At 38.9% G+C, this 70869-nt stretch overlaps 6 protein-coding genes across 7 annotated transcripts; 5 read left to right on the top strand and 1 right to left on the bottom strand.

Annotated features, from left to right (window-relative positions):
• Positions 1–522: 522 nt before the first annotated feature.
• LOC306840390 (alpha-1,6-mannosyl-glycoprotein 2-beta-N-acetylglucosaminyltransferase) lies at positions 523–3627 on the top strand. Its single transcript, XM_079369635.1, has 2 exons — positions 523–699; positions 821–3627. The coding sequence occupies exon 2, from the start codon at positions 1050–1052 to the stop codon at positions 2307–2309; it is 1260 nt and encodes a 419-aa protein (XP_079225761.1). The 5' UTR covers positions 523–699; positions 821–1049; the 3' UTR covers positions 2310–3627.
• An 837-nt stretch (positions 3628–4464) lies between these two features.
• brox (BRO1 domain and CAAX motif containing) lies at positions 4465–14444 on the top strand. Its single transcript, XM_079340072.1, has 13 exons — positions 4465–4572; positions 5683–5784; positions 5982–6088; positions 6616–6712; positions 7216–7311; positions 7426–7498; positions 8083–8188; positions 8651–8740; positions 8984–9069; positions 9178–9259; positions 10184–10334; positions 12030–12189; positions 12276–14444. Exons 2-13 carry the CDS (start codon positions 5684–5686, stop codon positions 12357–12359), a joined length of 1233 nt encoding a protein of 410 aa, XP_079196198.1. The 5' UTR covers positions 4465–4572; position 5683; the 3' UTR covers positions 12360–14444.
• A 1396-nt stretch (positions 14445–15840) lies between these two features.
• LOC306833724 (protein FAM177A1) lies at positions 15841–17749 on the top strand. The gene is made up of 5 exons (XM_079359209.1): positions 15841–16015; positions 16220–16324; positions 17083–17137; positions 17237–17331; positions 17478–17749. Exons 1-5 carry the CDS (start codon positions 15995–15997, stop codon positions 17658–17660), a joined length of 459 nt encoding a protein of 152 aa, XP_079215335.1. The 5' UTR covers positions 15841–15994; the 3' UTR covers positions 17661–17749.
• A 1939-nt stretch (positions 17750–19688) lies between these two features.
• Positions 19689–25510, top strand: LOC306821537 (meprin A subunit alpha-like). The gene is made up of 13 exons (XM_079340042.1): positions 19689–19779; positions 19870–19894; positions 19982–20026; positions 20162–20202; positions 20435–20510; positions 20672–20789; positions 21682–21857; positions 22042–22263; positions 22430–22576; positions 22677–22892; positions 23596–24060; positions 24853–25026; positions 25138–25510. The coding sequence occupies exons 1-13, from the start codon at positions 19723–19725 to the stop codon at positions 25185–25187; spliced, it is 1812 nt and encodes a 603-aa protein (XP_079196168.1). The 5' UTR covers positions 19689–19722; the 3' UTR covers positions 25188–25510.
• Positions 25511–27032: 1522 nt separating this feature from the next.
• Positions 27033–33904, top strand: mep1a.2 (meprin A, alpha (PABA peptide hydrolase), tandem duplicate 2). 2 transcript variants are annotated; one of them, XM_079339964.1, is made up of 14 exons: positions 27033–27114; positions 27204–27228; positions 27308–27361; positions 27452–27489; positions 27586–27661; positions 27741–27858; positions 28054–28229; positions 28996–29217; positions 29726–29872; positions 30678–30893; positions 31135–31581; positions 33257–33430; positions 33515–33615; positions 33768–33904. In XM_079339964.1, the coding sequence occupies exons 1-13, from the start codon at positions 27052–27054 to the stop codon at positions 33610–33612; spliced, it is 1854 nt and encodes a 617-aa protein (XP_079196090.1). In that variant the 5' UTR covers positions 27033–27051; the 3' UTR covers positions 33613–33615; positions 33768–33904. The 2 variants fall into 2 exon arrangements, with proteins under 2 accessions (XP_079196090.1, XP_079196091.1); XM_079339965.1 differs by having other exon boundaries at positions 33515–33619; positions 33768–33897.
• Positions 33905–33917: 13 nt separating this feature from the next.
• Positions 33918–55413, bottom strand: adgrf3b (adhesion G protein-coupled receptor F3b). The gene is made up of 19 exons (XM_079358769.1): positions 55293–55413; positions 55076–55143; positions 52787–52847; positions 52523–52535; positions 51518–51670; positions 48624–48776; positions 48474–48535; positions 48190–48248; positions 47044–47168; positions 46157–46384; positions 44376–44612; positions 43631–43771; positions 42723–42922; positions 42003–42191; positions 38865–40172; positions 37958–37999; positions 37078–37107; positions 36915–36993; positions 33918–35290 (listed from the first exon to the last, which is right to left on the bottom strand). Exons 3-18 carry the CDS (start codon positions 52838–52840, stop codon positions 36925–36927), a joined length of 3063 nt encoding a protein of 1020 aa, XP_079214895.1. The 5' UTR covers positions 52841–52847; positions 55076–55143; positions 55293–55413; the 3' UTR covers positions 33918–35290; positions 36915–36924.
• Between the last annotated feature and the right edge of the window lie 15456 nt (positions 55414–70869).

The following is a 70869-nucleotide window of genomic DNA, read 5'->3' on the forward strand; positions in this document are numbered from 1 at the left end:
TAAGCAGCCTCTGCAGTAAGCCTACTTAATAAGGTCCAGTATATTTACCTTTAATCAATTTTTATTTGTATAGCGCCGATTCACAACAACTGTAATCTCAAGACACTTTACAAAAAGCAAGAAAAATACCTTACCCATTGTTATGTAGGAAGACCCAAACTATAACTCTGAAGCTTCAGAAACAGTGTCACTGTAGACCTACAGCTACACATAAAACATAAAACCCTTACTTTACATCATGACACATAAACATAGCTATGTATTTATGATATTAGGATTCTTATGAGGATTTTATAGACTTGAATGATAAGCTGCCATTAATAGGCCTAATAATCAACGTTTGTTCCATTGTATAGCAGCAACGTTGGTTAAAAACACGCGCGCGCACACACGCACGCACGCACGCACGCACGCACACACACACACACACACACACACACACACACACACACACACACACACACACACACACACACACACACACATCCTCCTACAGTTCATAGTTCAATGGTGTCTACGTTGTCCCTCTCATATTACACAACTCTTTGTAAGACAATGATTCGTTGAGCAGCAGCTCGGTCTCTCCCCCGTTGGCTGGATTGTACACGTCAGCAGTCATTAAGTTGTACCCAAGATATATGATAGTCCAATCATCCTCTTCCTGGTATGAGCGTGGAGAGACATTAAACCAAGATTGAGGTAAGCCAAATGAAGCGAAACCCAGTTTATGCACTTCATAATTTCACAGCGATCAAACGCATAACTTGTCTCCAAGGCGTATGTAAATGTGACTTTACTTTAGTCTGCTTTTTTTCTACAGGTGGCGAAAACAGGCGGTGGCGGAAGCGACAGTTTGGCGAATGGCAAGTGGAAAGACAGTCAGGCGACGGCAAAAGTGTCTGTCACGTTTACTTTTTTGACATTTTCAAGTCCAACACAACAGCGGGAATTTCACCTCACGAGGATACTTGGATGAGAAGTTTACAATGAAGACGCGCGCGAGGTGAATGAAGTTGTTGTGTCCCTAAGTCTGCACCCACTGTTAGAAAATGAGGTTTCGGCTGCTCAAAAAGAATCTGCTCGTGCTGTTGGCTGTTTTCTCCATCGGTTTGCTCATCCTCTTTTCAACACGTGTATTTTTTTATTCCGCTAAGGATAATATTGGATCAGATCATGTCGTCCAGACAAATCCAGGGATGCAAACAAGTGATAAGGTACATTTTAACTTTGAGTCGCTGACAGGGTTGACTCAGTCTGTTTACAATGCAAATTACAAGCAAAGTGTTTACAATGCAGACAAGTTTCCAGGAGAGCCTGAACTGGTGCTGGTTGTGCAGGTCCACAACAGGCCTGAATACCTCAGCTTGCTTATCAAGTCACTGGAGAAAGCTGCTGAGGTCCACAACTTCCTTGTCATCTTCAGCCATGATTATTTTTCGGAGCAAATAAACGCCATTGTGCAAGGGATTACTTTTTGCAAAGTGTTGCAAATATATTTCCCTTTCAGCACTCAGCTGTATCCCAGTGATTTTCCTGGGCAGAATCCACGAGACTGCCCCCGAGACGTATCCAAGGAAAAAGCGCTCAAAATAGGGTGTCTCAATGCTGAACACCCTGATTCCTATGGACACTACAGGGAGGCCTTCATCACTCAAACCAAACACCACTGGTGGTGGAAACTGCACTTTGTGTGGGAGCGAGTGCAGGCGATGCAGGGATACAATGGCTTTGTGATTTTCTTAGAGGAGGACAACTACCTCTTACCTGACTTTTTCCATTTCTACAAGGCAATGGTAGAGTTCAGGAAGAACAGCTGCCCAGACTGTGACATGTTAGCATTGGGTAATCACAATAGCCTCACTGATTTTGCCAAACTGTCTAATAAGCTTTTAACATCTGGGTGGATGTCCACTAAGCATAACATAGGCATGGCCATATCCAAGGAGGTTTACTACAAACTAATGGGCTGTAACAATGAATTCTGCACTTATGATGACTATAACTGGGATTGGACTTTACAGCACCTTTCTGGAACCTGCATCCCAAAGCCCCTCAAAGTGCTTGCGGCACAGGGTTCGAGGGTCCTTCACACTGGGGACTGTGGTCTTCACCAGAAGGAAAACTGCAGGCCAGAGTGGGCCTCTCAGAGGGTTGAGGAGAATCTTCAAATGGCCAAGCATGGCCTTTCTCCTCGATCTCTTGTTCTAGATGGTGCAGATGCAGTGGAGCACAAGGCACATATGAAGAACGGAGGATGGGGAGACGTACGGGACCATAGTCTATGTAGTAATTACGCCAACCGCCTTTAATCTAAAACTTTTCTTTGAAAAATATGGGTAAAATGGGTGATCTGCTTTTGTGCCATATATTTCTCTGCTTTTCAGGGTTTCAGACGCTGCAGTCACTATGACTGTTGATGTTCTCTTTCAGTGAGTTCAAGAAACAAATCAAATGCAAACGTGTTGAAGAAACACTTCAACATGTTTTTAATCACCAAAGCTGCAGAGATGCCAAAGATGTTGATCTGTGTTACTGTGTGTAATGCATGAAAGTTTAGCCATGCTGTTCAATACAAGTCAACATTTGTAGTGTCTTTCAGGCCAAACTGTAGATTACATCGAGTACATAGTGAAGGGAAATTAGAGTAGGGGTCATCGGAGTGGGCATGTCAGAAAATAGTATGCTAATTTATGTGCTAAAAGGTTTTCATGACTGAAAATGTCTGACAAGATGTTTTATTATTGATATTGATTTCAACATGTTTTATTTTGAAATAATGGGTTTAAGTTCCTGTATAAAGCCTTAAGCTACAATATGTGGATTTTGCTTTGTGCTAAATTGAAAAGTGCTGAAACAGATTTAAAATTACCTGTAATCTTTAATGTCCAGATAATGTAACTGAATATTGAATGTAACTTTTGTTTCTGTCTGTAATAACCAATGATCTTTTGAGATGTAATCGACAGACATAGGTTGTTAAAATACTGTTTAGATCCCAGTTTGCAAACAACTGAGAAGATTGTATGGATTTTGTTTTACTTTGGGTTGTTAGCGTATTTGTCTTCTGATAAAGAAAGTGACCCTTTGGAATTTAGTTCTGCAAAGAGCAGGGTCAGATGTGTTCCTGCAATTCTCTGTTGCGACCAATTAAGAACTGACCAAATAGCTTTGGACTTGAAAAATAGGGAAATATGATTTGGTCTTATTAATTAAATCATTTTTGATGCCACTGTTGCCTTAAAGTTGACCAAAAGTGCCTTTGTGTTTAAAATATATATTTTAAAGGTGCACTATCAGTGTTGTTGACAAAGTACGTCTTTGCATGTATAGGGACTCAGAGTTATGATATATTTTGGTGTCCATGTCCATGAATTTTTAAGGGAACGTGGAATCTGAACGTTTTTGTTTTTTGTTTCATCATTGTCCAATCAGGTCAAATGTTTGTACCACTTTGGCTTCATGCCTCTGGCTTGTGAGGGGCACTGTAGTGAGCCTTGAACAGATTCCTGTTAAGAGAAATACAACGTGAATGTGAAAATGAACTCAGTAATTTTTTATTTTATGTGAGAAAGCACAAGGCAACCTTAGAAAGCATGGTAATAAAGACCAGATTCATGCCTGTTGAAATGACTGTCTGATGTTTGTGTGTTTTTGTTTGAGGATTCTTCGAGCTGACCAGTTGATGAGAGTGAAGTATTTTTTTCTGTTATTGTTTTGTTCTTATAAGAACTTAAAATAGCTGTTTATTATTCACGTAGTGTTTTCCTAATTGGGAAAAATAAAATGAAAGTTTTTTGTGTGTCCTCTGGGGTAATAAATAATAGTAACTGTATTATCAGGTTAGTTCATACTTGTATCATGTATGCTATATCACTGTGATTCACATGCACAATGATAACACGTGGATATTCTTTACTGAAAACAATAGTTTCAAATCTCACTAAAGCCAAGCAGAATTGAATCATCCTTTCATTGTTTCCATGGTAATCCATTTTTTAAACTTATGCTAAGTTTCCTTTTTAAAAGCTACATGAAAGTCTGGAGTGACACAATGGAGCTTTGGTAATTATCTAACATAACCACCAAATTAAATATAGGCCTATGTTTAATTATGTCAGTTTGTAAGCAGTTCATTTTTCCAACAAGGAGTGAATGTTACAATACAACGAGCTACATATTTCCAACTGTGTCAGTGTAGTAGAGACAGTGTCAGAAAGGGTGCAGCAGTTCACACATGAAGAAACTTTTTAAGTAAGTAAAATTCCGGATATTCACTCATTCAAGTTTTAATCGACTTTAGACCATCAATGCCTCGACTGAGAGCTATTTAATGCATCCAATAACATACACTGGCATGAAGAGGCCTTTTTTTTATTTTACAAACTAAACTATGGACACAAGCGTAGCTGAACCGAGTTATCCGAGATGATTTCCGGACATTAGTCATGTGACTGATCCATGAGCTTTCATTGGTCACTCACTACTCCCTTGTTTATTTCCGGAAGTAAGTCGTCTTCGGTGTCAGACTTTCCATACGGACTATCAGTCGCATCTACAGCTTCGAGACGACAGGTAAACACCTATACGTGTAATAATCTACGTACAAAGTATGTTATTAGAAATATCTACGGGTATCCTGGCTTTGTTTTTACACGTTATTCTCGTATTTACGTTTTTAGCTTTAGCCAACGGTAGCCGTTTGCTAGTTAGCTTACGTAATTGATCTTTGGTCAACAACAAATGTAAAAAAAATAATGATCACATTGAATATCAAAGATAGACCAAAGTTAGGCCGATAAATTATTGACTTCTCAGCGTGAAAATGTAACAATGAGGACGAGCTAACGAGTGAAACTCACATGTGTCGATAACGTTAGCAGATCATCGATATATTCAACATTACATAGTAAATTATTAATCATTATTAATTTATTATTTACTCTAGTTTCCCTTTCCAATTAGTCTGTTTTTGTTATTAATAATGGAGTTGAACTTTTCATATTTAACATCTTCCCAACTTACTGTCAGTAAGGACAAACTCTTCAACAATGACATGTCTTTAAGGATACTGTGGACTGCTGTATTCATGTAGAATAAGGTTAATAATACTGACTTAATAATGAGCAGTATGTTGCTTATTATCTTTGATGGTCCCTGGATCCCTGTTTGAAGATAAGTGAAAACTTGAAACAGAGTTCATATCAGGGACCTTTTTTATTCTTTGAGTAAAGTTTGAGTATTTAGTTAAGACAATATGACTTGTTGGAGTTTGGACATAGCTGCAAATATAAATATAGTCCTTGGTAACTGTAGACTTGTTTGTTAAATACATTGTTTACTCACAGATGATCAGAACCTGTTTTGGCAGCATGTCTTTTATTTGACTGTGTCAAAGGCTTGTGCATGTACTTATTCTCTACATGGCATGCCTGCTTTCCTTCAATGACATTTGATTGTTTTAATCTTTTATCGATTGTTTCACTTCTCCAACTTTTCAAATTTAACAACCCAGACTCCAAAGTGCACCTTTACAGAGTTACAAAGATCTCCTTAAGCCGTACCACCTTTGCGTCTTCTGCTCTCAGGGTGTGTTATTGAAAGGAAAGTAGGAATCCATGATGTTCATTTGTGTTCATTATTTTTTTTTTTTTTTAACTTCAGCTGGTGTGTCTTTGTCCACAGGATGGCACATTGGTTTCACAGAAACCCGCTGAAGGCCACAGCGCCTGTGTCCTTCAACTTTTATGGAGTGGCAGGAAGTCCCGCTGCAAATAAGATATGCAAGTATGTCCCAGCTCCAGTGAATACACTGACAACATAATGCACCATGGCTTTGATGTAATATAGTCATGTTCTGTCTTTGTTTCTTAACTACGTCATGTGTTTGATCACAGTCATCTCTTTCCTATTGAGATGTCATTGCTGTATTGGACAAAAGTAGTCCCGACTCTGCAACATATTTTCTTGTATGACACATTCAGTGACCTAAGGACAACTAGGGCGAGGCTGCTGGAGATGTTTACTGATGTCACTTGTAACCATGAGATGATGAAAAATGCCACGGATGCATATTTCTCCCTCCTTCAAGGTATTGTTTACAGTTCAACATTTTTCTAACCTAAACAACCTGAACATCAAAACATGCTCTGTCTTGTATGGGTTGCAAAACTCCTTTAAATGAAGTAACTGACCCGTAGAAGAGCAACACAACATTTCCTTCAGCCAATCATTAAAACTATCAGAATTTATGTGAATATCCTTGTGTTGTCCTTCAATGCATTTTACAGCACAAAGACAGGAAATTGCCTGTGTTTGAGTTTTCCACTCCAAAGTTTCTCAGTGAGTAAGAGGTGTGACTGATCTTCATCAGGACACAATGCTCGTGAATGTACAGGAATTGATCAGCATAGAGATGAGGATTGTCTCTTCTTTTGAATTTAGTCTCCAAAAATTCTACAAAGAAGTTTTTTTTTTTTTGTGAGCCTTAAAAATCAAGTGGAAGCATTCATTTCATATTTTGGATTTTAGGTTGTGAAAATGTTTTTTTTTCTTTTTCTTTTTTCTGCCTAACCAGCTGCTACTCTTGTTTTAAATATTGGTTTTATGCTACGATAGGCTTTCTCTTACCCTTGGATGGAACTACACAGGAGAACAAGATGAGATTCATCCAGAACTTCAAGTGGACCGACACCTTACAAGGAAACACACCAAGGTAAAAACAAGCACACGCATTTTTCTTTTCAAATACTGCACTGCTGCATGGCAAATGATTGAGTTACAGTAATGAAGCAAAGGGGGGGCCGATATAAACTGTGATTTCCAGAAGGTCATTAACCAACTCTAAAAAATATGTGTCATTCCTTATCGTTGTTCTGTAAATATTTATGAATACAGAACGATTATTGAAGAGTAGAAGTGAACACTATAGTCTTTAAAAACCTTTTAAAAAAAGTCAGCCATTTTTATTCTTACTCATGACGAGCGTGAAAATCTAAACATTTAACATCGGTGCTGTCCTTTGACATACTGTCCAAAACTGCGGCTTCTTCTGTGGTGTATTACTGTGTATGAATGGTATTAATTAATACTGATGGCCACATCTACCATCAGTGTGTGACTGTGTTGGTGTGGCCTGCAGTGTAAAAGTGCGTTGAATAGTCCGAAGATGAGAAAATAAGTTTATGCCAGTAAATACAACTTAGTGCACCTTCACAGTGCGCAGCAGGACGTCGTCTTTGAACTGGTGTCCATGGCCTTCAATGTAGCCGTGTGGTACACAAAGTTTGCCTCCAGACTCGCAGGAAAGGAAAAGTAAGTGTTTTTTGTTTTGTTCTATTTTATTTGTGTGAAAAGAGTCATTTAAATCCTAATGCTTTGTTACTTCAGATCAAATGTTTGACCTTGTCATGTTTTCCTGTTAAATAGTGTTTCCGAAGCTGAAGCAAAAGATGTTCACCGGAGCCTTAAAGCTGCTGCGGGCATATTTAAAAACCTCAAGGTGAGCAGCACACACGCAGGCTTTCCTAAAGTTAGTGTGGAGGTGTTAATGTTGATGCAATTAAGGCTCGAAGGAGTGCGTTCATATTTTAAATGGCGTGTTGTGTGTCCTGGGGGGAAAGGGTTCAAGTTCAGGTTTCTTTATTTTTACACGTAGCTACATTTGGTTTCAGGGAGAGTCACTTAATAAAACACAGACAATACGTCAAACCAACAAAGTGCGAATGCACGGTACATGGTTCAAAGTGCTGAGGTGCATAAAGTGTGCAGCTTCCAACTGACAAGTCTGATCTGTAAAAGTGAGAACACCCAAATAAATGAATAAAGAACCAGTAAGAAGCAGGACCAACAGCTTCCCAGTCTGCTTTCTCTGTCCCCCTTTGCAAGACCTTCAGGAAAGTACAACACCAAGCAGCAAAGAGAAAAAAAACAGATGACTTGTTCGGCTGTATAATAGCTGCTGGGACAAAACTGGTCCGATAGCTCTTTAGAATTAAAAGTCTTTGTCCTGAAACTCACATTACAGAGGTGTTACAGAGTGTTATTTAAATAATAATCCTGACAGAATGATCATTTCGACCACAGGAGGTCCACATCCCTCGTCTTATCACCCCGGCTGAAAAGGGTCGGGACCTGGAAACCAGAGTGATTGATGCATATATCATCCAATGCCAAGCAGAGGCGCAAGAAGGTAAAGTAGCCTCAGGCCTGGACAATGCACTTGCCAATATAATGTGTCCTCATTGAACCTTAATGAAAAGCTGTTGGTATTCAAGTCCTCTGAAATACTTCAGTGATGTTCATATAGACAGACATGAAGGTTAAACGCCTCCTTAAGGTGTCATAAGGTTATCCTCTTTGTTATCACCTGAAGTAATATTTATAGTTAATTTGTAGTATGGATTAATAGAATAAAAGCTGCTTAAATTGAATTGTTATTTTTAATGTTTAATATATTCAAATCTGACAACACCCAGCATAACTGAAGAGGACCTGTACCTTTAAAAATGTCAAACCATGTCTTTGCTGAGCGAGAGATGCAGTCTCAGCAGATGCTGACTTTTGACATCCTTTAATATTTACGCAACCAAATGTAATTTATTTGCATCCATATTGAAGTTCTTCCGCTTCTCTCTCTTTTTTTTTCTTCCAGTGACCATTGCCAGAGCTATCGAACTGAAGCACAACGCCACCCTCATCGCAGCGCTGTCCTTTGAGACTGCAAACTTTTATCAAAAAGCTGGTCAGTATTTTAGCACAACTTGTATGGGAAAATATCTGAAGAACCGTAGCGTTCATTACATTTAAGAAGTCGTTTTCTTTCGTAACATAAAGGTAGTGTTGTATCAAATATCGTGTTTTACTTTAAGCAGGCCAGGAGCGATGATTATACCACAAAGGTTTTAGGATCTGTAGCAGATTGAAGCAGACCAGAACAGACCTGAACAGCAGGGCGTGCACTTTAGTAAAGTATGTCTGTCTGCAGATCACACACTGAACACCTTGGAGCCGGAGTGCAGCAGCAAGTGGAGGAAGTATCTTCAGCTGAAGCAGCACTTTTACATGGCTTATGTAAGTCTATGCATATCGTTTACATGTACACAAAGGACACAAAGATGGAGGAATAAGGACTAATTAAGCTCCTCATTTTACTCACTCATTTTGTAATTCTACTTCTAGGCCTACTGCTACCATGGACAGACACTGCTGGCGAGTGACAAGTGTGGAGAAGCGATACGATCTCTCCAGGAGGCAGAAAAATGTATGTTTTTTCCTCTTCATCTTAGGTTTAAACACATTTTATTCTTTTCATATTTTATTGCACCAGAAATGTTTTTCAATCAAAAACCTGATTGGTGTATTTGTTTGTGTTTTAAATTAGTCTCATATAGTAGACCTAATGCGTTGACGCAATGCACACAATAACTGTTTTATTTCAAGATGGACATTATCTTTCTCTCCACTGTAATCCAAGACTGGGACACTGTGATTTATAGTGAAATATCTTTCTCAACATCAATGGGTGAAGAAGAAAGAATGTCACTCACCATCATTCAGTGCATACAAAACCCTGTAAAGGGCCAATATGTAACTCTGACACCTAGTGTTTAAAATGAGTACAGCATTTCTAATTCAAAACATTGGAGAGAGCTGCGTCCCCCTGCCCCGTCCTCTCTTTCGAGTTGTGTGCAGGTTGCTGTGTCGCGGACATTGAAGCTTCAGTGTTTAGCCAGCTCTGCATCGGTCTGCATTCTAACCTCTCTTCATTTTTCAAAAGCATCTCCAATATTTATCTTATGTTCATCACGTTTCTGCTCGTGGAGCTTATTAGCAACACGCATAGGCTTTTTAGTTCGGGTAAAACATGGGAAACATCACTGCAACACCTGTTAGTGTGTTATCTTTTCTGGTCCAAACAAAAACAAACCACTCAGGACCTGAATCGAAACTCAAAGGAGGACATACAGGCTGCTGCGTTGTTCTCAGAGAGGCCAGCACTTCAACATAACGTGTTTCCTTAATGTCTGACGATCTAGACTGTCTGAAGAATTTTAGAATTTATTTATTTATTTAGAATTATTTTATTACATATTGGTCCGTCATTATCTCATTGTAATAAATGTTGCTTGCTTTGCCTTACATACTGGATTTATTTTCATTCTAACGTGAAAACTTCTGTGTTTAGGTTACTCCCGCGCTGAGGCTCTTTGCAAAGAGTATCGTCAGACCAAAGGCCCCGGCACCACTGCTAAACCATCGGAGCAGCTGTTCTTTCTCAAACTAGGCGGCCTCATTAGAAACACTCTGGAGAAATGCCAGAGAGAAAATGGCTTTATGTGAGTCAGTTTGGGACCGACACATACAGACACGACAGGAACACATTGGCACTCAGATTCTGTGCAGACACTGATGTTCTGGACTTGAAACGTGTATTTAAGACACTCATATTTAAGTGGACGGTGTTCAAAATTCCACACGTCATTAATTCAGTTGTGTTTACCAATTAAAGTTAGTCAATAGCTTTCTCCTACAAAATAAAATATAGACTTATATATGTGTGTAGATGTCAGTAGAGATCGTGTCATCCTACTGGATTTTGATGTTTAATGTGTCTTGGTTGACTCTGACATTTCTGGGTGGGAGTGGACGTGTTTCCGTCAGCTTATAACAACGGGCAGGAGAATTTTGGGGAGCGAATATTGTGGGTGCAGATGTTGCTGCAAAGACAGCCATTTGTGAGATGAAACACTCCTTTGGCTTCCTGCAGTGGATGTGGAGTTGCCCTGCATTCTGTTGGACAGACTGGTGCCGAGTATCGGCTGTGGGATTGTGCGGGCTTATTAAATGAAAAATTGTGCAAGGTCGCTCGCAGTGTAGGTACAAGCAGTAAACGTACACAAACGTCCTGCAGTGGGTGTGTGCTTATCATCACCAGGAGTCCCTGATTTTAATGTCGCGTTTACAAGCTGCAACGAACATTTCTACTTCCTCTACTTTTAAACACTTAGTGATAAACGTGGTGATCATGTTTGGATCATTTTCAACTCAGATTTCATCCTCAGTCTGTTTCTGCTGTCAGTACCTGCTAATGGGTATTTACATGAAAAGTTGAATCGTGTAGTGGGAAAACGCAAAGTAAGAAGTTATGCAACTGAAAAGTTTGCATGTATTATGAAATGATAGGAGCTTTGTGTGCCCCCTGATCCTTGGCTCATCGCCATCAGAAGCCCACACTCACTGCAGGACTGTCAACATTCACTGCTGATACCGACACTGCGAGCTACCGCACGCTAGCAGAAGCTAACAACCGGTGTTTGACTAACCGAGAGAAGACCAACTCTGCAGCCACAGGTAAAAGCCAACAAGGTTACCCTTGTTGGGATGAGCTTCATCCGCTTGGCGTTTCACCTCACTGGGATTGTATTTTATGTAATATTTGCCTGTTTGAACCGTGTCTAATCACTAACTTGTATCTACTCCTAAACTTACTTGCATGCTGTCATTGGCTGGGGAAAACACATCCGCTCTCCACACAGAAATGTCAACCAAAACAAACCAGAAGATCACAATCCAGTCAAAGGACAGGATATCTGCAGAAACAGTAACCGCCACATATGTATGGCGACTGACAAGTCATGACTGAGCAGCTTTACTTTTGAGTAATTCTGTATTTTATGACTATTGTTAAACAAAAGTAATTGTTGTGGGGCGCCGGTGGCGCAGCGGCAGCGCGCGCGTCCCATATAGCAAGGCTTTGCTCCTCGCGTGGGCGGCCCGGGTTCGCGTCCGACCTGTGGCCCATTTCCCGCATGTCTCTCCCTGCTCTCTCCCTGTTTCCGACTCTATCCACTTTCCTCCCACTATCAATAAAGGCCAAAAATAAATCTTTAAAAAAAAAAAAAATAATAATAATTGTTGTATTTATTATCTTTTTTTATAACATATTTGTCTGAGACAAAGATTGAGATGATAACATAACATCAGTTATATTGCTAAAACTTAAACACCTACTTTTTGACATTTATCTTCAGATACTTTCACAAGGTTCCAGCGGAAGCCCCCCAGCTGGAGCTGAAGGCGAGTTATGGCCTGGCTGAGCCAATCCTGTTTGAGCTCCCGCCCCTCAGTGAGCAGTGCACTCCGGAGGTCTATGCCACCTTTGACCTGACTAAAGGAGCCAAAAATGACAAGGTACTGAAGTTTATTTCTCAATCGGTCTAAATGACTGATAAACAATGACCTAATGGACACTTGTGTTATTGTTTATCTGACTCAAGGCCAAACCAAAGGAGGAGGAGGTGAAACCAGTGAAGGAGCCGGATTTGAAGCCTCAGAAGGACACAGGCTGTGTGGTCTCCTAAACGTTCCACAGCATCCATTCTTAAGCCTCGTGCTTCAGCATCGTCTCTTGTATTGATGACATCCATATTTTATGTTTATGTAAAGCTCCATAAAAAAACAAATCTTTTTGTAATATAAATCCATGCTGTTTTACATTTATGCTGAAATATGTGTATTGTATTTGGGTATTACAATGATAATCCTTGCATCTATGCCAAAACCAGTAAAAGCCTCTAAAGAGCTTTTCATAAAGTAAACTTATAACATTTATAGGATGGAACGTTCTTTAAGGTTATTGTTAGCTTAAGGTAATGACTTCAAACAAGGATGTTTTAAGTAGACATTTTATGCAGAGTAAATCTACTTATGGTACAGTCAGCGTTGTAATCCTGTTCACTGTGGCCCCTTATAGAAGCATCTGTTATTTTTATTAATTTTGCAGTTAAAGGACGAATGAGCAACATTCAGTTATATAGCCTACTATCTAAATAGCTCCCTGAGTCATGACTGTCTACAAGGAGTAAGAAGCTTCAGTCCCGCTGGCGTGTTGTCGTTGAAGCCATGTTTACATGGTCGGCTCCTCCCATTGTGTATACAAGCTGTTTTAGTTAAGGACTAAAGAAACGTAGACCAACATAGCCTTTAATGTCATCTAAGAACAGTCATTCTTTGTAGATTAACAGGCAATCTGCAGCTACGAGATAACCAAAGTGAGGACTTTGGTTAGCTCGCTTGTGCTAGGCTCCTCTGTGCACGCTGAGGTGAGGGGGGCGTGTTGCTTGAGGAGAGGCTTTAGTATGGCGGAGACGTAGTTTGTTTTTGTTTAAAGCTGGTGCTCAAGGGCGACATCCACTGCATCAAAAAGCCACACGTTCTTCCTTTAAAGGGATACTTCACCCATTTACATGAAGCTGTGTATCATTAGAAACATGGTAGTAGTGTTGAATGGTCGTGAATCCAGCCCTCATTTTGCCCTGAGACGAGAAAAATGTGTTTTTCTTTGCTTGAAAGTTTTCTTCATGTGATACAAAAAGCGCCATATTGCATCACGAGAAGAAAACTTCCAGGCAAAGAAAAACATATTTTTCTCGTCTCAGGGCAAAATGAGGGCTGGACTCATGACCATTCAACACTGCTACCATGTTTCTAATGATACACAGCTTCATGCTGGATGAAGTATCCCTTTAAGTGCTGTGAGGCGATTATAAAAGACTTAAACAATGACAATCTGTCCATGAAATATTCATTTAAAAATAACCCTGAAATGTGGAACTTAATAACATTAAATTATAAAGAAGGGTTATTTATGTGGATTTGGTTTTGGTCTCATTGGATACTGCCGCATGAAATCCAGAATGAAAAAGATGTCGGATGTGTTTTTTCACTCAGCCTCGTACTGAAATACTGTAAGATGATAATTTGATGAGAAATACTCACTGAATGCAAGTCTGATTAAGAGTAAGCTAACCATCAGAGTCGTGAACAAATCGACAGTGGACAGACGAAACACGAAAACTGCAGCTTCCATTGCTGGTGCATTTCGTTTATCTACAAGTTTACAATCAGCATTTGATTTAGGAAACATGTTTGAAATGTTTTTCTCTTTGTACATAACATGATGTAGCTATATATTTTTGTTTTCTAATTATACTCTTCATTTAAAAAAAAAACATGTTAATGAGGCTGAATTATTCTTCTGTTTATTTTAGAGATCCTCATATAGATCTGATAGTACTTTTATTTATTTCAATCATTTTTCACATTTGTAGTTGAACACTAAACACAAGACAATAGTGTGCATTCCTGTGTAACTCGAGTCAAGTTCGGTGTTGATTTGATTTGCTGTATCAGTGGATACCTGTATCACCCACTGATACATTGGAGGTTTTGCTGGTACATAATGTATTAACATGAATTGTTATTCCTTTCCTTGATGACAGTTCATAGGGAATGAGCATAATCAAATTCCAGGTATGGAAATATGTGAACAGTGGGGGCTCATATGTAATGTTCTGCTGCTGAAGAGATGCTCCAGCTGCTTCACCGATGTTGCCCATTTTGTATATAGCCGGCCTGCTTAATAAAATAAAGTTGCTGAACACTTACGAGACTATCACATACTTCTGACCTAAACTCATGTACAACACTTGATATGATTTAAATGTAGGATCTCAGTGTGATTTGGTAGGATTACAGAGTTCAAGTTTAATCCTTGTTCATTATGACAGGAAAAGCAAAATGCTGCTCCTTCATCTGTTCCAAGACAACAGTTTATTTAAAAGAGAGTCAGATCAGCAAAGTATACGCTTCTGTTACTCAAGTAATCATGTCTGCTTGGTGGAATGTTTTTCATGCACCATCATGTAATCTATAAAACTCCATTCTTGGGTTACATATTTTGAAGACACAGCTAGTTGGCTGTTTTTCCTTATCGGAGGTTGGACTTTTTTTCAGTTTTTCTATTTTTGGCTGCTGGTGGCTTGTCATCGCATTTCAGTGTAACCCATTTTATTCGGTTAATATTTTAAATTGTGTGTCTTAAATCTGTTTTTAGTGGGTCCCGAATGTGTACCTGGAGAAAAATGTGTGTAAAAAAATTATCTGAAGAGCCTTTTAAACATTTGTTTTGTTCAATTTCTCTGTTCTGTCTCATGATTTTTAATAAAACTGTACAATGAATCATCTGATTGGTTGTAAAAAAAATATGTTCACGAGGTGTTATTAGAGGGTGCTGAAGTTAATCTAACAGGTGAGAATCACTGATGTTAATGTTACTACTTTATTGTGGATATAAAAATGAATATTCACACGTGTTCCTAACATTTCAGTTAGGAACCCCCGTCACAAATAGTCTGGTTATGCCACTGGATAGGTACAGTAAGCAGAAGACCTCAACATGTTATAAATACATGTGAATGATCATAGCTCGAATAGCCTTATTATCCTGTGGAAACAGGTCTAGAGAGGGAGAGAGAGAGAAAAGAGACGCAATGATTGAAAGCCCATCTGACCAATCAGCGGTCAGATGGGCCGGCAGGCAGTTGTTTGCGGGTAGAGAGTAGAGAGAGAGAGAGAGAGAGAGAGAGAGAGAGAGATAGAGAGAGAGAGAGAGTATAAGTCCAAACAAGAAGAGGCTCGTGCTTCACTTGAAGGTGGGTAGCCTATGTTGTTGAAATAAAAAAGAAAAAACTTTGTGGCATATAAACATAAACTGCTGGCATATCTGCTCGTGCTAACCATGAGATGTTGGCTCAGGTTTATAGCCTATCAATCTATGCTTTTATTGTTCCACTTTTGATCTGTAAAGTTATTGTTCCACTGTTGATAGAGGCTGTTCATTTGGTTCGTTAGAAATTGTAATTTTAAAATTATTATTATTATTATTATTGTTGTTGTTATGTTATTGGAAGGGGGGCCCCGAAATAAAATCGTGCTTAGGGCCCCCACTTGGCCAGGGACGGCCCTGTGTGTATGTGTGTATGTGTGTGTGAACTCTTGAAGTCCAGCCCCTTGAGACTCTCCGTGACAGCTATCACTTCTTGCTTTGCACGACTCTTGACCGCTTGAAAACATTGGAGAGCTGTGTGAATGCATGCCTGCAGTAGCCTACAGCTGCGAGTTTTAGTGATTTAAAGAAAGACTTTGAATTTGGAGAATGAACACCAGAAACAAGGAAGTAAGTGTGTTATAATGTTAGACAAACAAAGACGTTAGATTACGTGGAGTTCAGTAATGTTTACTTTAGACAGTTTGTGTTAACTATAGTCAACATAATACTACGTTCCCCTTAACGATATGTGAGGGAGAATACAAACAGAAGTTAATGTAAAAGCCGGTCAGCTGCATGCCTTCAGACATCTCTTCTCTGTCATGTCCTCAGAGGAGGATTATCCACTTCTCCAGCGGTGAAACGATAGAGGAGGAGGAGGAGGATGAAGAGGAGCAAGCACCAGACTCATGTCCGTTTAAAGAACCAGCAGAAAGGGTGGGACACTGTTATAATCAGATATGTCTTTATGGATATTATTATCAGAATCACTTTTAATCAACAAATATGGACACCCGACACATACTGTACCGGGTTGCGACCCTTTTCCGGTTTTACATTACCCCTATGGATAGATTTAGACAAACAAACATTTAAACACTAAAATGATAAGACAAACTTAAAGTCTATGCATAGCTTAACAGGTATACAGATTATTAACAGGCTTTTAGGCTACATAACAATAAGACTTTTAGAAATGAAACCATTTTGGAGAGTGCAAAGGTGCTGAGACATAGGTTGCAGTAATTGATTAGGTTGCTGTATACTAGGAGGTAAATGGTGTAGGATTGACATCATATATTATGATAATCCACATTATTATGTGCTTGGTACAAAGCTGCATCTTATTTTCACTTTTATTCACATTTTGATTTGTTTAACTGTATTTCTCCTGAGATATTGTGTGTAGAGCAACTGCAATGACCACATTTCCCACTGGTGATAAAGTATTTCTGATTCTGACAGAGAGACTGTGGACTGGAGGTAATAAATTAAATAAGAAAAAGAGGGTGAATTTTATATTAATAACAATAAATAAATAGCATGATTTATATGAACAGTATGATTTTTCTGTGGTTATTAAATGTGAACTGTTCCTGGTACTCTTGTTCGTATTTTAGAGTTCATCAGGGCGACAGCTTTCTGATCCTGTGATGAGCTGTGTTCATGTTTATATCAAACTCTTCTTTCACCAGACAAGAGTTTCATTCAAGAACGTGGCCATTCTTGTTGGGAGGATTTCACTAATGAGTACGTTATGAGACAATCAAAGTGTGCAGATAAATTATGCATATCATTTAAGCTATAAAGAGCGTTTCACTGAGTCTTTTTTTTTTTTTCCAAAACTAGCTTGTGATTTCCTCGGAGAAAGGCTCGCCGGAGCCCTTGGACTGAATGCAGCCAAATACCAGTACGCCATAGATCATCATCATCACGACCACAAGGTAATTTAAAAACAAAGAAAACAAGCCTACCGTTCAAAAATATGACTACAGAGAACTCTTGGATGGGCATGACATGGATGTAATTGCCAAATTAAGATCTATGGGTTCTTATTAATTGTTATGAACTCTCTGCATTCCCCTCATAGGCTGCAAAGAGCCAGGCCCCTGACAATCACATGGAAGAACATGCAGAGATCCTCCAAGTCCCTCATGGACGGGATGGGAGTCATTATGGCGCCACAAGAGATTCAGGATGCCATGCTGATTCCCAGAATGAGAAAAAAAAAGAAGGACACAACAACAGAAGCTATCAAGCGGACGAGGAATGAGACTAAGAGAAGGACAGTAAATACAGAAGTTAGTGTATTGTGTATGAATGTGACAGTATGTAGGTGGGTCTGTAGAGTAGTTTATAACTTTCTTAAGGAAAAAAAAAACATCAGTCATTATCAGTTAATGTAAAGCATGGAGTAAGATGGTGATGTTATATTTGAAGTGAAATCTTTTCTCTGCGTCTGATTTTTGTATTTTTATTATAATTAGTATAATTAAATGTGACAAATAAACATGATTGTTAAGACAAAAACACCCTCCTTTATAAATGAATACACTGGAGATAGGAAAGCACTCCTGGAGTCTAATATTAAAGGTAAGTGGTGACAGATTTACAAATAAAAAGTTAATAACCACACCTCCAGCATTATTTGTTGCGTGGTCTTGACCCGCTACGTAAACGATTGAGGTCAACACTTTGGAAGATGATGGGAATCAAAGCAGCACGTAAAGAGTATAATGGATTAGCAGACCATTGCCTTGACAACTTAGTTGTCCATGACCTAAAATACTTATAATTCAAGGTGGGATATTTATGCCCTTCATCCGCAATAATCAAAGCACAGAGGAAGAATGGTGGGAAGAGTCTTTCCACCATGATAAACCAGTTGAGGTAGCAGCCTACCAGTCCAAGTAACTGAGGTGTAATGAGGGGAAGATGGTGGCAGTGTGTATAATATGAGCCGGCAGGGAAAACAGAGCTGTGTGTGTGAACTGTGTGTTTACACACCGTGCTTCTCAGGTTACACAAATGTAAAAAGACAGATTGGGAACGTTATCGCCATTGCAGATGTAATCTTTTAACGACTGTTGTCACTGAAATGATGCAAAAGAGATCACAGGGGGTGAAACAGAGAAAGAGAGGGACGTTTTGTGTGCTTTAATAGCAAAAACAGAGAAATTATTTTCCAGCACAATTTCGCTTCTTTCTCAAGAAAACTTCATAGAATTGACAAGAAAAGTTATTTTCTCACTTCATTTTTTTTATTGTTTCACTCAGAACAGCAGTATTACTTTAAGCGTGTGCTGTTTGCTGTGTGGTGGGCTTGATAAAAACATATTGATACACCTTTTCTGAACCAGGTGAAATGTTTTTTTAAGCTAACAACAAGTCACAATAGCAGTGATGTCCAGAAACAAGCAAGAAAATATGACAGAACAGATGTGATGGGATTTGTCCACACTGAACGGTCATGAAGTTGCTGTCCTCTATTATTGTGCCAAGAAAATGTCTGATTTTTATAACTAGCCATCATGCATGAATCTTTACGCCACATTAAAAATTCTTCACTAACTTTTTAAGTTGAAATCACTAACATCTTGTATCTTAACATTTTTTTCAAACATGTTTACTTCTAAAAAACAACTGAAGCTATACTCTTCAACAAATCCTTTTACTGCTTGTCAAGAGCCCTCTTAGCAGTCTTTGATAGTATGTTCAGATGCTTAACATTACCACTTCCTCATGCTCTGTGTTGTGTTTATAAATACAAAAAGCTAGGCTTGTTATAGTTAGTTGTCCTGCATACTGTGAATGTAATTACATATTCGGTCCACTGGGGGGTGCAGTGAGACTCCATGTGATCCAGTTAATGTAAAAAGGATGTAAGAGTATGTTTTTAGTTTGTTGTTTTTAGTTTGTTGTTTGCGTGTAACTATAGGTTTATCTTCATATATTAAAGGGACAGTTCGTGTACATATATGTACACATGTGTACATACATATATGTACAGACATATATACTTTATGTGTGTGTACACAAACACACACACACACACACGCACACACACACACACACACACACACACACACACACACACACACACACACATATATATATATATATATATATATATATATAGGGGAGCTAAAAGTCTGGTATGCATTCCTCTTTTGCACACGAACATGCAGAAGCAATTCAAAAATCTGCGAACTAATCAGTAACACTGTCAAGGCAAAGTCCTTCATTTATAACCAGCATAAACTTCTTCAGCATAAAGTTCATCTCTGGCCCACATAAACAAAGCAGCAACAGCTGGCGACACTGAGCTCAGCCTGATGATGAAGAGAGTACTCCTCTTGTTTGCACTGGTGGCTCTAAACCCCTCATATGCTGTAAGTACTTAATATTTCATTCCTTAATTATACGCACTGTGTCATATAATCATTACTGCATGGAAACTTACTACTGTTTGTTTCATTCAGATACCTCTTTCCCCCAAGGTACATGGTATGTGGGACTAAATTTATTTACTGAAAAACTAGTATTAATAAGGCTGTAAACAGACTCAAAGATGTTTCTGTATTTGTTTTACAGAGGTGTATGAGAATGGGGAGGATGAGAACCCCATCTTAAACCTGGGTGAGTTGTAACATTTCAATTGGTCTTACCTACTCATAAAAACAGTGAATAACATTTTTTGAAATATAAATGATGTAAACAGTTTGAAAAAAACCTGTATTTGCTTCTGTTTTTTTTCATGGTACCTGGCTGCAGGTTTGGATACTGACTTGTTTGAAGGCGATATTTTAATTCCTGTAAGTGTTTTTCTTTTATCTTTGAGAATGTGTTTATTGCTCAGTCATTGCAGGTTTGAATCTTTTATTACTTCGTTGCTGTGATCTTGAGTGACCGCAGGGGCAGGGCTGTACTTATCTTAGAAAACCAATCAGATAAGATATTTAGTGCATGTTTTTAGCTTGGAGAAGGTTACAGGTCACATTTTAAGGCCCTTAAAATGTTATTTGAACCCCCTCTTTTGTTTTACAGAAAGGAAGGAATGCCCTGGTAGACAAGTCATATAGATGGAAATTTCCAATCCCATACATACTGGGTGATGATCTGGGTAAGTTTGGCCAATATTCAATGCAGAGATAAAACCCTGCTATTTAAAAATCAACTGTGGATCTTTGGGAAAAACTCAGACACGTGTTAAACATCATGTAAGACTAATATCAAATACTTTGTACCTCCTAAATGAAAACAAACGTTTATTTTATTCCTCAGATCTCAATGCCAAGGGATGTGTCCATCAGGCTTTTGAAATGTACCGACTGAAGTCTTGTATAGACTTCAAACCTTATGAGGGAGAGAAGTCATTCATCAAGTTTGAGAAGAGAGGAGGGTATGACTTCAGTTATAACATGAGTTTATAGCAGTTTACAGAGTTACAGTTTTTTGTAAATTAACATTACACTTTGGATATGTGTCTGTTGAAAAGAATAAAACTCAAACTATACAAAATAAAGACAGACAGAGTAATGAACAATTGGACTAGATGGATATAAGTAACTTTGGTATGAATTAACAAACCTTGATTGATTTTATAATTCCTGCGGTTTGCATGTGAGATACTCAACGTATTTGGGTCTACATTTGTGGAAAAGTTGCAAAGCTATAATGGGGTATAAACAGGTATAACAGTTTTTAAAACAGTTTTTTGGATATACTGGAGTAATACAAGTCAGACTTTGACTCAGTATTGCCCCCCACGCAGATTTTTGAGCATTAGCTGAAATGATGCCAAACCATGTCAGAGTGCAGCTGTCAGCAAATTCCCTTTTTTATGGCTTTCCAAATTTTATTTGTAAGAGAAGCAACAATATTTTCTGCTCACAAAAATAACTCAAAAATAAATAAATTAATAAATTATTCACAGTATAACGAGAAGTTATCAATGAACAGTCTGGTTATATTTTGTGATTGATCAGTAATGTTTTTATAGCTATTTTCTGGAATTGACTCTTTTTCTTACTCTTATTTACTAACTGCAAATCTTTTTTCATTTTTACTGGTAGCATTAAAAAACAGTTGGATATTGTCTACTTATAACTTAAGATTTCAGTAGCCTGGTGTATGGGAACATTAAGATATTCCTAGATGGAAGAATTTAATGATAAAATAATTTTGGTAAGATGAGGAATAACCGCTCCTGATCTCTTTTGATTCCAGTCTGAAAAAAAGTGCAACATATCTGGAAAGCTTGACACATTTAATAGACTGTTTTACTCTCATAGGTGTTTCTCCAGCGTCGGTGATCAGCAAAATGGTCAAATTTTGTCCTTGGGGTCAGGTTGTGACCACAAAGCAGTGATCGAACATGAACTCCTCCATGCTCTGGGATTTTACCATGAACAGTCACGTACAGACAGGGATGACTATGTCGACATCTGGCTGGATCAGGTTACACCAGGTATGTGATCAGTCCTTGGTCGATACTTTCTATCTTTAATCATTTTACTTTAATTCCAATATTTGATCATTGAGAGTAATATGATAAAATGTTTATGTTATGTTAAACCTAGAAATAATTCAAGCTATTGTCTCTTTGACTATTTATTGTGGCAGGAAAGATTAAAGATGATATTTCCCCACAGGGTTAGAACACAACTTCAACAAATACAAGGATGACTTCATCACTGATCAAAACACAGCATATGACTACGAGTCCATCATGCATTATAGGCCCTTCTCGTTTAATAAGAACGACTCCATCCCCACAATCACCACAAAAATCCCAGAGTTCTACAACATTATTGGCCAGTACCTCGACTTCAGTCGGATGGACACCCTCAGACTCAACCGGATGTACAACTGTTGTATGTATATGTTGCAGAAGTGATTACCAAAGTTGACATCTTAATCTTATTAACTTATTATGATGAAAGTTAACAATGGGCAAAATATAATTGAGAAATGAAGAGTCCAATGAATTTTGGTAAAAAGTTATGATAACTCTTTGAATCCTCACCCACATCTCTGTAGCTAGTCCTCTCACAATGCTGGACCAGTGTGCTTTTGAGTATGCCAGCATCTGTGGTATGATTCATGCCTCCACTAGTGATGCTAACTGGGTTCGCACCAAGAGCGTTGCAGGGTCAGAGGATCACACACTCCTTGGAAAATGCAGAGGTCTGAGTTGACTGTTTTTTCTAATTAAATTAGGACAAGTCATCATTTTCAGACAAAAACTGTGTGTAGTGACATTGTGTCATATTTTGTCCAAATTTAGACGCTGGGTTCTTCATGCACTTCAACACCATGACTGGAAAGCCTCAGGAGTCCGCTCTGCTGGAATCTCGAACCCTGTACCCCAAAAGAAAGCTTCAATGTTTGCAGTTCTTCTATAAGATGACTGGACACTCAAGTGACAGACTGGTGATTTGGGTCAGAATGGATGATGGCACAGGCACAGTTCGTCGAATGAAGAAAATACACACCTTTAATGGTATTTATGATAAGTGTGCATGTTTATATTGGATCCATACATCAAAGAAACATTTCTTTAGACATCATTAAAAAGATACAAATGAGACCTGTCTACACAGTGAATTACCTTATTCACTCACAGTAGGTGGCAAATGGATTGGAATAGTTACATTTCCCTTGGACTTGGCCAAGCTTCCTATTTCGTCTTGTTTCCAGTATTTGTGCCAAGCTAACCAACATGCCTGTTCACTTGATATTTTTACTTAATAGACAGGTATGAGAGTGGTATGATTCAGATTAAACAATGGACATGAAAGCTAAGGGTTAATGTAAAAGGGTATTTTCCCAAATTTTCAATTCTATCTGTAGATTTTCATGTTAGATTTATCTTCAAGGGGCCATTATCTGGAGTGAGCTGGATTTTCATACTGGCTGCAAAAATGGATGTGGCTTATATGTTCATACTTGGATATTCAGTCTTATGTATTGGAGCCAGGGGATGTGCCAGGGTTATAAAGAAGAGCATGTCGAAGCTGTGGCTAAGTATTGGTATGAACGTTGGAACATAAAGGCAATGCAGGGAGAGTTCCACAAGCAGGATAACTCCACTTTCTCTCTACTGCATATAAACTCAGGGGTCCATTGCTGAAGATTAGGAAATACAATTAACAATGATTGAAAAACACTGAAATTTGCCATCTTGTCCCTATTTTTGTACCCAGCTGATACCGACCACTCATGGAAGATTGGCCATGTCCAAATGGAGGTAGGAGTGAAATTCCGTTATGCTTTCCAAGCTGTGCGTGGTGAACCCTCTGCATCAGCGGGAGGTATCTACATTGATGACATAAGCTTGAGTGAAACACGTTGTCCGAATGCTGTGTGGAGGATCAAGAACTTCTCCAAGATCATGGAAACCGCTGATGTCAACACAGTCATTGACAGCCCTCGTTTCTACAGCCCAGAAGGATATGGTTATGGTGTCCGTGTCATCCCTTTGTCGAATTACAAGGATTACACAGGGAACTATGTTGGGCTTTACTTCCACTTGGCCAGTGGGGAAAACGATGTGGTGATGCAGTGGCCAGTAGTGAACAGGCAGGCGACATTGGTGGTAATGGACCAGAACCCAGATATAACCCTGAGGATGTCTACTGCTCGGAGCCTCACAACTGATATGAGAACGAGTAAGTCCAATAGGCTGTAGGGTGAATATAACACATAAGTTTGATAACATGTTGTTTGTCAAAACTCTTATAAATGGCAAAAATGTTACGCTGGAAGTAGAGGAGACTGGTTGAGCTCAGGAGCTCTCAAGAAAAGGAATAGTTAATAACTGGGATTTAAAAATGGTGACATTCAGTAATATAATAAAATATCATATCAGCAGAGAGAGAGCTCTTTACTTAAAACAACTCTTGAACCTTATCAGAATCTCTTTTTTAAAATGTCTTTCATATCTTTTGAACAGTGAATAATAATAACATTTTTGTTTATGATCGTCAATTGAATCATTCTAAGCCTTTAAGAAGGTTAACCTTTGCATGACACGTTTGTTTTAAATGATCAATTTCTAATGATCGTAAACTTATGGTCATGAGTATTGAAACACATCTATCATTCTAACACAATGATGGTGCAGTACTGTATGAACAATGATCAACACAGTTATTACAAGCTATCCTGAAAAGGTCTAGATGTCTTCATCATTCCCTGCATTTTATCCAAAACCACACATTTTCCCACATCATGGTGCTGCAGGACAAAGTAAGTCATCAGGATTCATCTCCAGTCAGGGATATCTGTAATCAAACTCTCATGAAAATCCATCCAAAAAACATTTTTTGTTTCACTCTAGAAAAATGAGCTTTGCAGCTAAAAGCCATTAATCACCAAAAACACATGTTTTTCAAAGATGACTGTGTCATGGGGAGTGGGATCCCTCCTCACTTAGTTTCTCTGTCTTTCTGTGTCTCCAGCATCAGATGGAAAGTTGATTTGGGACAATCCCTCCAAGGTGGGGACGTATGATGCTTCCTGTAGTTGCTACAGAGGTCTATCATGGGGCTGGAGAAACTTTGTCAAGCACTTTGACCTCAATCGGCGGGATTATCTCAAGAACGACGACCTCATCATCCTCATTGATTTTGATGGTAAGTCAGGGAATTAACCTCTTTTAAAAAGGACCCAATCAATCATCTTTAGTGTGATGTTTTAAAATGTACCAGGATGCAGTTTTAAGAATTTTTTTTTTTCGACCACAGATATATCATCACTAATTAAAACAGAAGTCCCAATTGAACCAAAGGATTAAAGTCAAGCAGGATTTTTTTGTTAGCTGCAGTCATAGGTAAGACATTATACACATTTCTTTTTGGAAACTGAATCTAAGTTGTTGGTGATCAAAGTAAAAAAATGTTCTTTTTTTCTATTAGCAAAATTCAGATCAACCATCATGCACGTTGGATGACAAGAAAGCATGTGATAACGGAGGGAGGATGACATTACACTGTTTCAACTCAGTATCGAACCTCAACACACTCAGATGTTTGTTTGTTATATGACATACATGTAAAAGCACTAAAATAACAATCATTACAGAGTTGTTTCTGTTGTCTTAATAAAAGCTATAAACGTTTCTTTGTTTTTTTTGTGCTTTCAAAAGGTCTGATATGTTAGTTGAATGATGCCACTGATAAAAGAAAATAATCTATAAATGTTAGACACTTGTTTTGAATTTGCTGAAAAAATTGCAATTAATCAATGATACAACATTAATGAATAGAATTTTACACATGGTCCATTTCAGAAAAGAAATAAAGTCTAATTACCACATTTGAACCACATTTGCAAATTCAAGTTAAGTCTGAAGTCTTACAGGATCAATGTGTATTTAAAATCGTTACCACAGTCCAAATTGTCTCACCTCGCCCTCTCTTCCCTAGACCCGATGCTCACACAGGTTGCCATGTTGTGGACACAGAAGCTTCAGTGTTTAGCCTTTCTGCGCTCTGACCTCTCTGTGGGTCTCTTAAAGAGACACTTCACCTGTTGAAACATGAAACTGTATCAATATTGTTTCTACAGCCCAGAAGGATATGGTTATGGTGTCCGTGTCATCCCTTTGTCAAATTACAATGATCACACAGGGAACTATGTTGGGCTTTACTTCCACTTGGCCAGTGGGGAAAATGATGTGGTGATGCAGTGGCCAGCAGTGAACAGGCAGGCGACATTGGTGGTAATGGACCATAATCCAGATATAACCCTGAGGATGTCTACTGCTCGGAGCCTCACAACTGATATCAAAAGGAGTAAGTCCAAAATGTAGTAGGATACTTCACCTGTTGAAACATGAATCTGTATTGACTTTGACTCATATGGATTAGAAATGTGAAATTCTTTTTGGAGTCGATGCCTTTGTGACTGAAAAAAGAAAAGTGTTGCTTTGATTCATGGATCCTAGCGTCAGTGGCTACTCCCACTGACGCTAGGGTGTTTTGTTTACAGTCTATAGGCTATGGCCATTTCCTCAACTGATCACGAAATTTGACTCAAAATGATGATTTTTGCGTCATTTGAAAATACAAAGTTTTTCCATCTCTGGGGAAAATGAGGGCAATATGCACAACCATTCAAAAATACTACCAGGTTTGTAATGATACAAAGCTTAATGTGAGTGGATTAAGTACCTTCTCTGGTCAAGGTAGGTGAGAACCCATTCATGTAAAAGAAGATCATGCAAACTCAACATAGATCCAGAGGCGTGTGTCTGAATGGGAATCATGGGGCTCATGTATAGGAATATAGAGGGTACTGAAGGAAAGCTTTCTGAAGAACCAGCCTACATTACATGATACAGGACAACTATGGCCAGCAACAGAGCCGTGGAAGTCAAACCCATTAACTGCATAATCGTTTGTTTTGTAGACTTAAGGACAGAGCATATTAATCAAGTTGATTGTGTTGCCTCTGTACAGGGTTGACACTTCTCATCAGCACATGTGCCTGCCAACACACCTAACAAGATGTAGCCTAAGCAATAAATGAAGAAGTTATGACACATGTGAGCCTGTTACTCATTAAACTCTACGATCCTGATCAAAGTTCCCCTTCTCCTGTCTTGTTGACATGTTTACTCATGCAGAGGTAAAATACTTTTCTGTCAGGAGGACATCATGAGTTCTAGGGACTGCTGGAGGAAGATTGTTGGATTGATTGGAGTGTTTTTGTTTTTCAAGGTGGGAAACAGTGTGTCTGTTCAATATGTTGCTGTACAAATTTGTCCTTAGAGGACTTTAATGATCAACTTTCTAATCTTGTGTTGTAGGTTGAAGCTTTTCCAACATCAACTGGTTTGTTTCTATTCATTTTATTGACTCAAACAAAACTTGTTTGTTACTTATTGGCTCTGACATTACATTTATTTTTCAGTGTATAATGCAGATGCTGGTGAACTGAGAGATGACATCCTAGAGATCAATAAAGGTGTGTTTTTAAAGCTCTTTTTACAGCTTTGTGATCATGTGTCTTGTTGACTAGAGTTAAATTAATTATACTGTATATGAAAATTTTTAGGTTCAGAGCACTTGTTTGAGGGTGACATTGCTGGTAATGTAAGTATACTGAGAGGCTATGTGTAAAGCCTCAGTTTCAGTTTGTAAAGAACTGAAACTCATATTTCATATTAATGCATTCACTGTGTTTTACAGCCAAGCAGAAATGCAATCCTGGATCAAACAAGAAGATGGACTTTTCCCATTCCTTATATCTTAACTGACTCTTTAGGTACTAGACCAAGTGCAATACATTTCTTACCATTAGCTCAAGCATGTGCTCATTTGGGAATTTTTCGATATTGTTTTAGAACTGAACGCTAAAGGTGTGATCCTCCAGTCTTTTGAGGAATACCGTTTGAGATCCTGTGTGGACTTTAAGCCCTATGAGGGTGAGGACAGTTACATCTCCTTCACCAAGCTGTCTGGGTGAGTTGCTGAATGGGACTCAGCAATGGTTCTGGCTATTGTGCAACTTTATGGGAATTGTTGTCATATAATCAGAAAGGAGGCATCAAACACCAAAGATTAGAAAATGCTGATGTGGTTTAATGTTCTTGGAGCTCACAAACACCACCTTGATTGTTTAATCCCATATATTTTCCATCTCATCCAACAAATTAGATGCTGGTCATATGTGGGAGATGATAAAACAGGTCAAAATGTGTCCATTGGAGCCAGGTGTGACACTAAAAGTATTGTGCAGCATGAGCTCCTCCATGCTCTGGGCTTTTACCACGAACAGTCTCGCTCTGATAGGGACGATTATGTCAAAATCTGGTGGGACGAGATTGAAGAAGGTAAGTAACGCTTGATTTAAGTTTGTATTTTTGGGGCGCTGTTTTTGGGTGGTTAGGGCATATGTCCCATGTAAGAAAGGCTGTAGTCCTCCAAGCGGGCAGCCAGGGCTCAAATCCAGCCTGTGGTTCCTTTCCCATTCTTTCTGTCCCCCATAGTTTCTGACTCTATCCTCTACCCTGTCCCCTTAAATTATAGGCACAAAAAGCCCCCCCAAAATGTATGGGAGTAGGGATTGTTATGAAGTCAACACAAGCCACAAAAGAGGAGCAGATTTTGTAATTGACCAAAAGACAGATACTGAGACAACTACCAAAGGATTGTTAGGTGTAATGTGTTACAAAGAAATGCACTACTGTACTTTCTGTGATTGCTGTTTTGCTGTAACAAGTAACAGAATGCATTTGTTTTGCAATTCAAGTAATAAGTTATTATTTATAACATTATTTATTATTATTTTTTATTTTTTATTTTTCTCCTTGTGGAGAAAAAATAAGTGTGCTCTGTTTGCTTGCATGTTCCCTGCCCTACAGCGCTATAGTGGGGATGATGTGAAACAACATAGTTGACACCATTGGTGTTGTTTTTATTTAGGCAATGCCATTGGAACTGTTTAAAATGAAAGCGTTTAAAAACTTGTGCACTGATATATACACAGTCGAGATCTTGACATTTATGACTGTAGATATGGCCTCATGTTTGTCTTAAAAAAGAAGATAATTCTTTGGTGGCTTAAAATCTGCACAACAATGTCTTTACTCCTCACAGGGATGGAGCACAATTTTAACAAGTATGAGGATGACGTCATCACAGATATGAACACGCCCTATGACTATGAGTCCATCATGCACTACAGACCACTGTCCTTCAACAAGAATGTCAGTGTACCAACAATCACCACCACCATACCATATTTTAATGAGGTGATTGGCCAGCGCCTGGACTTTAGTGCTGTAGACATCACCAGGCTCAACCGCATGTACGACTGTGGTGAGTGCGCCCTTTAGGACTTCACAAAAAGGCATTGTGGTGCACTTAACATTTTGCTGTTTCTCAATTGACCTCTCTCGCCCTATTATCTCTTTAATTTAAGATTATTGTTTTTTTTAAAGGCCCACAACTCTGATCTTCAACCTTATTAATAGCCACTGTTAGCAAACAACCTCTGAAACAGAGATTCATTGAAGTATGTAACATGTAGTTTATTTAGAAGCCAAAGATCTGTGGTCACACAGTTAAGATTGGGTAGTCTTCCTCTGGCCAAAAAATATACTATAAATATACTATAAGAAAACAGACTTTGGAAGATGAAGTAGAAAGTAACTAATATTTTATTTTATATTAAAACAAATGATGTCTTAATATAATTATAGATTTATTAAATAACTTGTCAAAAACTAAGAAAAACTTATTCTACTTTAATTAGTTGAAAACACTGCATGTGCTCATCTGTCTTATCTGTTATGCTTAATTTGGACTGTAACTGTCCTTTTTCTAGCTAACACTCACACGCTCCTGGACCAGTGCTCCTTCGAGCTCATCAACATCTGTGGTATGATCCAAAATGAGGACGATAACGCTGACTGGGTCCAAACACTCAGTAGTCCAGCTGATGCAGACCACACTCTGGGAGGACGCTGCAGAGGTACTGAGAGGTTTTTTTTTTATACCTTTGCAAAGGTTTATACAACAACAACAACATGTAATATAACTTCAAAAACAACCTAAAGAAAACATTATGTGTTGTGCTTAAAAGTGTCCTCAGTCCAGCTCCACCTGCAGGCCTCAATGGTTGTTATTTTTTGCATTTATGCCCAAGATGCTCTGAGTCTATTTTCAAAGATCTGACAGTTTCCTGAAGAGAAGCATCACATTCTTCAACAAAGTGCAAAGTGTAGTGTAGATGTTTCACTTGTGTTGAATACAATATGATGCCATTTACTGTAAAGTTTGTTATGCTATCTACAAAGGCAATGGACACTAAGCAACATTTTAGCAAAGTGAGTATGTTTTATTGATATAGCACTTTTCACAGACAAAGGTTTGTGGGATTGGTTATGGCCTCAAACGCACCAACACCGCAAGTCTTGATAGAGATCTGTGGGACAAACACAATGTGCAGGGCGTTAGCAGAGTTACAGTGTCAAGGAAAACTCAAACAGAACTGGAATCACGTTAAACAGACATCTGCCGTGTTGGTTTGGAAAGAGGGATAGAGGGAGATGTCTAAAAGACAAACAGAGCAACAACAATGAATAAGATTTACAGCTACAATGTCAGTAATAATGGTAGAAGTACAGTGACAACTAAGTTTGTTAATTATAAAGGTTGAAGTTGAGCAGCTCTAAGATTCACTTTAATAATGATAAAAGGTGTGAGGTTGATATAATCCAAGTTATCCATTGCATTTAATTTGGAAAAGGTTCACAGATGACTGCTTGTCTTTTTAGACTCTGGCTACTTCATGAGGTTTGACACATCTTCTGGTGCTGCTGGAAGCAGTGGCTTGCTTGAGTCACGTATCCTCTACCCAAAGAGGGAAGAGCAGTGCCTGCAGTTCTTCTACAAGATGACTGGGTCAGTTTCAGACAAACTTGTGATATGGATCAGGACTTATGAAGGAACAGGGGCCACAGGCAGTGTCAAAAAGATCCACACCATTTCAGGTACTGCCTGTCTTCTTTCATATCCTATGACTCTATCTTTGCCACATTGCATCCTAACCATGTTGAATATGGTTAGAATTAAGTTTTCCTCTATACAGTATAAGTCGATCCATGATTATAAGAATAATAGTCTAACACTTCCTTTAGTATTGAGTAGCATTTATTTCTTTCATCAAATGGATTAATGCTTCACTAAAAATGTACTTAAACCCCCCCGTATCACCTGCATTTTCTCTTTCAGGTGATGGAGATCCTACCTGGAAAATTGCCCATGTGACTCTCAAGGTGACTGAGAAGTTCCGTTATATCTTCCAAGGCATCAGAGGAGCATCTGACTCCTCTGGCGCCATCCTTATTGATGACATCACTCTAACAGAAACCATTTGCCCTGTCGCTGTTTGGCAAATCCGCAATTTTACTGACATTTTAGGCAGCACTCCTGTAGGCAGTCCTATTAAAAGCAAGTGTTTCTACAACTCTGAAGGCTACTCATTCGGTATCAGTGCTTATCCAAATGGTGAAGAGGTTGAGTACCCAGACTATGTTGGTATAGCCGTGCACCTTTGCAGTGGAGAAAATGACGCAGTGATGCAGTGGCCAGTCATAAATAGGCAGGCAAACGTTGTAGTCATGGACCAGGACCCAGACGCAAAACTGAGGATGTCTTCAACAAGAAGCCTTACTACAGGTAAGCACCCTGGCATTTCACAAGTCAAAAGGAAAAAAAAAGCTTTTGTTATGCCCAGTGTTGAAACATCGTCAGTCAGTCTCTGTGTTGTCGTCAGTCAGAGTACATATCTTACAATTACCCACGCTATTTATTACGGCTTCTACTTTTAACATTACGTGCTTTAGCACCCTCATTACCCCAATATGTGTCTGTCAAAAAAGAGAAAAAATGACGCAGAGTGCTGAGTGTTCCAAGAAAAATGGTCATCCTCCTATTTATTCATGGAAGTGAATGGGAAAGCTGTATGTTTGATGTGTTCACAGCATCTTTCAGTGCTCAAAGAATATACCGTAAATTCCGGACTATAAGCCGCTACTTTTTTCTCACACTTCGAGCACTGCGGCTTCTACTCCGGTGCGGCTTATTTATGGATTTTTTATGGGGAACAATGAGCTTCTGCCGCAAAAACATTTGACTTCGTCACGTCGGATCTTAATATCAGTCATTTTGCGCTTCATGCACGCACCCTCATGATGGAAAACACACGGAGAAATACATATGATGCAGCTTTCAAGTTAAAGGCGATCGACCTGGCTGTCAAAGAAGCTAACAGAGCTGCTGCACGTTAAGATGACACTGACAGCGACAACAGAGACTGAGGAAGTGAGTAATGAAGTCATTCTGAGGCAGTGAATGGATGGACTTTTTCTTGTGAAATATATTACGGTCATCTTTTTCATCAGCCGTGTTACAGACACCGTCGGCTAGGCTTCGTATTGTAACGGTTCATGTTGTAAAGTCAGTAGTTGATAATGTGTTCATAATTCCGATTATGTGGAGAGTCAGTGAATGCACCAGCGAGAACGTGTTGAGTGGCTGTATGAGAGAACGCTGGGGGAGAGAGTTGGATTGTTACGGCAAGTTATGTGTTGCTCTCTGCTGTAAACGGCGTGGTCACGGCCGACAGTGATCGGGTTATTAAGTTATTATTTGAACGCTCTCGTCGTCCTTTAACGTCCGTACGGACGCTACAGTATTTGCGGATGTTACCGGTAGCCTACGTCTGTGTAAATAGCTCTTGTTATAGCGTGGACACCTGCGGCTTATAATCAAGTGCGGCTTATATATGTACAAATACATTTATTTACTTATTTTTAGCCGGTGCGGCTTATATCCAGGTGCGCTCAATAGTACGGAATTTACGGTAACCTTCATCACCACTATGTGAGTTTTCATGCCGAAGACTTTGGACCAAATTAAAACAAAGAAAACAATCTGAAGATAATATTATTTTTCTGATCGGACCCACTTGGGAATAGATTTTTCCCCCTGTGGCCTCTGAGCTAAAATGAGTTTGACAACTCTGATTTTATTATATTATGACTTTTACTGTGTACGGTGAGAAGGGAGACTTAGAGGTCAAAACTAAAAACACCTAGCAGTTGGAGTGTGTGGCAGAAGCTGTCTAAGATGAGTAACCATAGCAACAAAGACTGAGACAAATCCTCTGTGTTTGATAATGAACAAAATAACAAACTACATAGCCTACAGCAATTACTGATTTGTAGAGGACACTAATTAGACTAAAACTGGTTTAGATCCAACCTGTTCATTTCGATTACTTTGACATTATGACGAAAACTTCTGTCCTGTTTAAACAACAAATGTGTGAGTTTTGACTATTCTCACTCAGAGGCTGATCCCGCCTGGAACAGACCGACAGCTGATTCAGGGGCATCATTTGACGAGAGCTGTAATTGTTATCGTGGTGGGGACTCTGGCTGGAGCACGTTCATATCTCACAAGTATCTGCAAAGGAGGAGCTTCCTTAAAAACAATGACCTCATAATCACCGCTGACTTCAATGGTGAGAAATATCAGTGTCCCTTTCTTATGCATAATAAAATCTTACCAAGATAGTATGTATTTCACATTTTCAATCAATTGTTAGACTTGACCCACCTGATAAAGACAGAGGTGCCTGTCAAACCAAGTAAGGACACCAAGGTTGAGAAACAAGCTGGCGAGATGCAATTGAAGCCCCAGTAGTAAGTAAGTAAGTTCCATTAAGTAGTTCCATTTAGACTTTTATATACACTGTTTATATAATTAGAAGGTCAGGATATTTTGGTGTGTTTGTTTGGGTGTAGTCTACAGCTTAATATCATCATTTTACATTAAAACTTAAGTTCTCTGCTCTTTAGGTGTGCACAACTCAGACCATCTACTACACCGGTCGAAGACGTGAAGAACTGAACATTGATAGAGGCATTTTGGGACCTCTGATTGGTGGTGCGTCAGGGACCATTGTGCTCTCACCTGCTGTCTTCACTGTCATTAGGAGAGCTCAGTGAAGCTCAATACAGTTAAATCATGTGTTAGTTTCCATTTTAAAGCACTTAAATTACTGTCTGTACTGAAGAGTGACACATCTACAGGCTAATTTTGACATGATGTGCATCATTTTTTGCAAGGCTTCTGACTGAGATATCTACGCGTCTCTTGAATGAATCAGTCTGTATAATGCATCAGAAAATATTTACCTGTCAGTCAGTGCAGTAAATGTTGTCAACCTCTTCAGCTTGTATCAGGAGAAGTAAAGAAGACTGGGACCACAACAGAGCTGACCACTGTGACAACCATGTGTTTCCTATGCTTATTTTTAATTTGTACACCAAAAGAAATCAGTGCTTGGTTAATAATTCAGTCTTATGAGAAAAAATGTATAGTTCTGATGCAAATTTCTCAAACACGCAAAGTCATAAACAATAAAAGACATTATATTCTCATCTTATATTTTATTTTATTCATACATCATACCTTATTTAGCTACATAGCCACACATATTACAGCTTCATGCCACTTTAAATTTAAGGAAGAATGTGTGGCTTCTTGATCCAGTAGGTGTTGCCCTTGAGCACCAGTGTGAACCCAAACAAAGTTATGTTTGGCCGCATCTCCATCATACTGGATCTTCCACTCTCCACGCATGACAAAGGAGTTAAGCGAAAGTTGCGGACAAAACTGTCCTTGGCTTGAGCTGCAATTGCGTGTGTCCTACATCATCCTCTGATTAGCTCAGAGTCGAAGCTCAACATTGCATGTGAATTGACTAATATAAAAACACAAACCTGACAGCCAAATAAGCAGTGAGTATGGCTTAAACAACTTTTATACGCTAAGAGAAGAAACAAGCCGTCCTGTCCATGTTAAAACACGGCTACGACAAAAAAAAACACAGCTAGCCCGACTTGCCCTTCTCACTCATAGTAGACAGTCATAACTCAGAGAGACATTTACTTTGGATATACTTGATATCTGCTACATTGATGTGTATAGAGTCACACATTCTTCCTTTATACAGAAAAATCAAATCAAGCCAAACCTAGTATTAAAAAAAATCCTTTTATCAGGATTTACAATCTACAGCCTATGATTATGTGTAATTTTTGGCACGCATTCAAATGTATACATAAACAATATGCACAAAAGAATCGCCTTGGAACAATATTTGATTTAATGAGATAGATTAAGAGCTACTACTACTAAAAACAGTTATGGTCACAGCCATAAAATCAATAAATATGGTCAAAAGGCAAGGATTCTACCATAGTACAAACTTCTTAGCGAAACCAATCTTCACCAGTGTAATCCAAATAGAAACTTTAATTCAATTAAACAATTTGTGGAGCTGCACCCAGGTCCGATGCTGATTTTGTCCCCACACCTGAAATGGAAACATGGCCCAGTGTTTAGAACATTCATTGTTGAACAAATTCACAAATATTTTCTGCCAACATGAAAGACATTTTAGTTTTGCTGCTGATCAAAGTCAAGTAACAAACCTATTTTGTGTCATTTGGCAGAGTTTGCTCTTTGCTGCGTTTACGACAGGAGAATGGGCCGTGTGACCAAGTAATAGACTATTACATTAAATAAAACTAAATATGAAATATATTACAAAACATTTTTTCTTTTTTGTATTCAGTTCAATTGACTAGATCAGCTTGAGTTCTTACAGAGTACAAAACAGAAGCACATTGGTCATACTGAATTGCCCCTCACTGAGTTCATCTCAGAATATCAAATCGCAGAGAATGGCAGCCAATTAGCTACTTAAAATCTTGAAATATGTTTCATTTGTTGCCAAAAAATATTAAAATAACTACAAAGCTGAACAGATGTATATTGTTGAACTCATACGCATATTTCCAATATTTTAGAGGAATAATGTGGCAGACCTTTTATAATGGGACACATGGTTGTTGCACAGTTAATAATAATAATTTATACTTTATTCGGTTTACACTCTGTCTAATGAACACACACATAGGCCGAGATACACACTCATGCACAGGGGCACCTCGGCAGGACTCAGGAAGTGGACTGGCACCTCTCCAGCTACCAAACCAGTTTCCGGACTTGGTCTGTGGTACTTGAACCGGCAACCCTCCGGTTCCCAATCCAATTCCCTACGGACTGAGCTACTGCCACCCCATGACTTTATGTCATGATCAACCGATTGTAAAGTACAGGTTTGAGCATGAAATGCAAAGAGCCAAATTTTCTTCCCAGTCCGGCACTGCTAATGTGACTCATAAATGAACATATTCTAAGTGATGAATGTGATACTCTGCCTCAACCTTTAGTAATACATCTGTCAGAGGATATTAAGTACTTTGATAGAAGGTTAAACTATGTACAAACTAAAGGAGGATACCATAAGTGAGAAATTGCCCTGTAGAAAGATATCTCAGGATTGTCTAATGTAATCGCTATTGTTTTGAAGTGGATATGAAGGCAAAGGCTCGTAGGCTAGAATATGATAATCCCAGAAATTTAACTGCAGACATTAACCCTTGATTATTGCTAAATAATCTGGGTTTACCATGTTTTTGTGTAATGTAATATTGAAGACATATTATTGAAGTAAATGTGGAAGGGATACAAAAGATTAGGTAGAAACCAGAATGAAGATAACAATAATAACAAAAAACCCCAAAACAATTTAACAAAAACAACTTGCAAAGGTTACTTTGTGTCAGTATTTTAACTCTTAATCTGATTTAATCATCAGGTACGATTGTCTAATAAATTGAAAATTATTTAAAACTCTCAAGCCTCACATCTCTTCAGTCTCCATTGCACTTTGTGTGAGAGGCTAATTTGGAGAATTATTTATGTTTGGATACTGAACTATTATAATAAGTTTACTATCGTTAAATTAAATATTAGAAAGTGTAACTCTGAAGTTTGTTTTTAATACATCACGTGTGGGTTTGACATTAGCAGATCTATATAGATGCAGTTTCAGCAACCTCAGCAGAGCCAGCAGTAAAGAAAATACTTACCTATCGGCCTTCACTTGTCTTTGGTGTACATGGTAGAAGTCAGATTCTTTGTGCTCTCACTTTTTCCTTGTGATTTGGCCTGATCGTAGACACAAACACACTGATGAAGCATGTTTTTATTAGTTTACGTTGTAATCCTGGAAGACCATGTTGGTAAACTCACCTTTATGAGCTTTAACATTTCCTCTCGGACCTGTTCAAAATAACAGAAACAGATTGCTTTGATATTTGATTGGAATATCATCTAGTTTAAAGGAGCAATATGTAACATATCTACTGAAATAAGTGTTAAAACCCCCTTACTATCAGACTGGCTGACAACAATGCAGCAGCCAAATACATCCTCCTTCTAAATCAAGATCCTGGTCCTTAATGGTCTGTCTTCATTTGGACTAGAAAAGTATGCAGCTTTATGACTCTCACACACAGTCGTTTTGAACGCCGTTTGGTTTGCCTTGCAAACAGCAAACCAACATGTGCAGAGGTATGTTTCTAATGAACTCCACGAACAAAAACGTAGTTAAGCAAGAATCAATAGTGGAAATGCTTTTGTGAAATGGAGAGTTTTAAACACAGAAAGGTTTCAAGACCGATGCAAAGCTGTCTCAACACTCGTCAACCTGCATGCAAATCGACTCCAGGGAGGAGGGGGCAGGGGGAGACAGATCAACTTAATGTCTTTAATTTGGGACTGCAGTACCCATTTTAACCACTAGGCGTCAGAGATACATATTGCTCCTGTAAGTGTTTTTATTAGCTTAAGGCTATTTATAAATTTTGAGTATTTTCATGCTAGTGACAAATAGCAGTTCTAGGTATTTTCAGAAAATCTGTGATTTGTATTGGTTAGCAATCAAGGGGCAACAAAAGTTTCAGATTACATAATTTACATATTAAGCAATACTACAGTTCTGTTGGGCAGTGGGCCCATCAGAGAATAAACCTTCATAGAGGCAAAATAGGTGGTGAACAAACACATCTGGAATGACATACACAAACACAACAATGGACATCATATTCCTCACACCCCCCGTCAAACATACCTTCTGTTCTGCAAAACACCCTGTAATCAGAAGGAAAAGGCCCTGCAACAGAAGAAATGTCAAATAGTAAATACTTTTTGTGTAAATCATTTATATCCAATAATCCTCAACTGTTTGTTTCCAGTGACATTTTTTTTATAACAACACATCTAGGCTCAATTCAAACAGAAGAAGAGTAAACAAAACTGTCCCCTATGAAAATAGGTGTGAATGCAAGAAATTGTTGCAAAACTCCAGGGTTGAAGACAACATCTCTTGGTAAAGGCAACAAAAGCCCTTTGGCTAAAAATGTTATTATTTGAGGAAAATGTTATCAATGTTATACTGTATGCACAAAAGAATTAACCCTTCAATTATTGAATTATAAATAATAAAATTATACAGCTGAACCCCTCAATAATCTTTTTTTATTCTATGTTTTCTTCTCGCTTAAAGGGAAACTTCACCCATTTGCATGGAGCTTTGCATAATTAGAAACATGATAGTAGTGTTGAATGGTCGTGAATCCAGCCCTCATTTTGCCCTGAGACGAGAAAAATGTGTTTTTCTTTGCCTGGAAGTTTTCTCCATGTGATGCAATATGACGCTTTTTGCATCACATGAAGAAAACTTTCAAGCAAAGAAAAACACATTTTTCTCGTCTCAGGGCAAAATGAGGGCTGGATTCACGACCATTCAACACTACTACCATGTTTCTAATGATACACAGCTTCATGTAAATGGGTGAAGTATCCCTTTAAACTTAAAAACCACAGTACAACTTTGCAATTATCATCTGGGGCTGAAATTTGGATTGTTTATGCTATATATGACTGCTGTTGTCCTGAACTAGTAGCTTTAAGCAGCAAGAATGATATCCACACCACAAGACAGTTTTCATTTTCAAATAGTATTACTTTCAAAGTACCTGGAAAGAATTGAGGATGGTGAAGCAGTACATGACAACTTTAAGCATGGGGCTCTTTGAATCCAACATGAGCTGTGCAAATCCAAAAATCCATGTCAATCCAAAGACAGGCGTTAGAAAAACAACTACTTTAATGATGCTTTTGGCGGTCTCCTTGTCATCGGCCTTGCTGTTGTCGGGGACAGAGGACTTCACCAGAGTGACAATGACAACCACCATGGAAAAGAGGTTTGTCAAAATAATGGTTCCAATTGGGAGGAGGAAAGCATGCATGGACCCTACCAAGAGTCTTTTATAAAATAGCCAACATGTGTCAGGATTGTAGTAGGGCGAATTGGTATATTTGCTATAGACATAGCTGCAACCCACTATGAGAATTGGGCAAACATAGCCTACGATGCTGGAGATGAACATAAAGACTCTTTTCCTCAGTGGGCTGAAGACAAAGATGAGCTGGTGAACAAGCATGACACTCATGCACAGCATCCAGCTGAACATGGCTAAGTAAAACAGATGTTTACCCAAGGTCAAACTGAAGCACCAGTTTTCACTGAGACTCTTAGGAGAGGTAGAAGCCAGAAAACAGCAGTTAGCAAGCAAGAGAAAGACAGCAATGTTCACCAGGGCTGTGTGACGGAAAAGTGAGAGGTTTGACTTGACTACAGCCGACCACACTAAAGACTCAACGGTAAGAAAGATCAGCAAAGAGCAGACGGACACACCCAGGCCAATATTGGTAATCATATCTAGAATAGGATCCGCTATAGCGCCCTTTGACATGAGGACAGAAAATGAAGTCAGGTGATTGCACTGGCAGAATGTTCGGTTAGGATTATGTGTTGTTTTTAAAGTGCATCCGGCCTCTGACCAGTTTTCTTCAGTTGTGTTCCAGAAGACGCAGAAACGTTCAGTGAGGTCCGGGTGTTCTCCAGGGAATTCCAGCACTATATTTAAAGATGAATCACTGTTGTTCTGTAGTGTGGCTGATAATAAGAGGCTGGAATGATCATTGCTGTCAAAGATGTTTCTCAATTTATGCATTAGGTTTTTCACTGCAAGAGTTTTGATTAACCCATTGGACATGTTAAGATTCAGACTGACGTCAAAAGAAGGCATACTACAGTTGTTAGTGTTGCAGATTTTGAGCTCCAAGTTTGGAGTTATGATTTCATCGGTCTTGTTGATTCTGACATTCTTCACCAGCTCCTCCACAGACTGAAGGTAACGTGATGACATATGATGGAGAACAGAATCGTTAACCCCACTCCAGTTTGAGCTCAACATGTTGCTTCCTGACTGTACAAAATTCTGAGAAAAAAGAATAACACACATCATTAGTAAAGTTAATTTTGTCAATCCTTGGCTTTCATCTTAGATTATAGTTCTTAACTGTAACACTGAGATCATCTCAATGCATATTGGAACAGATTTAGAGTTCTGACAGTGAATTGGCGGTAGAGTCCGTCATCTCTCAAGGGAAAGATAGGGGGTTCAATCCCTAGCTTCTGGAGTCACACATCAGATATGTCCTTGGACAAGATAATTAACCCCACGTTGCTCCCGCTGTTTCATTGGTGGTGTATTCATGTGTTTGAATGGGGTTAGCTAATACAGATAGACACTTTACATAGCAGCCTCTACTATCAGGGTGTGAATGGGTAGGTGTAATCTGCGATTTTAAAGTTCTTAGAGTATTCAGAAGAGTAGAATAGTGCTATACAAGCTCAAGTCCATTTACCATTTTCCTGCCACATGGATTTGCAAATGTCCACATTTTTTTGTGATAAAGAAATAGAACAGCAACCCTTTGAATGTGTACACTCAAAAGAAATGAGTCTTTAGTGTTCTGAAATAATTTTCTCTGCTTCATTAATCCAGTCACATGGAGAGTCTTCCTCAAAGTCTGTGTCCTCGTCATCATTTTTGGCTATGATGACGGCAATAATACAACTGTCAAGATAAATGGTTAATGGCTTGTGTAGCACTTTACTAGTCCTCTGACGAAGTGCTTTTAATCTGCAGGTCACATCTGCCCATTCACACACAGGCTGCTATGTAAATGTCCATCAGTATTCATTCATCCATTCATACACATTCACTGATGCAGCAGCAGGTCTAACTTGACATGTGGCTGCAGGAGCTGGGGATTGAATCCCCGACCTTCTGCTTGAGAGACGACTAACTCTACCAACCTCAACAGCCTCCCTGTCCTAGTTAAACTTAACTGTTCAAAAAGGTACCAATGTTGCAACATGAACGGTTCTTGTTGTGAACAATATTGTAATTTTGCAACTTTCCAGTTTTCTTTTAACAAACTCTCATCTCACCGAGAATATTTGCTGCTGTAATTACCAATAATGCTCACAAGAAGTCCTTCCCTAGATTTCAATTTTACAGTATAAGGCATGTAAACTATGTGGACCAGATCACATCGCTTATTGTACTAAACTACTGGGGATAAATACACATAATAATTTTACGTCTTTTTAGGGCTGCTTAACTTAAGGGACTGGAAAAATGTAATGATAAAATGGCAATGCACCTGTAACCAAGTTTTTAATCAATAGCAACTAAATCCATAAGAACATCCCATTCATTTGAAAGCCCCCTCATTTGTAGCCATAGATAAATAAAGTGACATTTTTTGTATCTTCAGAGGTGATTCATACTGCTCAGTATTAATAGGATTGGCAGGGATCTTGGCAGGGATCATTATGACACCACATTTGTTGTGACCTTCAATAAGATTGTCTGTAAAAGCAGTCAATGAATATTAAAATGATCACTATAGTAATGACAGGGTTAAATTTGCTGATGGTGCTTAACCCAGATATATAGGGAAACACCCTTTGATGATGAGTGGAGGACAATGGTGAGGGTTTTTTATCTGAACGAGTTTCGCCTTTCTTTCTGGAGAAGTTATGGCTTACCAACACATTGAGAAAAGTCTATTTACATCTATCTTTATATTGAATTAAGTAACCAATTACAAGAGAAAACGGACTGTTTACATAGGTGTTTTGCTATGGCACCAAAACGTGTTTCAAAGAGCTCGTTTAAAGGTCAGACATGTTGATTGAAGCCATCCAAACTTCACATCTAATACTAGAAAGGTAATAATGATTAACAGCAGCTTACATCTAAAACATCATCGCTCAAAACGATGTACTGTGATGCGTTGGCCATCATATCAAGAATGTTGATGGAAGCGCTAATGTCTGCCGTGGTGTCAACGGAGTTTGAGTCAATTGCATTTGAGCTGTTCTTCAGCCGTGCAAATATATCCACGGCTACCTCCTGGGTGGCTCCAAGTCCCTTCAAAAAGTTCTAGAAACAAAAAAAATATATATAAATAAATATGTAACAGTGTATGAAAATTTGCGAGAAGGAACTCCAACACAGCCCTTTTTGGACACCTCTCGGTTTGCCAGGCAATCAGCAGACCAACAGATGTTGCAGTGATGGAAGCAGGCAAGCGAGCTGGTTCACACAAAACTAATTCTACCATTCTAAAAATGCATCTGTATTTTTTCAATAAGCTTCATGACAAAGAAACTAGGTAAAACTGGTAAAACTACGATAAATATTGGAGATGCTTTTGAAAAACTGACAGATGCAGAGTTGAGACTGAAGCTTCTGCTGCTGCAACCTGCCTGCATGTCGTCTCTAGGGATGGGGGTATTAGGACCGCAGTACCTAATTTTAAATTCTAGGTGTCAGACTAACGTATTGCTCCTTTAAATTAGCTCCACAAAGTGTTACTGTAAAATAATTAGTTATGCCATGTGAAGTTACCATTGCAAAAATAAAAAAACAGTACACCAATAAAAGGGTCATGAGGTGTAACAGCAAACTTACTTCTGCAGTCGATAGAATATTGTTTAACTCTTGGTTGACACAGGAGTAAAACACCTCCTGCCAGGTTCCATCTTCACAGGTGCGTGACTTAAAGCCAGTCCTGCCTTCTGGACATGTTCGGTTAATGACTGTGTCACCATATGGGGTCTTTGGCCAGAACTCTCCATCAAGCCATTCTTCAGAGCAAGATTTCGCACCCGCTAAAAGAAAAAGAGAGTCATTAGTTAATACATGACCCAATACAAATATATAAATAAAGGCAATCTTACTGAAGTGTATTTTACATGCGACACAATGTAATATGAACAAGTATGTGAAGTGTAAGGGTGCTGCTGAAATATGTGGTAAAACAAATGGTGTTCTTAAGGTTAGAGATTTGTTAACATCAAAGACAATGAAGGTTTCTATTTGGGGTCATTCCTTAAAGACTGTGAAAGATAAACAATTTGGTATTGAAGTGAGAACAGACACTTAGGATACATTGGGGGAGATAAGAAGTCACCCCAATGGTGACCTGTATAACCTTTGAAGTCATATGTCCTGAGGAACCACAGGGGGTGCAGGACTGTAGGAGATGCACACCTGAATGATCAAAGCCTAAATGAAGTCGTAAATGTCCTGATGTTGCTTTGACCAATGCTGCATAAATACTAGGGTCTTTTCTTTGTTCGAGAGGGCTCACAATTGGCTGGTGACTCTCCCAGGTACCATGGCTAATCTGGACTGATGCTGTTTCTTGTCTTTGTAAATAAATGTCTTATATTACATGCAAGTCAATGTCAGCAGATATTTCGTCATCATCTACACATCATCGTCAAAGGAGGAGTAACTACATTACAAAATGAGGATTCTTAAAGTAAAGTCTGAGTTTGTTAGAATCTAAAGTCAGTACTTAATGAATCAGTTACCATAAATTACTGGGATTTCCACTGTTGCCTTCTTGTTTTGCTGCCTGGAGTTTTCAAAAGTCAGAGTGGCAGATCGTGTTTCAGGGTCTTCCGTGCAAGAGATAGGAGCAGTGAAAGTATATGCCTGGTGATTTTCATATGCTGTAAAGTTAGAGAACATGTTGTTATCATGGAGTTACTTAAATTCAGTAACATCTTTTCTCAAAATAATGCAGAAAATGAGTCCATACATGATTCTAAGTTAGATTGAATTATCAGGCTGCTCAAATAAGTCTCTAAAAACTTCAGAATCACTGAAGCACTTGAACTATTGAGAACCGTGAAAAAGATCAAATCTCTGCTATATTTGCTTATCTATGATGGGTACCTATTAATCCTAGAATAACGCTGTAAGGTCTTCTCTGCAGGAACCTGCACATTTTTATTAAACAAATTACACTCGACCATGTTTTTATTTACAAGAACAAACAAACAGAACATGCTTTAGGGAGCTCTGAGCCTTTGTTAAACTGGTTGAAAGCGAGGAAACTATGTGCCCTTTCAAGACCTTATAGTGCTCTATTCCTCTTCCTGCACACTGCTTCACACGGTTTATGATATGGGGCGATATGAACTAATGTGTTGATGCATTGATGTATTTGTTGGATTTATAGATATTTGGCAGGATTTGAATTTTAATTAGGTAGTTTTCACACTGTAAGAGAGAGCAAAACATTTTACAGAAATATGAGAAATTCTGTCTTACCTGTTGGAAATACACCTTTTTCCTTACATCCAGGCATGCTACACAAAACCATATAGTTCTCCGGGCTCTTTTGGATTGTGGCAGTGATTTCAACTTCTACAGAGCTCTGTGGACTGGTACATTCCACCACCAGAGGGTTGATCGTCAAAACGATTTCTTCTGGAAGGAGCGACACCAGCAGTTTGCTCTTGGCTGTGTGCCTTACTGACCCGCTGGTGAATCCACACTCATATGTGCCTGCAGGAAATATTTCTCACACAGGTTACTTAGTTTATAAACTGTCAGAGAATTGAACACATTTGAGACAGATGTAAACAGTTACTTGCATGACCCTCAGGTTTGTGGCCATTTTTTGAGTTAACCTGTATACAGTATATATAGCAAGTATGACGTGATGTAGTGAACACACAAATGACTGATAAGCTGAAAAAAACTATTTGTTGTATCAAGCAGTAACCTCAGGTGTTAAAAAAAATGAAGCGAAGTGCAAAATCCTTCAGTTCGTCCAGTGTCTGCTAGGCACCCATTCAAAAAATAGACAGACAGTTTTTACAGCAGACATCAACATGTTTACAGCCTACAAATATGTCTGATGACCTCAGCTATCGATCAGCACACACTGTACTGGAATTCAATTATTTTACAAGTTATCCATTTTGATTTGATGAAGAATAAGCGTTATCCACAATAAGGTGTGTATAGTTGACCTGATAGACGGCTGGCGTAACGTTTTGTTAACATGCTTCAAACCGGCTCAGCTCCAGCTTTCAGCCTGTCATTAGGTTGATTGAAAGGTAGGATGAGACAGAATTTTCATCATGGCGACTCAGGCTTACTCACTCAGGCTTCATCCATTAATATTTAAAGTCTATGCTTTATATACTGCCATAAAAGGCATTAGAGAGAGAGACATTGGGGTTGTAGTACTCATGCAAGGAAAAAACTTAAATTAGCAGCAATGTCTTGCATTTTTACATGCAGGACATTTCAATGGCTTTTACACAATTTCATCCTTATCAGTTAATACTCTGAGGCAAAAAAAAGCAGAGTCCGTCTCTATATCCAATGCATGGAAACATTAAATGTTTAGTTAGCATGAGCAGGGGCAGGTCAACACATGGACGCAATGGTTTGAAAGTGTCGCCTCACAACAGAAATGTGTGAATTCTGTCTGGGTGCTCAGGCATCCTCCTTAAATGAGGTTAATAAGCATCTGTAATTTCCATTAGGTGTAAGAGTGAACATGGGTGATTTTCTGTCTGTTTTTGTCAGCCATGTGATTGCCATATTAAGTTGTGATCTACTCCAGCCACCTTCCCTGAGACCCTGAAATTGATTAGTGTTTCAGTTAAGGATTGGTCTGACAGTGTAGGTACATATAAGTCAGGGCATAAAATGTGCCTGTGCCTGATAAAGGTTTGTGTTCAATCTATTCATATTCAATATATTTTATCTTGCTGAATGCTCCCTTGTTAAAGATAAAGAGTATACTTCTGTGGTCACTACCATTGATGACTCTTAACTCATCCCTCTGAGGGGTCAATCTCACTAAATTCACTCATTAAGACAAAAGGAACAACACTTGTTATTCCCTTAAGATAAGTTCGGCCATACACAGTGACAACAACAATCAGGGGTGCTGCTAATTCTACAAACATCTCTCCCCAAGGTGACACAAATTCTGCCTGTTTTAGGAACTGTTCCAGTATTTTATTAATTTTGGAGGTCGAAAAAACAACGTTTAATTTAAGTGAAAATCATTCTGAATAGGTTGCACTTGCCTGCCCAGATGCCGGTTACTTTCTCGAGTTTAACCTCAATACAAGACTTGTACTCGTCTGTGCTACACTTCTCCAGCGTCACCACACTGCCGTTGTTGAGCTTGAAGCGCTCGTGCTCTTTGTTCATGTTCCAGGCAGCACTCTCTGTCTCCTCGTCATATGTGCATTTCAAAGTGGGCGTGGACTCATAGCACACTGCAGTTTCTGGGGACTCAATGGTGGCCAATCCTGTTTGAAGAATGCAATATTAACATTTTTCAGCAACTGTAGCTTAGGAGAATGATGTACAGTAAGCTTTTAACATCACATTGATCATTGGTAATACATTGCAGCAACATCATTGAACAATCAGGACTTAACGTTTCAGTGGATTTTTACACACACACACATACACACACACACACACACACACACACACACATACACAAGCACGAAGTTCATAGACATCACTATATTGTGTATTTGTATATTTACTGCACTCTCTGTGGAATTTCACCTGCAGTAATGTTGTTTCTTTATTGCACTGCAGTCTGAGCCAGAGCTGCCCCTCATCTCTCAATCAGAAGGTCGAGGTTCAATATTTAATTCCTGCAGCCACACGTCCGATTTGTTTTTAAGCAAAATACTTAACCTAATGTTAGTTAACCCAAATTGCTCCTTCTACTTTGTCAACTGTATATTGATGTGTATGAATGTGATTGTATATTACTGACTACTGTCGGACACTTTACATAGAAACCTCTTCTATCAGCGTGTGAATGTATGACTTGTGGTGTAAAAACACTTTGAGTATTCAGGAGACTAGAAAAGTGCAAGTTCAAGTTCAAGCACATTTACCATTATCCAATTGCATGACAATATACAGCAACACTTGTTTTTTTACTAACCCACAGTGTCGACAAAAAGTACAGCGTTAAGGTTGGTTTCCAGATCCGTCACGATGTCTTGTAGTTTAGAGGTGACGAAGTTGGCACTTACAGCTGCTTCAAAGTCAGCAATGGTGTTGCTTAACCTTGAGGAGGATCAGTAGAAGATCAGGGTAAGTGTGACAGGTAACAGTTTGTGTCAAATTAAAGCAGGGTGAGATAAGAACTGACATTTTTTATCATTAAGATTTGACAACTGTTAAACATAAACTTTAACATAGTATTGTAAATGTATTCTTTTAACTCACTCATTTAAAAAAGGGTTTTAAACAGTTTGTAAGAGTTGATTCAGTGTTTTGTTTTAACGGCGGTGTTCACACATCAAATAGCTCATGAAGTTGGTGCACAGGACATTAAACTGTCACACTGAAAAGAAAAAATCCTGCACACTAAACACGGCTCAGCATCACAATTTTATTATAAAAAATCTCAACGTGTCTGTCCCTCTGAACCTTTCAGACAATACACTTACAAAGTAAGCAAAGTACTTACAAAGTTTAAAAGGATCCAAACTTTGTGATTTGTTCTTATAAAATATTGACGCTGAGGGGGAGTAGTGTACAGGATTTTTCCTATTCAAGAGTTGTTTTCACAGATTAGAGTTATGGCATGTGTCTGATGTTGATTGGTATGAAAAAGCATAAAAGTATGTAGAGTGACTTTTTTTTTTATTGATTATTACATCCAGCGCCAATACATGATTCTCAACACAATAATGGCCTGACAATAATGGTGTACTCTAATATCTGATGAGACTATGTGGAATAATTGTATGACATAAATATATAATACTAAGGTTCAGTTTTAAGAGACTGAGAGGCCTGAATGTTGTTCTGTCCCTTAAAAATCTAGTATTTTTTTATGGTTTAGTTTTTATTTTGTTTGCTTAGTTGATTGAAGTTGTTTTTTTGTTTGTTTTTTTTTAAGTTTCCGATCCGACTTTACAAGAGTTGTCATGGTATAGTAACTGTAAAAAATATTTGTGTGAGGGCACTAAAGGGTTAACACGTTACAACAACACAGATTTATGTCAGAGATATTTCTGATATGGACATAAAAGATCTGAAATATATCATAGGATGTGAAATTAAATGTTAAGTGCCTTACCTCTGACCAGTAACATTAAGGTACTCAAAGCCATTCAGTCGTTCAAATCCTTGTACAAGCTTGTGTGTGTGTGTGTGTGTGTGTGTGTGTGTGTGAGAGAGAGAGGGAGAGAGGAGAGAGAGAGAGAGAGAGAGAGAGAGAGAGAGAGAGAGAGAGAGAGAGAGAGAGAGAACGCACGTTATATAATTGTTTAAAATAATGATTACAGCAACTATTGGAAGGAAACAACCGAAACACATTCATTATCACAAATGTAACATTTCTGTGATCACACAAAGATTTACCTCTGTAGTTTTAGCAAGATCCCAGGTGGTTCCACTGAGTTCAACTGATCCATTGATGTGAACTGTGTTGATTGTGAACATCATGAATTGTTTTAGTTCAGTTATCAAAAAGCACATTTGCACATGTGAAAAGTTCAGTGTTACAGTTACCATGGGTTGTGGCAACACAGAGTGGCACAATGAAGGACACATTTTGATTGCAAGGAGTCTCACGGCAGCAGTTGTACGAGTAGCAAATCTCATTGGTCCAAATGTAGCCCTGAGAGCAGGAGCATGTTGTGTCATCCCCAAAAACTATGCACTCTGATGAAAGAGAAGCACATAATCAAAAACTATTACCATATAATTAGACAATGACTCGTGTTATAGAAATCAAACTAACTTTTAGGTATAAAAAGAGAACAGTCTGTACCTGCTCTTTTCTTAAAGTGTATTAAGATAACTTTTATTATGATTCTGTGCTTTATAAATGAACATTAATGGTTCTGTTGATAACAACTTTATTATTTAGTTGGAGAGAGGACACAAGAAAACTCAAGAACTCTGACTCCTTCACCGTTGAGGTTTGGTCACATTTGATAGACAAATTTGATAGACCTACACAATTTGACTTGGCCTGACTCTCTTTCAAGCCTCTGCGAAGAGCACAGAAGAAAACAGACAGTCCTTGTTGTAGGGATGCAAATGCGATATTTACAGGTGCGTTTCCAAGCCTTTCTGATGGAGTTAGTTCAACTGGGACAATGCCTTGCAAGGGTTGCCTTAAGTGTTACATCTATTGACTCAAAACATTAATTCACCCTTTCTAACACAACTAATCTACTCTACTGTTATGTTATGCACATTGTTTAACTTGCAAAATCACTTATTTGCAAAGTTTAAGTACAGACAAAAATGCTTGTTAGTTCATAACAATACAGTGTTATGCACCTATCTTATACAGTGAATATACAGGGTCTTTATTTAAATTTAAAGAATATTAAATAATTTGCTACATTTACATGCAAAAAATGTTTTTTACAGCATTATGCAAAAAAGAAAAAAAAAAAATTGTTGTGATAACTAACGCCCTGCCTCTCACACCAATTAACAAATCAAAATGTAGGGTTTTTGGGGTGGTACGTGGGGTGGACAACAAGACTTCAAGGGGCAATGCCACCCGTGGCCACCCTTTTTACAAATGCTCCTGAGTATTTGCAATTTTTAACACATCACAGCTTATAAACTAATTGTGGTTTAAACCCATTCACAACAATATTACATGCTCAGCTCAGTGAGATGTCACACAGGGCCTGATTTACTAAGATACCAAGTAGAGTTTTACATTCAATTGCTATTTACTCCATTTGCTTGTATCCCTGTTTTCAATCCAGCAGCAGACAGCTGGTCAGCGCGGCCATAGATACCCTGGAAAGAGGCAAGAGGAATCGAAAAACAGGGGTACAAGCAGTTGTGAGGTCCCCTAATCCTAGCGTCCTATAGCATAGCAGCAGGGGGCTATAGGAGACGAGTGCATATAGTCAGGCGCGCACCGGAGGGGAAATGTTGAAACTCATGCTGCGGTGGCTGTGAATGTTCAGTTTTGTTTGGCTATAAAATATTCAATATTTGAATTGAGTCATAGTAGCTCTCAGGTGAAGAAAGGTTGGAGACACTTGGAGCATCTCTATTGTCCATCTGTTTCATCTGTAGGCTCGTTCACCGTGTTTCTCATTCTCTTAGCTTCCTACAGTTCTCACCTTTCCTCCTCTTATCCTGATCATCCTCTGCCTTTCTTGCTGCAACAAATGATAACTTGATTGATGTAACCTCTTAACACTACGTTACTTCTTTGCTCCGATTCATTTAAAAAATAGACCTGCAGTCACGTTGCAACTGTGTTTACTTTCTGTCTTATTGAAACGAAAATTAAGGGAAAAAATGTAAACACGTGGGGAAAAGGCGATCATTAACTACAATAACAACATCCTGTTGTGTGTAATACTTCTTATTTTCAAAGGTGTTAAATACAGACACGTCAATATTGCAAATACTGGGGTAGGCTTAACTCATTTGCATTTTTTCCTCCCAGTGTTTCAAATACTAGGGCAGAAACAAACCACCTTTCACTGTTTCAATTTGAACTGTCCGAGTTGCATTTCAAAGTACCGTATTTGTTTTCAATGTACATTTATTTTAAATGTATGTCTCTGCCTTCCTCAGAGACTGAAATTACACTACACTCTATGATGCTATAGCTGGATTTTCATAATAAATCCACCTGTGCTCCAACCACTTCATGATCCTCTGGACCCGTGAGCCCTTGCTCTGCCAAGGCCGAAAGAACACTTCTGCAAATGACTAATGCGATATAAAAGAATGACATTGTAAGATGTAACTATAAAAAACAAATTATGATTATAACAGACACAAAGCTATCTTTTGTTGCTGATGCTCGACCATCATTAGTCTGTCTTTGTAAATTTATTTTATAATAATTCAGTTAAAGAATAACACACCCACACGCATGCTTGCTAACTCTGCTAATTTAGACTAGCACAGGTAAGCTTAACAAAGGTAATGACTTTTCAATTAAAGGTGAGACTTCACAGGGTTGTAAATATTGCACCTTGAAATGGCATAGACAATATGGTTTGAATAAAACTGAATATCTGGCAGCCCAAAGGGTATCACAGGACTGCAAAAGGTTTCAGTAACATCAGAGCCATGTGAGTAAACTTAATGCTTCACTAAATTTCATGTATCAGTTTAGACTCTTGAGAAATGTTGAAACAATGTGCACCACCAGTTTGCAGCAAAAAGTGAAGCTTTAGTGAGACAAATGCACATAAATCAGGTGAAATACAGAAATAAAACATATTTTTAATATTACCTTTACAGTTTATGGGCGGGTTTGCTGATCAGCTATAAATGTTTTGTATTACATGTGGCAAGATCTTTGGCTTATACACTTAACTATGTTTTGAGGCCACCCCCAGGATCCATGTCTCTCTCTCAAATCACTTTGTAATGAAAGCCACATTAGAAAGGGAAAAACACAATACCTGCTATCAGCTCAATGTGTGTGAGGATCACTGTGTGGCTATTTCCATTGACAGTCACTTGGAGTTCACTTGTCTCGTTCAAGGCAGAGAGCACGGTCTGGGCTTCCAGTGTGACATTGCTCTCCACCATCAATTCAGCAATGTAGACATCTTCTAAAATGAGATACGACATCTCTGTATTACTGAGAGCGACTTTCATGTGTGTGTGTTATATGTATGTATGTATGTGTGTATATATATGTATATATATATGTATATATATATATATATATATATATATATATATATATATATATATATATATATATATATATATATATATACATATATATACACACACACACACATATACATATGCTGTGTATATATGTATGTATGTATGTATGTATGTGTGTCTGTCTGTCTGTCTGTCTGTCTGTCTGTCTGTCTGTCTGTCTGTCTGTCTGTCTAAAATGAGATACGACATCTCTGTATTGCTGAGAGCGACTTTCATGTGTGTGTGTGTGTGTTACATGTATGTACAGTATGTATGTACATATACACACACACACACATATACATATGCTGTGTATATATGTATGTATGTATGTATGTATGTATGTATGTATGTATGTATGTATGTATGTGTGTGTGTGTGTCTGTCTATATCTGTCTGTCTATATCTATCTATCTATCTATCTATCTATCTATCTATCTATCTATCTATCTATCTATCTATCTATCTATCTATCTATCTATCTATCTATCTATCTATCTATCTATCTATCTATCTATCTATCTATCTATCTATCTATCTATCTATCTATCTATCTATCTATCTATCTATCTAGGTTTCCTTGCTTAAAAATATTGAAATACACAAATCTGAGTCGAGTCCCGAGACTTAAAGGGGCACGTCCAAGTCAAGTCTCAGGTTGTGTGAAACTGAAGTGCAACTTAATCCAGGTATTATCCTACAGTCCTTTCCTAATCTGCCCCCATATGACATGCATCCAGGGAACTCACCTGCTGCAAGAACCTGTAACAACAACAAAAAAACCAGGCAAATGACAGAATTAGTCCTTCTATCACAGTAAATTCAGTGTTTTGTTCTGTGAAGACAGACAGATAGATATTTAATATTATATATATATATATATATGGAAAGACAGCGAGAGACTAATGGAGAGTGATAGATATATGGATATAGATAAAGATGGAGAAACAGGATTCACTTTGCTATTGTCCTTTTGAAAAAATAAAGCTCCCTGAAGTGAGAAGTATCTTTACCTGGTAGACGATAAACCCAGCTCCAGCCAGAAACATGAATAACCTGGCAAACATTGTTACTCTGTTGGGAAACAAAGATTGGCAGAATCACATGATTACCTAAAAAATAAAAAGCCTTACACTCACAAATCATAATCTGAAATGCTTGGTTAATCCGTGGGGAGATTGTTATTCTGATAATCAGATCGCATCCAGCCTTTCATTTTAAAGTCACAGGGTTGTAAAATAACTGAAACACAATTTACACACTGAGACAATTTGCGCTTAGCCAGCACTAACTTCTGCATAGCAAATGTAAATGAAACTAATTCAAGAGTGAAAAAATGGTTGATTTCTCGGGAGCGACACAGCAGTTATTAAATACAAAGAAGACAACCACAATTTTATTTTAGAAACATTTCTTCATTCTTAAAATTATTGTTTTTTGTCATTATACCTTCCCCTCAGTGATTTTATTGATCATCAATAACAACATTTTTTAACAATTAATGAATTATTTTTGACTTCACTCCTGATTGAAATCTAGCGTGAGTAATTCACCCTCATCAATATTGATGATTTAAACAGTAAGCAGCTCTGTGTTATATTTACAGCTATTATGTGTGTGTTTTACTCCTAACTTGTTTGCATCACTTTGAATTTTGGTTTATAGTGACAAACATCCAGTGTGGGGTTTTTCCGGCTTTCAGTAACAATGCCCCGATCATTCCAGCCACATCACAGGCCATATACAGTACACCAATTATGGTCAAAAGCATTTCCATGTGGTGAAACCACCAAATTTTCCTGTTCAGTTAGAGCACAGCAGCCTTTTTGCTATTTTTACAATGAGGTTACAAAGATCTAGACCTACAGCATCTTCAACTATCAAAGACGTGTCCTGTCCAATAATGGTAAATGGAGTTGAACTAGAAGCTTTAGGTCACATACACACCATATTCACACACTGGTGGATATGTGAGGCCTATATGTAAAGAGCATTCACACACCACTGGCGTTGTCTTGCTCAAGGACACTTTGACATTTGACTACAGGAGCTGGGGATCAAACCCCCATCCTTCCCATTGGGAGACCAGCTCTACCACTAATATATAGCAGCCCAATTATGCGATTGTTCTTTAACAGTCATGCAAGTATGAAAATGTTTTAAAAATGAAATGGTAAGCTCTATAAATTTACATAAGCCGTTTTCACTCCAGATAATGTCTGGATGATTACTGGAGTACTGCTCAGGAGAATCGACCGACCAAGCCGTTCAAAAATGCACCCTGAGGTAAGACGCATAGTAGCTGACAAAGCAACTAAGTCCGCGAAAATGTTTGTCTTTATATTAAAGGGATACTTCACCCATTTACATGAAGCTGTGTATCATTAGAAACATGGTAGTAGTGTTGAATGGTCATGAATCCAATCCTCATTTTGCCCTGAGACGAGAAAAATACGTTTTTCTTTGCCTGGAAGTTTTCTTCATGTGATGCAATATGACGATTTTTGCATCACATGAAGAAAACATCCAGGCAAAGAAAAACACATTTTTCTCGTCTCAGGGCAAAATGAGGGTTGGATTCACGATCATTCAACACTACTACCATGTTTCTAATGATACACAGCTTCATGTAAATGGGTGAAGTATCCCTTTAATGCTATGTGTAGTCCAACAGAATGACGACATCAACAAAAGAGCAGAGAATAACATAGTGGCAAACAGAAAACTTGACGCAGCCGTTTCATTACAGGCACAGAGATTGTCGTGGTCGCGTGCAGACTCTCTATGCACCGCGTAGCAGTCACTATATAGAAACATCACTCTTGCTCCTTTTGGCCCAGGGTAAATCTCTCTGGAGAATATGCTGCCACATTCTCACATTAGTCCCTCTGGACTTTTTTGTGGTAAAAATACTAGGGGTCCTGGCAGGAGAAACTCAAGGTAAAATCAGAGTGAAAAATGTGGCTGTTGTGTTCACACATATAGCCCCATGCGGTTAATCTCCAGAGATTCAGAAAATACGTCTTAGTTTGGGATTATCAAAATAAAAGGAGGTAATTAATGCACTTCTCGTAGGTGAGAGTCAGTGCAAAACAAGCATACTGAGGAAGAAGATTGGCCTTAGTACTTGCTCAAATGCCACAAAAACTTTGAATTTATCACACATTTCGACCAGAGGTCTTGCAGAAAGTAAAACAAATTAAAAAAAATAAAAAGAAAGTCATCTTCCACTGATGGAACATATAAGTTTATAAAAAAAACATCACAATTTTAAAAGAATAATAAATGGTGTTCACTCTTACTCTTATTCTTTGCAGCCAGTCACTGAATCATCAAGTAGAGAAATGTCCATTCAATCCTCCATTGGATGCTGTGATGAAAGAAAGGGAGTGGTTGTTAACTTAACGAAGCAAGTCTAACAAATGTTCTTAAAATAAGCTGAAGATCAAATACATTTTAACAATGATTCTGATACAGATACTGGCATAAGACTAAGTTAGGAATATTCACACATCTTACCTTGCCTGAGCTTTGACCATCAATCAGACGATGAATGATTAACCCATAGCCTCGCTGCAATCAACAAACAAAAGCCTGACAACACCACCTATCAGGTACATATTAAGCACATCTTTTTGGACTAAGCTAGATAGGGTGAAAGTGTTGAGGAGGGTGTGTGTGTGGGGGGGTGGGATGGGGGGGGAGTGTCTTAGTGAAACCAATGACATTGTGCTGAAAAATCATTTGCATGGACTGCATGTCTCCTTGCCAGCTGGACTGTCAACATAAGCACCAAGCTTTCCAGCTTCCTGTGGTTATTTGTCTACCAAATCAGGAAATAAAGGAGTCAGTCCATAGAGCTATCCTTGAAAGCCAAACAAAAAAAAAAGTTTTCAAAAAGTTTTCCACTATATACTGACATTATTTTACATTTCAATTCCATTCTTTTTTTTATCTTTTCACTCCACTGGAAAATGTAAACGAACTAGACGCTCATGCTTGAATTGCTGTTCACATGGTAACAGGTGATTCATGATAATATGATACATGAGTCATTATTACAGTAAGAGGTTTGCCCATTTTACTCTTCTCAAAGGACTTTTAAGATTTGGAATATGGGACTAAATAAGTGGACTTGAGCTTGTGTTATGCTTTTCTAGTCTTCTGTCTACTCAAGGTTCAAGGTTTCTTTATTCGACTTCCTGGGGAGAAATTTGTCTTGAATACTGGGAAAATTGCTGCAGAGCAAGGAATAATAATCACAATAAACACCTAACCATGGGCATTTTTAGGTAATAGCTAACAGGGGCCAGTGCCCCTGTAACACTAAGCTTTATTCACCCCTGTGCTCCCCCCCTCCAAACAGGAGAGCAAGGTAATTAAACCACACATTTATGTCAACCACAGATCTTAAATCAATAGTGTTCCACCTCTTTAAAAAAGCAACCAAAAAAAGGAATGCCAGTTCTAGCCATTGTTCTTCTGTGTGTGCTCAACATTCTCGTTAGACCATTTAGAGCTGAACACTCACACTGCCTCTAAACATCCACTAAAGACACAGGTCTGAAGGAACAGGAATCAAATGATTTTCAGTACAATAAACACACCGCACGTCGCATGTACCTGCATGTAGCCACAGGAGCTGGGGATTCAACTGAACTTCTGACCACTATGCCACCCCACCCCAGTAGCATACCTATATTAAAGTAACATGGTGGTGCAGTGGTTAGCACTGTCTTTCCCAATTTATCAGCTTGCTTGGTGATTAAATGGTAAGTGGACTTGAGCTTGTACAGCGCTTTTCTAGTCTCCTGACTACTCTAAGCGTTTTCACACAGCATGTTACATCTACACATTCAAAATCATTCACACACTGATGGTAATAGTTTCTATTAAAAGTTACCATAGGAAGTAACTTATCCCATTCATACACATTCATACACCACTGATGAATCAGTAGGAACAACTCGGGGTAAAGTGTCTTGCCCATTGACACATTGAAAATGTTGTTGTTGTAGCTGGGGATGAAATCGCTAATCTTCCAAGTGAGCCACAGCCGCCCTGTGACTGAGGACAGGTGCAACGATCCAACTTCCATTAACCCTTTAAGGACCAGCAGAAGTTAAAACTTAATTAATGGATTTCCTAACCAAGAAACGATTTATAGCAAAGTGATTTCTAACTGACATGGACCCTAACCCTAGCCCTTGGAAAACAATCGGCACCAACATTTTTAACCAAGGCCTTTCACGCTAACAAAACATCTTTAAAACAGAATTAAGGGGAAGCGTAAATGGTTGGTTATATTATAGTTAGTCTCTTTCATCTGCTAACCCTGTTTTTTTATTAAGGCACTATCCAACCTAAAGAGCAGAAGTGCAAATATGGATATATTCCCACCAATCATGTCATGGGATTATCACGTCATCAGTGTCTGGTATGCCCAAAGAAGAACCTTCACAGTTTTCCACTCTAGGTGAAAGTAAATTAAACTGTGTCTCCATGCAGTGAAAATATAACACATGTTAATTTTACCTCAACAACCTAACCTTAAAACGTTATATACAATTAATAATTTAGAAATACATTTCAAACACTGTTTGTTTGTTTAACTTATGCTTAGCTATTAAAAGAAGAGTAAAGGAAATAATAATAAACTGAATAAAGGAAGTGGAAAGATGAATGAAAGGGGGGGTATCACATAAAAGCGAGTGTATAAAAGTGAGTTTTTAAGAAGTGATTCAAAGATGCTCGCTTTATCTCTTCTAGCAGGTCGTGTAAAGTCAAGGGGCCCAAGAATAGACTATCCTGACTTGAGTATACCCCAAAATGTCCCCAACAGTTGAGGCCAGACTAGCAATGACTGAGATGGTATCAAATATGCCCACCTCAACAGACTGGATTGATAGCTGCATTCCTCAGCAAAGAAAAGCAATCTGAGAATATGTGAAATAAAACTAGAACATTAAATACGTGATGAAAAACTATAAAAATGACATTAAGTTGTCCAATCCTATCCAACTTTATTTGTTTAAGCACTTCAAAACAACCACAGCTAACCAAAGTGCTGTACAATAAATTAACAAAATAAGGCATGATACATATAATGTGTAAGCTGTTGTAATTTACTATGACACACTACAAATAGATTTTAACACTCACTTAAAGTCACTTTTGAGACCCTGAAAGCAGCGTCTGTACTTTGGTCATTGCTTATTTAAGCTAATCAATCTAAATTCTGCAGAGCAGGATAAGGCAGGTCTTAACACAGGAATAAATTGGGTCCTTGTATTTAATGCCAACTGAAGAGCAAACATCATCGAAGGCTTTATCTGCTTTACATATGATCCCTTAAATTTGGGTTAGCAAACTAACACATGTTGGGCATTTGCATTCCCAACACGCAAGCAGCATTGACTTGTAAAAGCTGTAGGACAGCATTTGCTCTGGTTCTGTCTGCTTTAAACTGTCCAATACAAACTAATGGTTTATTTCTAAGAAGGAAATTTATTAATAAATACTTGCATAAGTGGATCCCTGGATCTGTTTTGACATTTAATTTCAAATTTGATGGTTTATATTCAGTGTGAACTAAAGAAAACTTTCTGCTCTGCGGCACCAACATCCAGGAAGAAACATCGTCACTTCCAGCTCCAAAAACAACAACATGGGGATGACAAAAAATGACTAGATGAGGCAGTCAACCAATTATTTGGCAATGATTTTGAGATTAATTCTGTCATTGGTAACCTATGGTACATCTTAAAGGTAAAACTGGCAAAAAAAAAGATATTGGTTGAAACAATTTTTGTTTTAAGTTGTTTTTTGTGCTGACTGCACCCATTTTTCTATTCCAAAACAAAACAATTCAGTGTTTACAGAACTGAGCCTACTGAGCTCAGTTCTGCGCAAACACAACTCTGTCTGTGTCAGCTGATTTTTGATGCAACACCCTATTGAGTATGGTTGAACTATAGGAGCAACACAACTACCAACACAAACTGAGAATGGATGGGACTTCTGTTATCAACTTTGTCAACAACAAAGAGAGAGGAGAAATTAACGTGGCTCATCTTTATGAGAGGTATAATTTCTAGGTCCAAGGCTGATGAAACTATTGAAATGAAATAGTGAAGTAGTGAGTAGTGAATGTAATAGTAATGTTCTTAGTTTTACATAGTTCCATATTCTTCACATTTGTTTTCATTGAAATCTATTTCATTTCATAAAGTGAGTGCATGGCTCACAGCACGAGCCTTGCTATCTTGAGTTTGCAGAAATCGACCGCTCAAAGGACCAACTAAAACCTGGTCTCAAGTTCAAGACTGGCCAATACTGTATGTCCTGCTGTTTACAGGGCACATCTAAAATATGCATACATAGGAGAGAACATAATAAACTTCCTCTACTACTCATTTTAGATGTGCCCTGTAAACAGCAGGACATACAGTATTGGCCAGTCTTGAACTTGAGACCAGGTTTTAGTTGGTCCTTTGAGCGGTCGATTTCTGCAAACTCAAGATAGCAAGGCTCGTGCTGTGAGCCATGCACTCACTTTATGAAATGAAATAGATTTCAATGAAAACAAATGTGAAGAATATGGAACTATGTAAAACTAAGAACATTACATTCACTACTCAAGGAAATTGCTAAAAGCCAACTTTTGTTAAAAGAAGCTAGGAAGCTAAGAAGGTAAGAAGCTCTCTGAAATTCAGGTCGTGAGCTCAGCCAGTGCAAATAAAGCCATTAATGGACAGAGATCATTTACAGTATAAGCAAATGCTCTAAGGAGTGCTGCCATGCTTCCCTGTGTGTGCAATGAACCGAGAGGAAGTTTATTATGTTCTCTACTATGTATGCATATTTTAGATGTTGCCCTGTAAACAGCAGGACATACAGTATTGGCCAGTCTTGAACTTGAGACCAGGTTTTAGTTGGTCCTTTGAGCGGTCGATTTCTGCAAACTCAAGATAGCAAGGCTCGTGCTGTGAGCCATGCACTCACTTTATTAAGGACCACCAAATCTAAAATACTGTTCATTTTATGACAATATACACTATTGTGTCATACTTTTATGTTTGTTCATCATGAGCTTGGTTCTGCTCAAGGTTTCTGCATGTTAAATGTTAAAAGGAAAGTTATTACTTGCAATCGTTGCCACTATTTATGCAAAGTGCTTGCTCAAGGTGAATTATTAATATGTTGGGTGAAAGTGAAACTAATGATTCTGATTTGTACTGTTAAAGGCTCAAGGTGGGATGACAATGTCCTGCATCATCTTAGAAACAACCAAGGGATCAGAGTTTTCTAGATTAATTTTTTGTGTGCAGAATTGTTTTCCTACTCTGTGCAACAGTGTTTTTTTTAAGTTAGATATAGATAGAGTAACATTAAAATAAGCTAAAAAAAAGTAACATTAAAGCCACTCCCAATTTCATGCTACAGTTATACATATCGCTTGAATAAACTCTAAGAATCAATTGGCCTTTGTTAAAGATGCACACACATGCTGCCATATGAAATTTAAATTATTCTAGAATAAGCGTGAAGGATCGGTAGACTTTTGAAGGGCTCTTAGGTTTTTGTAAAGTACTCTAAACCTGGGAGAATAATAAGTCTGTGGAAAAACATTTCTCTTTTACTTTGGTCCATGTTGAATATTATGGTTTTGTTTTGCTTTCTGATAATAACAACAATAACGAATGTATTTATATAGCACTTTTCAAGCCAGAGGCACAAAGTGTTTCCTATAGACAACATACATTACACAACAAAATCAATGAAAGACGTTAAAAGCAGTTACTGCAAAAAACAATCAAAAAGTAAGATGATAGAAATTACAATAAAACAATTAAGCAAGACAAAATAACCTTAAAATAAGATGAATGAACAGACTGGTAATAAGTAAATAGAGGAAATTAGTTTTTTCAGATAAAAATGTGAGCCTGTAAAAATGTGTCTTAAGTCAGAATTTAAAAACAGAAACAGTGTCAGCAGCTCTAATATCAACAGGAAGATTGTTTAAGTTTGATCACCCTTTGACCTCAGTCTGGACTATGGTACTGTTAGGAGGCTCCTAGCCCCGCAGATCTCAGTGACCATTTGGTTTGTAAGGAGTGAGGAGTTTATAGATGTACTATGGTGCCTGGCAAAGCAAAAGCTTGTATGTTAAAAATGAAATTTTAAAATGGATTCTAAAATAAATTGAAAAATGGGATGATGTGAGCAAAGGTCAAAAGTTTGGCTGCAGAGTTTTGTACAGTGTAATGTTTTGATACATGGGCATCATGAAATGAAGGCATAAATAGTTTTTTTCTGTGTTGCTAAATGATAAAATTGTCGGGATTTTAGAAATATTTCTGGGTTGAAAGTAACATGATTGCCAATTTTTTTAGGATTTTAGGAAAAAACAGAGCTTACTGTCAAAGATAACACCAAGGTTCTTAACAGTATCCTTGATATTTGGGATGAGGATGAAGCCCCCTTGACTGATGGTCCTGCCTGGTCCTGTGTATTTGTCATGGTGATCCCACCCCTGAAGTAATCAAGGTCACTGATCTGCCAGTCAGGACTTCTCATAATGATTTGACTTGCAAAGTAAACAAGAGCAGTTTTGCATTTACGTCGTGTACCTTTTTTTTAGATGAAAAAGAGAGCCATGAATATTTTTAAATATCAAACTAGGTCTGAATAGCTCATCTGGTATTTTGAGCCTCTAAGATTAAGGCTAAGTCTTTGATTTCAGTCCGTGCCATTTGTTACATTTTATCCCCTCTCTTCCTCACCTCTTACAATTTAAGTTTTATCTTCAAACCATTTTTCCCTCCATCCATTTTCTGCCGCTTATCGGGGCCGGGTCGCGGGGGCAGCAGTCTAAGCAGAGACGCCCAGACTTCCCTCACCCCAGACACTTCCTCCAGCTCTTCCGGTGGGACCCCGAGGCGTTCCCAAGCCAGCCGAGAGACATAGTCTCTCCAGCGTGTCCTGGGTCGACACTAAGGCCTCCTCCCGGAAGGACATGCCCAGAACACCTCCCTAAGGAGGCGTCCAGGGGGCATCCTGAACAGATGCCCGAACCACCTCAACTGACTCCTCTCGATGTGAAGGAGTAGCAGCTCTACTCCGAGCTCCTCACCCTATCTCTAAGGGTGCGCCCAGCCACCCTACGGAGGAAGTCCATTTCGGCCGCTTGTATCCGCGATCTCGTTCTTTCGCTCATGACCCAAAGCTCATGACCATAGGTGAGGGTAGGAACGAAGATCGACCGGTAAATCGAGAGCTTCGCCTTTCGGCTTAGCTCCTTCTTCACCACAATGGACTAGCAACGCCCGATAGGACTCCTTCTTCTTCAGCTTGACGGCCTCCCTTACTTTCGGTGTCCACCACCGGGTTCGGGGATTGCCGCCACGACAGGCACCAGAGACCCTGCTACCACAGCTCAGAGCAGCTGCTTTGACAATGGAGGTGGAGAATATGGTCCACTCGGACTCAATGTCCCCAGCCTCCCCCGGGATCTGTGAAAAGCTCGTCCGGAGGTGGGAGTTGAAGACCTCGCTAACAGAGGGTTCAGCCAGACGTTCCCAGCAGACCCTCACTACACGTTTGGGCCTGCCAAGTCTGACCGGCTTCCTCCCCTGCCAGCGCATCCAACTCACCACCAGGTGGTGATCAGTTGACAGCTAAGCCCCTCTCTTCACCCGAGTGTCCGAGACACACGGCCGGAAGTCAGATGACACGACCACAAAGTCTATCATTGACCTCCGGCCTAGGGAGTCCTGGTGCCACGTGCTCTTATGGACATCCCTGTGCTCGAACATGGTGTTTGTTATGGACAAACTGTGACTGGCACAGAAGTCCAATAACAGAACACCGCTCTGGTTCAGATCAGGGAGGCCGTTCATCCCAATCACCCCTCTACAGGTCTCACTCTCATTGCCCACGTGAGCATTGAAGTCCACCAGTAGAACAATGGAGTCCCCAGTCGGAACACTGTCCAGCACCCCTCCCAAGGACTCCAAGAAGGCCGGGTACTCCGCACTACCATTTGGGCCGTAGGCCGAGATGACAGTGAGAGACCTGTCCCCTACTCGAAGGCGTAGGGACACGACCCTCTCGTTCACCGGGGTGAACTCCAACACCTGGCGGTTGAGCTGTGGAGCTATGAGCAAGCCCACACCAGCCTGCCGCCTCTCACTGCAGGCAACTCCAGAGAAGTGAAGAGTCCAGCCCCCTCTTGACCTAATGTAGGCTACAAAACATTTCCTCTTAACGTGTGTCCTGGAAGGGAGTTGAAAACTCTTTTCTCAGAAACTAATGTGATCTTATTAGACATGACACGAGCAGTTTCTACAGTTGGAAACAATTATTACAATCAATCAATCAATCAATCAATTAATCTTTATTTATATAGCGTCAATTCATAACAGGCGTTATCTCAAGACACTTTACAAAAGCAGGTAAAGGACCTTACTGTTTGTCTGTTAACATTAACAAAAGAGCAGGTAACAAGACCATGCTCATCGTTATGTTTACAAAAAGCAGGTAAAGGACCTTATTTATGGCTATATTACAAGAGCCCAGCTTAATCCGTCATAGCGTGACAAGAAAAAACTTCCTTTTAACAGGCAGAAATCTTCAGCAGACCCGGGCTCATGACGGAACAGCCATCTGCTAAACTGCTAAACTAAACAATCCGTTTGACAAACATGATATAAACTACAACCAACATTTCTAACAGTGTGTAGAATGTTTAAGGTATTTTGAAATATATTCACAAAATAAAGCTTTCAAAATGATTCTATTAATGCTTAATTTATCATCTTAAAACATTAAGCATGGCTCTTCTTTGAATTTCACATTGCTTTATATAGGTCGGGGGGCCAACCAGTTACCAGTTACTTTGAAGAGCCACATCATACACAAAGGTAAACATTCACCTCCCCTTGTCCCTTCCCCCCCTTTTGCTCTCTACTGTTCTCTGTCCCTCTCGTCCTCCTCTATGTTCTTCTCTATTTCTATCACACCCTTATTTCAAATCTAAAAATTACCGTAACAATAGTCCTTGACACTTAGACACACCCTCATGCAGACAGACAGACAGACAGACAGACAGACAGACAGACAGACAGACAGACAGACAGACAGACAGACAGACAGACAGACAGACAGACAGACAGACAGACAGACAGACAGACAGACAGACAGATTTAAAACAAAATAATATTGACCAAAAATTAATTAATGACACGCACGGGCAATGTTAAACACAAACACTAAAAAAGAACACACTATTCGATATGAACTGAGGAGACGCATGAGACTGGGCAAAGAGGCACATGTGGCTCAAGAGCCGTGGGTTGGCCATCCCTGATATAGGTCATGAACAAAGTCACTCGCACTTGACTTCCTCTCTGTGGTGGAGAGCTCCCTCTTCCAGCCAAGACAGGCATGACTCACAATTTTTATTTTTCAAAAGAATCTACAGGTAGATAGGTAGCCTACAGATTTACTGTAAAACTCTTGACAGCTAGATATACATACAGACAGGCATATTCAGGTCAGATACAAAACTAAAATAGTCTTGGTGAACACCACACAAAAAAGGGAAACAACAGGCAGTGCAGCCTCAAGCTGGAGCTCAAGCCATCATCTTCAAACACAAGCTTAAGTGAGCCGCACAGCTACAGTTTACTTGGACTGACTGGGTCGACTTACTTTGTATGCTGTCACTAAGACACACCCTCATAAACTATAGAAAGGGCCCTCATTTCAACAATGAGTACACCAGCAATGAACCATCCAAGCCAATGACAAGGGGGAGATGAAAGCCATGTATAGATGAAGGAAAAACAAACTGCAACCACTTTTTCAAGCGTGACAAGGTAGGACACAGCTGTTGGTTGTCTGTCAAAACCCAAGATGAAGGAAAAGTGAATGGGGTCACTGGGGACAGACCAACAGTGACCAAACAACGACCAGTGTTCCCTTTCATGGTATCCAGTTGTCAATCCATGTTTTTAAAGCTAATATTCAGACACCAGTTAAAAACAGAGTGAGACAAGGAAATCATGTAGCAAATATGATAAGCAAGAGATGTATGCTTACCTGTTTTCTTGATAATTGGCAGATTGACATGTTACTTACTAATGGAACTTCAGTTTCTATACTACCTTGACTAGAAAGGAGAGCTACTCACAGATGGTCCACCAAGAATCACAGCAGTAACTATTAATTCATATATTTTTATTTCGCTTATCTGAGGGTAGGTTATGGTGACCACAAGACAATCCAGACTTCCATCTCTACATTTTAAAGTTCCTCCTTGGTGATTCCTAAGCGTTCCCAGGACAGACAGGATATCTATTCCTTCCATTGAACTTGGGTCGACCATAGGGTCTTCCCTCCAAGTTGATCTTGACTGGAAAACCTCCAAAGGATTAATTAGATGCCCAAAGCCCAACAAATGGCTCTTTTTGACTTCTACTTTGTCTCCCCAAAAGTGTCTGAGCTCCACACCCTATCTTGAAGGTTTACCCTCTGGAGGGAACTCATTCGCTATCTCATCCTTTCTGTCAGTACCCGTAGCTCATGACCATAGCTTAGGGCTGAAACGAAGATCTACAGATAAATTGAGAGCTTTGCCTTTAGGTTCAGCTCCCTTTTTGACACAACTGTCCCGTATCGCTCACATTCCTGCCAAGGCAGAGTCAATCTATCTCATGGTCAGTCTTAACCTTACTTGTGAACAAGGCCCTGAGATACTTAAACTTCTTGACTTGGGGCCACCTGGAGAGAGAAATCCACTATTTTCCAGCAAAGAATCATAGCCTTGGTCTGAGAAGTGCCGACTCATCCCAGCCGCTTCTCACCGGAAATCCTACTTCAAACTGCCTCAATGCCTGCAGGAGGTCCCAGCATGAGGAAGTGAACAATACAACGCCTTCTGCAAAAAGGAGAAATAAGATTTTGAGGCCCTTAAGCTGGGAAGCTACCTCCCCTCTCTAGGACAAGAGGCAACCCGCGCGAAGGCCAACAAGCAACGGTCATCTGCCTGACTTTGTGCCGAGGCTATAGACACGTTTTCTATTTGTTGTTGTATCAGAAATAATACCAAGTTATACATAAAAAGGAAGAACAGCTTGACACATTGTGAAAGCATTATTTAGTATTACTTTTTTAATGTACTTTAACTGCATTAATAAGACACAATATGATATTTATTACAAACATAGAAACTAATAATTAATACACAACCAACAAATACTCAGTACCAGTGAGTACCCCAGTTAATGAATTAATGACAATGTTAATTTGAGTGCCACTTCCTGAAAAAATCAAAGTGGTGTCAGGAAAATGATTGCAAGACATGCACTAGTTGAGTGTAACATGTCATACTGCATGCAAAATACAGCAATCAGTGCTTTTCCACCACAGGATATTTATGAACCTTGTTTCAACCGATATCTAAGACTTGACGTCACAACTGGTATCAGGATTGGCTTGGAATAGAAAACTTTCATTGTAAGGATTTTATTCAAAACGTATCTCTTTTTTTTGGTTTGTTTTACAAGAAATGCGGTGTATACATTTTACAGCAAACATAGTAATTCAACTTTTTTTTTCTCCCCAGCCTCATTTTCATTTCATGGGAAGGAACTTCATTATTTCCCAGTTTAAACCTGACACATTTAGAGAATGAAAGTGCCTACCTCGACATCTGATGTTAGAACTAATTATTATGAACCATTCTGGTGAACCACTGTACACTCCCTTTGCAGGAACAGATTTGAACCAGCGCACATTGTTTTTCTCATGTGTGAACCAACTCGTTTAATCAGATCATATTTCCAGCTAAATCACAACCAGAGCAGCTGAAGAGTTTCTCTCCAGTGTGAGTTGACGTGTGTCTGCCAAGATCTGGTTAAGTTTTAAACAGTTTACTGCACACAGAGCAGCGGAATGGTTTCTCTTCAGTGTGAACTCTCATGTGTCTGTTCAGATCGCATCTTTATTTTAATGTTTTAGACACTCAGAGCAGCTATGTGACTTTTTTGTTTTTTAATCAATATCCAGTCTTTTATTTGGAATGCTTTCTTCTGTCTTGAAACCTGACTGATGTTCTCCTGTATCCTTCCAATCATCACTGTCATCAGTCTCAGCTCCAGAAGAGTCTTCAGTCTTGACCTCCACCCCTGGTTGTAACTGTCTCTCTGGATCTGAGTTTCTGGCGGATTCTGCTCCTCCACAGTCCTCTCCATCAGCTCCTGTTTCTACCTCCATTTTCGCCTCAATTTGGTTTTGAGGAAGCGCTAAAGCATGACCTCCAACACACTCATGCCTTTTTAACTGATCAAGCCTAAAAAATGTATGGTCACAAACAGAGCAGCTGTAAAATTTCTCCCCCCTGTGTATTCTTATGTGTTTTATCAAACATCCTTTATCAATAAAAACCTTTACCACAGTCAGGACAGCTAAAGGGCTTTAATACCTCTGTTAACGGTCATGTGTCCTGTCAATTATACTTTTTGTTAAATCTCTTACTGGTCACAGAGCTGCTGAAAGGTCTCTCTTCTGTGTGAACCAACGTGTGAGGTCAGATGCTTTGCTTGGTTAAATCCTTTGCCAGAAATGCAACAGCTGAAGGGTTCCTCCCCTTTGTGAATTCGTATGCGTCTTCTAAGATCTGAATTAGTTTTAAATGATTTACCACACTTAGAGCAGTTGAATGGTTTCTCTCCAGTGTGAACTCTCGTGTGTCTGGTCAAATCGTGACTTTTTTTGAACGTTTTATGACACTCAGAGCAGCTATGTGATGTTTTATACATGTCCAATCTCTTATTTTGAATGTTTCCTACTGTCTTGAAAGTGGACTGTTGTTCTTTGGTCTCCTGCCAATCAACCCCTGCAAAGTCTCCTACATCAGCTCCTGTTTGAGTCTTACTTTTGTCCTCAGTTTGGTGTTGAGTAGCTGCTAAAGCATGACCTTCAACGCACTTGTGTCTTTTTAATTGATTTCGCCAAAAGAATCTTTGCTTACAAACAGAGCAGCTGAATGGTTTCTCTCCTGTGTGAATTCTCATGTGTTCGTTCACATATCCGTTCTCCTTAAAACTTTTACCACAATCAGGGCAGCAGGACTTTTTCTCACCTCTGTGAATTGTCATGTGACGTGTCAGATTATATTTACGGTTAAAGCTTTTACTGCAAACAGAGCATCTGAAGGGTTTCTCTCCTGTGTGAATTCTTATGTGATCCTTCAGATGCTGTTTATATTGGAATGATTTACCACACACAGAGCAGCTGTGGGATTTCTTTTCAGTCTTCAATATCACATTTGTTACATTTTCCACAGAGTTTAAACCTAAATCCTGTTCTCTTGCTTCCTTCCAATCATTGCAGACATTCATTTTTTGATCAGATGAGTCATCAGCCTTGACCTGATTCTCTGGTTGTAAATGTCTCTCTGGTTCTGAGTTTGTGGCTGGCTTTACTCCTCCACAGTCTCCTACATCAGCTCCTGTTTGAGTCTTACTTTTGTCCTCAGTTTGGTGTTGAGTAGCTGCTGAAGCATGACCTTCAACACTCTTGTGTCTTTTTAATTGATTTCGCCAAAAGAATCTTTGCTTACAAACAGAGCAGCTGAATGGTTTATCTCCTGTGTGAATTCTCATGTGTTCGTTCACATATCCGTTCTCCTTAAAACTTTTACCACAATCAGGGCAGCAGGACTTTTTCTTTCGTCTGTGAATTCTCATGTGTTTGTTCATATATTCTATTACCTTAAAACATTTACCACAATCAGGGCAGCAAGAACTTTTCTCACCTCTGTGAATTGCCATGTGACGTGTCAGGTTAGAATTCCGGTTAAATCTTTTACTGCAAACAGAGCATCTGAAGGGTTTCTCTCCTGTGTGAATTCTTATGTGATCTATCATATGACGTTTATATTGGAACGTTTTACCACACACAGAGCAGCTGTGGGATTTCTTTTCAGTCTTCAATATCACATTTGTTATATTTTCCACAGAGTTTAAACCTAAAATCTGTTCTCTTGCTTCCTTCCAGTCATTGCAGACATTATTTATTTGTTCAGAAGAGTCTTCAGCCTTGACCTGATTCTCTGGTTGTAAATGTCTCTCTGGTTCTGAGTTTGTGGCTAGCTTTACTCCTCCACAGTCTCCTACTTCAGCTCCTATTTGAGTCTTACTTTTGTTCTTAGTTTGGTGTTGAGTAGCTGCTGAAGCATAACCTTCAACACACTTGTGTCTTTTTAATTGATTTCGCCAAAAGAATCTTTGGTTACTAACAGAGCAGCTGAATGGTTTCTCCCCTCTGTGAATTGTCATGTGACGTGTCAGGTTAGAATTCCGGTTAAATCTTTTACTGCAAATGGAGCATCTGAAGGGTTTCTCTCTTGTGTGAATTCTTATGTGATCTGTCATATGACGTTTATATTGGAAAGTTTTACCACACACAGAGCAGCAATGGGATTTCTTTTCAGTCTTCAATATCACATTTGTTATATTTTCCACAGAGTTTAAACCTAAATCCTGTTCTCTTGCTTTCTTCCAATCATTGCAGACATTCATTTTCTGATCAGAAGTGTATTCAGCCTTGACCTGATTCTCTGGTTGTAAATGTCTCTCTGGTTCTGAGTTTGTGGCTGGCTTTACTCCTCCACAGTCTCCTACATCAGCTCCTATTTGAGTCTTACTTTTGTTCTTAATTTGGTGTTGAGTAGCTGCTGAAGCATAACCTTCAACACACTTGTGTCTTTTTAATTGATTTCGCCAAAAGAATCTTTGCTTACAAACAGAGCAGCTGAATGGTTTCTCTCCTGTGTGAATTCTCATGTGTTCGTTCACATATCCGTTCTCCTTAAAACTTTTACCACAATCAGGGCAGCAGGACTTTTTCTTTCGTCTGTGAATTCTCATGTGTTTGTTCATATATTCTATTACCTTAAAACATTTACCACAATCAGGGCAGCAAGAACTTTTCTCACCTCTGTGAATTGCCATGTGACGTGTCAGGTTAGAATTCCGGTTAAATCTTTTACTGCAAACGGAGCATCTGAAGGGTTTCTCTCCTGTGTGAATTCTTATGTGATCTATCATATGACGTTTATATTGGAACTTTTTACCACACACAGAGCAGCTGTGGGATTTCTTATAAGTCTTCGGTCCCTTATGTTCTACGTTTTCCACAGAGTTTAAACCTGACTGACGTTCTCTTGCCTCCTTCCAATCATTGCTGACGTCAGTTTCTGGTTCAGAAGAGTCTTCAGTCTTAACCTCAGTCTCTGGATGTAAATGTCCCTCTGGATCGGAGTTCCTATCTGGTCCTGCACCTCCAGAGTCCTCTCCATCAGCTACAGTTTCTATCTGTTCAGTTTGTCTGTAATGAAGCTGTGAGGACTGAGGTTTCTCTTCCTCATCTTCACTCTTCACATCAAGAGGAGAGAAGAGCAACATGGTGGTATCAGCTTGTTCCGATCCTTGAAGCTGCTCTCCTTCCTGACTGCTCCACAGTTCCTCCTGTTCCTCTTTAATTTTGGGGGGCTTAGTGTCCTCCTGGTCCAGACTTGGGCTCCTCTCATGCTGCTCAGGGGGAAGCTCTTCTTTAATAACCACCAGCTGCAGAACATCTGCAGGAAAAAGTCAAAAAAAATTAAAAGATCTTTAAGAAAATCATCAGTAAATGTTAACAGAAATCTTGACTTTCAGGGTTCGTTCAACGTCTGGATTCAGTGCTAGTGTAACAAGGTTGAATTTATATCCTTCACCAAATCCTGATAATCATTCCATAACTTTATTCTGTTTATGGCTCACTGAAGCTGAACTGTGACTACCTGTACTGTCACTTTAAGAGGTTGCCGTGTATACGACTTCAGTGTTGTGCTTCCACGCTCTGCTTACTGAGAGAAGGTAAGAATAATTTATCTGCTCATGGCTAAGCTTGATTTCTCTTTGTAAACCATGTAAAATGCAGCTGTGTGCAATTATACATTACTCTAATGCAGTGTTGGGACTAACAGGTACTAAATAAGTAACTCCTTACTGTAACCTCACTGCTACATTAAGTGCAATAAGTAACT

The sequence above is a fragment of the Symphodus melops genome, assembly GCF_947650265.1.
Source record: "Symphodus melops genome assembly, chromosome: 1".
In the NCBI taxonomy this organism is placed as follows: domain Eukaryota; kingdom Metazoa; phylum Chordata; class Actinopteri; order Labriformes; family Labridae; genus Symphodus; species Symphodus melops.

Excerpts from the sequence above, each read along its gene's own strand:
- LOC306840390 (XM_079369635.1), top strand. The coding sequence starts at position 1,050 with ATGAGGTTTCGGCTGCTCAAAAAGAATCTGCTCGTGCTGTTGGCTGTT.
- LOC306821537 (XM_079340042.1), top strand. The coding sequence starts at position 19,723 with ATGATGAAGAGAGTACTCCTCTTGTTTGCACTGGTGGCTCTAAACCCC. Across the intron at positions 20,027-20,161 it reads GAACCCCATCTTAAACCTGG|GTTTGGATACTGACTTGTTT; the intron begins GTGAGTTGTAAC and ends ACCTGGCTGCAG. Across the intron at positions 20,203-20,434 it reads AAGGCGATATTTTAATTCCT|AAAGGAAGGAATGCCCTGGT; the intron begins GTAAGTGTTTTT and ends TTTGTTTTACAG.
- LOC306833724 (XM_079359209.1), top strand. The coding sequence starts at position 15,995 with ATGAACACCAGAAACAAGGAA. Across the intron at positions 16,325-17,082 it reads TTAAAGAACCAGCAGAAAGG|ACAAGAGTTTCATTCAAGAA; the intron begins GTGGGACACTGT and ends TTCTTTCACCAG. Across the intron at positions 17,332-17,477 it reads ATCATCATCACGACCACAAG|GCTGCAAAGAGCCAGGCCCC; the intron begins GTAATTTAAAAA and ends TTCCCCTCATAG.
- adgrf3b (XM_079358769.1), bottom strand. The coding sequence starts at position 52,840 with ATGTTTGCCAGGTTATTCATGTTTCTGGCTGGAGCTGGGTTTATCGTC. Across the intron at positions 48,536-48,623 it reads CTGTGTTGCCACAACCCATG|TTCACATCAATGGATCAGTT; the intron begins GTAACTGTAACA and ends CAATCAACACAG. Across the intron at positions 47,169-48,189 it reads CTTAATGTTACTGGTCAGAG|GTTAAGCAACACCATTGCTG; the intron begins GTAAGGCACTTA and ends ATCCTCCTCAAG.
- brox (XM_079340072.1), top strand. The coding sequence starts at position 5,684 with ATGGCACATTGGTTTCACAGAAACCCGCTGAAGGCCACAGCGCCTGTG. Across the intron at positions 6,089-6,615 it reads ATATTTCTCCCTCCTTCAAG|GCTTTCTCTTACCCTTGGAT; the intron begins GTATTGTTTACA and ends ATGCTACGATAG. Across the intron at positions 6,713-7,215 it reads TTACAAGGAAACACACCAAG|TGCGCAGCAGGACGTCGTCT; the intron begins GTAAAAACAAGC and ends GCACCTTCACAG.
- mep1a.2 (XM_079339964.1), top strand. The coding sequence starts at position 27,052 with ATGAGTTCTAGGGACTGCTGGAGGAAGATTGTTGGATTGATTGGAGTG. Across the intron at positions 27,229-27,307 it reads AGCTTTTCCAACATCAACTG|TGTATAATGCAGATGCTGGT; the intron begins GTTTGTTTCTAT and ends TTTATTTTTCAG. Across the intron at positions 33,431-33,514 it reads AATCACCGCTGACTTCAATG|ACTTGACCCACCTGATAAAG; the intron begins GTGAGAAATATC and ends ATCAATTGTTAG.